Source organism: Nothobranchius furzeri, chromosome 14, assembly GCF_043380555.1.
Source record: "Nothobranchius furzeri strain GRZ-AD chromosome 14, NfurGRZ-RIMD1, whole genome shotgun sequence".
Classification (NCBI taxonomy): domain Eukaryota; kingdom Metazoa; phylum Chordata; class Actinopteri; order Cyprinodontiformes; family Nothobranchiidae; genus Nothobranchius; species Nothobranchius furzeri.
In genome coordinates, this window is record NC_091754.1 from 42,683,785 (window position 1) to 42,735,297 (window position 51,513).

Here is a 51,513-nt window from a genome sequence, read left to right on the forward strand (position 1 = left end):
AAACGATCAATCCGATGTGATGATTCCGTATAAATATGAAATATCGACCTGATTGATCTTTGAATGTTTAATCAGAAGATTCTAGTTACTTTAACTTGTTCAGGGACTATAAACACACTTCGTATTAATTCAGCCAGAGTCATGTTTAGTTTACAAAGATGAATTTATTCCTGTTTTCCTAAACTAATGATTATACAAGAAGAGGTATGGATGAAATGCTGGAATGGAGCTAGATGTTTTAACAAAACCTTTCTTGAGTATCTGAGAGAGATTGTGGCGTCTAGGTTGTGAAATCTATTTTGCTGTTTGTTTTGTAAACTAGAGATTTGTTTATAAAACCATCCGACACAATCTGTGTCGAGTCTATGCACCCTTGTGTGGAGATCCCCATGCAGATCCAGGGGGTCAGGAGGTCGAGCCAGACACTGCCGATGGCGTGGACCTCTGTTACCAGAACCCATTGATTCGCTCCGATACGACCCGTCTAGTCATGAGATATCTCCATGTGACGACAGGAAGCTGGAGTGCTTGGTTTGCGTCTAATGGGCTCGACACACCGGAGGCGACAAACGACCGCGATCAGCAAAATTTGTCGCTGTCGCTTTTATTACCTGACACACGGGAGGCGATCCGCAGCAGCGGCCAGCGGCAAAGCCGGCAAAATCGAAACTTCCATTGTTTTGTTTGGCTGTGTCAGGTTGGAGGGAATTGAGGTTATTTAAGTGGTTCAGAGTTAATAAAGTGGTAGATATGATGTTTCACAAGGTGCTGCTAGAGTTATGTGAAATCTTACTTCTGATTTTACTATATAAACATAATAATAATCAACTTCTCCTTCATGTTTGCTCGGAGATGTACGGAGCATCCTGTCCGCTCATTGGTCAGTGAATGAAACCTCCGTTGGTCCTCGTCCGAGCGACAGTGATGAAAAGTTGAAAATATTTCAACTTTCTGGGATCGCGTCCCTGGGTCGCCTGTGCACGACACGTGCATGAGCGCAAAATTTCACACGCACGTTTTTCGCGTTTCGCTTAGTAGGAGAGAGACCCGCGATTATCGCTTTGTCGCGCATGTCTCATTGAAAATGAATGGAGGAGAGGTGATGTCGCCTCCCGTGTGTCGACACATAAGGCTGTTTGGTGGCTCTTAAAAGGGCTGTTCTCGCAACGTTATGGAGAGGCTTTGACCTGAGGTCAAAAGAAGGATGGTTTAAAAATGCTTTTTTCAGCGATTTGGCCGGATCGGGAGTCAGCTAGAAACTGATTTAGCTCCGGAAACAATTCTGTTTTATCACCTGCCTTATTTATAAACGTGTCAAATCAGAATTTGACACGTTTGAGGGCTTTACCAAACATACCTCAGGAGTCACTCCTTCCTTCAGATATGAATATGGTTACATCTTTGTGTGAATGAGAATGTTTGACAGATGATGTGTGTGTGTGTGTGTGTGTGTGTGTGTGTGTGTGTGTGTGTGTGTGTGTGTGTGTGTGTGTGTGTGTCTGCCAGTTAAAGGTTACCTTCTGGTCATGTTGACGAAAATTTTGACCTGTGGTACGTCAAAAATCTACAGTTATTTAAAGTGGCTGCAGTAACCACGTTTTACCACAGGATGTCATTTTTACTTCATTTCTACATGATGCACCTTTAACCTAACATGCATTTTCTGGTCAGTCAGATGAAAGCATATGTTCTTGCTGGGTGGCTGCAGCTGGGATTTAAACCTGCAACCTTTTTGCAGTGAAACAACAGCCACCAGACTAGAGTGGCTCTTCTGTTCTGCCTCTGGTCTCTGACAGACTAAGCAGAATTTGTACAGAAAACAGTTTTTGGCACAACTGATCATGGTCCATCAGAATGTGGATAGCAAAAAAAAAAAAAACTAATTAATGATTCAAACAACAATAAATAAAAATTCTGTCTGGATGTTTCTTTTCCGACTCCTTCAGTTTTGTGCCCATGCAGGAAGGTCTGGCTGGGCAGTGATGGAGGAGGAGGAGGAAGGAGCATCTGTTGGATCCTGAAGCAAACTCAGGAGCATCCAAAAGTCCCCATCAGGTCTAGAGGTGACCTCTTGGTGGGCGGAGACTGTTGGGTCTGGATTATTAGGGTGTTTATAACATAGTTATTTGGGTTATTTCCTCCAATTAGCTAAAATATTTGTGACATTTGTACAAATTTGAACCTTTAAATGTAACCTTGTACAAACCTGATGATGGCTTTAACTTATTGTTTGACTCCGAAATTTTTTTTACATATTTTTTGTTTGAGTTCAGATTTTTAGATCTTGTCGTTTCTGAGGAAATATGGTTGGAAAATAAACATATTGTTTTTATTCACGAAGAGAAATCTTGACAATGAAATAAATAACTTTACATTCAGCACCTCATCAGCGTTCAGCACACACAGAGACACGCGCGCGCGCACGCACGCACTCGCAGATGGACTGTCTCCCGGAGCTCAGGGGGTGAAGGACGCCGTAAAGCGCAGCAGCTAATCGGATTTAATCGGTTAATTTGTCTCCGGTGGCCTCCGGAGGACAGGTAAACACGTCGCGGGTTGAGTTGAATCTGTAACTTTCCAGGATGAAACATGACCTGAGCACAAGGATAATGAAATAGACCAATCGCTTTTCGTTTTCATTACTTTGTAGAATAAAGTTAAAGTGCGCGCGTCCGTCCGGCTGGACCGATTTTGCGTTATTGCGCAGCGCCGCGCGCAGATTGAAGTCTGCTTCAAGTCTCTGAGACATCATGAGACCTCACCCTGGGTCCCGCAGTCCGGACCAGCATTCATGAGAGCCCGCTGGCCGCGGTGCTGTGGCCCGGACCGGGACGGAGCGACGGCGGAGCCGCGGCGGAGATGTCGGTCAACGTGAGCGCGGAGGCGGAGGCGGCAGGACGCAACGTGCCGGCGCTGCTGTTCGGTGTGCTTCTGATCGTGGTGATCACCTGCGGGAACGTGCTGGTGTGTCTCAGTGTGCTGACAGAGAAGGCGCTGAAGACCACCACCAACTACTTCATCGTGAGTCTGGCGGTGGCGGACCTGATGCTGGCGGTGCTGGTTCTTCCTCTCTTCGTTTACTCCGAGGTGAGACCGCACGGTTCCGTCTGGGTCAGGGTTGATCAGAGGGTGGCACAAAGCTGCGAGACCAGCATGCATCTTTAAGGTCAAAGGTCAGATGTTCTCCTTCAGGACGTGCTAGAGCAGAATTCATGGTTCCGGGTCCAGAAGCAGCAGACCATGCCTGACCCAACTGTCTGTAGAAGCCTCATCAGGATGCTGATGCTGAGTTTAACGCCCTTCTACAGGTCTCAGATCTAAATGGCTACTGGAGCCAACCAGAGTTAAAGGTATAATGTGGTTACTCACAGCAAGGAGGTGATTACTTTTCACATGCTAGTTCATTGTTCCCCTAAATAGATGAAATTATATTTGAAAGGTGCATAATGTGTTCACTCTGTGTTTGCTGCTCTGAGACTTTAATGACATAAAGATCTTTAAGAGGCACAAACACAGAATAGTTACGCTGAGATGATCAACAATCTGCAGCTGCAGGAGGTCTGAGTTATAAATATAATCAGTCCTACTTTATTCAGTTTAATATAATTCAGTTCATGGGATCAGAACTTAATTAGATATTCAACTGAAGAACTGCATCATTTGTTTCATATGAGCTGTGTGTGTGTGTGTGTGAGTGTGTATGTGTGTATGTGCATGTGTGTGTGTGTTTGTTTGTATGTGTGTGAGTGTGTGCATGTGTGTTTGAGTGTGTGTGTGCTTGCTTGTGTGTGTGTGTGTGTGTGCATGTGTGTGTGTTTGTTTGTATGTGTGTGAGTGTGTGCATGTGTGTTTGTGTGTGTGTGTGTGTGCATTTGTGTGTGTGTGTGTGTGTGTGTGTGTGTGTGTGTGTGTGTGTGCGTGTGTGTGCGTGTGTGTGTGTGTGTGCGTGTGTGTGCGTGTGTGTGTGTGTGTGTGTGTTTGTTTGTATGTGTGTGAGTGTGTGCATGTGTGTGCGTGTGTGTGCGTGTGTGTGTGTGTGTGCGTGTGTGTGCGTGTGTGTGTGTGTGTGTGTGTTTGTTTGTATGTGTGTGAGTGTGTGCATGTGTGTGTGTGTGTGTGTGTGTGTGTGTGTGTGTGTGTGCGCGTGTGTGTGTGTGTGTGTGTGTGTGTGAGTGTGTCTGTATGAAAAGAGCTAGCACTCACCACGAGCTTATGTTTATCATAACAGAAATCCATTTTCACACAAGATTAGAGACGGTGGGCTTAATAAACTGGGTTAACGGCCCAAATCCTTACACCTCGTGTCTAGGGCCAATTTGTAAAACCTCAGTTTTGGTTTCTTTGAAATACAGAAAGTTTGCAGACATCCATGACTTAACCGCAGCCTTACACTCCAATCATTTTGCTGCACATCATGTTTTTTCACAGCTAAGTGACCTCTGAGGAACACCGCATGTCAGGGATCATTTATGAGCTTTTACTTTATTTCCTCTTGAAAACATCTTTTACAGCCAATTTAAAGTGAGTCAGAAAAACACGTTTCATATCAAACAACTTTGAGCTGAAACTTGTTGCAAAGGTGACCACACTGATCAGAGGGAGAGGCTGTGGAGGATTATTTATAGGTGCATGCACACGTTATGTCTGAAGGTGTTTTAATTATTTAAGTTTGCTCCCATTTATTAACTACATAATTTTTCCATTTTCATTCAAAGGCAGACATAACTTCATTATTAAAGATAAAAGCTGCCAGTTTCTCCTCCGGTGTTGTGGGAACTTGTGTGTTTCTGTTAGAAATGCCTCCAAGGAAGAGCGGGGGCAGATCCAGCATACATGAATCCATGGAGCTCCGGGAGTTGACGTCACTTCTCCCGGCATGCAACAGTTCAAATCGAAACGGCGCCATATTGGCATGCAGAAGCCGGCAGCTGGACTATTTGTTATTGTCAGAAACTCAAACGGGAAATATGGTAGATTCCTGTTGTGCCCCAGGATGCAGAACAGTCGTGGACGACATGAGGAATGAGCCATCTACAGGATTCCCCAAGACCTGGAGCACCGCAAACGTTGGATCATTGTAATAAAACGCACTAGTGACCGGGCTAAAATGAAACTGTGGGATCCCGAGAGTAAAGGTTTTCACTTATGCAGCGACCGCTTCATATCAGGTACTTAAACCAACGATTCCTCAACTGTGTATGATATTTATTTTAAATGCTTTTATTACGATTCTTAGTGGCCTTCCTAAACTTATTTTGGCGTGGCTTTTTCTGTCTTATTACTCATAGCAACAAGTAAACATCACGTAAAACGTTTCCTCGTGTTTCTGCGTGCTGCCGTTTACGTGTTTCATGATCACAGCAATTAACCGGCTAAGCTGTATTTCATTTTTAAGCAATGGTTGATTAATTGCCAGATCACACATAAAAAGCACTTTGGATTGCTATTATATGTCTCACCGAGACAGATCTCAGACAGATCCTGAGACGCTCCTGCCTGACATTTTTATTTTATTCACGGAAAAAAATCAGACTACTGTAGTGATTACTCTTGGTGTTCGGTTTATACATTCAAACAGCACAGCACTCTATTTAAACTACTTACGTGTAAATCTGTTATTTGTCCATCCATCCATCCATCCATCCATTTTCATCCGCGTATCCGGAGTCGGGTTGCGGGGGCAGTTGCGTCGAGAGGCCCAGACTTCCCTCTCCCCAGCCACTTGGGCCAGCTCCTCCGGGGGAATCCTGAGGCGTTCCCTGGCCAGGTCTGGTAAGAAGTCCGCTCCGATAGCTTCTGGCGTTTTTAAAAAGTATCCCAGGGGCACGGTAAGGGTCGATGTTTAGTCTATTTAATTTCTGACTATATAAAACGATTTCTTCGGTTTTAAAGTGTGAAGTAAACTCCGACGAAGTAAAATCCAAGCCGATCCCGTTCATTTTGTTTACCTTTGTTGACTGCCAACATGGTGTCTACTCTCTGAGAGTCACGTGACGTCCGGAACTCTATACATCCACTTTTAAATAATGGAGTAAAAATGCTTGTGTGAACTCTAAAACTCCTGCCCTCGTGTGACAGGAGGTGGAACTGACACACACACGTTTGAAACTCGCTGTCATAAATCAGTGTGTTTTATCCCTTGTTGACCTCAGAGAGAGCCAACTGTTGGAGGCAGAAAAGGGCCTCATCATCAATAAAACCCAGAGTAAGCCAGCTGGTCTTTGTCTCACAGAGCTCAGGGGACAACAGCCAAACACAACCTCAACATTGCTCTTTAGGTCGCTTTCATCTGGGGTCAAAAGTTCAAGCCAGTGGGAAGTTCAATCTCACCATGAATAGAAGGAAACAAACAACAGCGCCGGCATTTGTAATTGGACACTGGCGGCAAAACAAAGAACAAAGCCAGTAGACAGGAGCGACCCAGAAGTCATTTCCTGTTTTCCAAATTTGCTGTAGCAGCTTTACGGGCTGATACTGGTTTCTGATTTCTCTGAGCTGCTCAGAAAACAAATAAGGAAGATCCTTATTGTTTGTTGAAGTGAAAACATTTGAAGAGAAAAACACTTTTTGCTGTTGTTGTTCAACAACCAGGAAAACATGTGGGATGTTTATTGCTGCTTGGTGTGTTCACAGACTGAGACGTGAGCAGGAATTTTGAGTTTCTGATCGAGTCGTTTGATCATGCTGAGATCTGGCTGATTCTGATCACCACTCGACTTTAGTGCATCTCACACTTGTGTTTTAACATTTTCTTTTGTTTTATTCATTAAACAACATCTTTTAAATTCTGAACAAATATGAAGGAACACGACCCTTCCTATCAGTGGGGATTTCATTCAAGTTTAACTCAGAATTTGTAATTCTACATTCCAGTTTCACACAGAAAAATGAGCTTCTTCTGCTGGGGCTTTCAGTTGGAGTGAACATTGTAGACATGTTTCTGTCTTCCAGTTCCAGGACGGTGTGTGGACCCTCAGCACCACCATCTGTGACGGGTTGATGACCATGGATGTGATGCTGTGCACAGCCTCCATCTTTAACCTCTGTGCCATCAGCGTCGACAGGTCAGCGCTCAACCTCTACAGGTGTATCAGAGGATAAACCCACTGGGGATGTGACCATAGGTGTGTGTGTGTGTGTGTGTGTGTGTGTGTGTGTGTGTGTGTGTGTGTGTGTGTGTGTGTGTGTGTGTGTGTGTGTGTGTTAGGGCAACACATTCTCACACCCAATGCGTCAAAATATGACGCATGTGACCAAGCCTCAATATATGACGATTTGGGATGCCCTAGCGCGTCAGGAGATGACGATCAGGGACAAACTGCTGACGCAGCGTCCCAGAACATTGGTGTCTGACGCCGGTGGTGAGACAGACATTAGAACTACTTGTGAACTACTTAACCTTCCCCTCACCCCAATCCTAACCTTAAGGTCACAGTTTATGAACCTTAAGGTTAGGATTGGGGTGAGGGGAAGGTTAAATAGTAGAATAATGTCCGTGTGACCGCGCGCGTCAAATAGTGACGCCAGCGGAGCCACGTGAACCACAGTGTCCCTGATCGTCATCTCCTAATGTTCTAGGGCATCCCAAATCGTCATATATTGAGGCTTGGTCACATGCATCACATTTTGACGCCTTGGGTGTGAGAATGTGTTGGTTAGGGACAAGGTGATCCATGGTTGTTGCAGGTTTGAGTCATAAAGAAAACAATAACCATACAACCACTGGGAGTAGTTTCAGGTTAAATGTTTCTTGGTCTGTCATTAAAGCAGAACCCAGAGCAGAACTTGTGTCTCCTGGGACACCATCCTGGTACACGACACGTGTCTCTAAGGTTCACAGCCAGTCTGGTCCCCAAACCTCTCCCCAGTGGAACACGTGTAGAGCCAGCTCAGATGTCATCCTGCAGGTTCTCCGAGGCAGCTTGGCTTAGGATGGGGTACGATGGTTGCGTGACACCAGAATAAAGGGGGTGCCAGGCTCTATTCTATGTTTTATTTTAGTTTGTTATTAAAGGTGAACCCTTAGCAGCGTGAAGGACAAACTGAATAGATGAAATGACTTGTTCCATCATTTCAGAGCTGTGGGTGATGTGACTCGTTCAGCCCAGGAGACAAATCCGTTAAAGGCCATCTATCCAATTACCTAAAGTGTAGCCAGGGCCACACGAGTTCAGCAGGTCAGATAGGCTGGAGCTAGACCATTCAAGACCATCAGAAGGATATTTTACCCAACAGGAAACCAGTTTAGTGATACAGGTGTTGGTGGTGGACTGGTCGCAGTTTTTTAAACCAACTGGAAAATGGTGACAAGTGAAGCTGCATGGATCCAGCATTGAGGTGGTGAAGGTGTAACAAAGGTAAGAGTCACCTCAAGGTGTCTTCAGAGGAAACAAGGCATCTGTTAAACGTTACGGCTGATATAGACGGACATTTTTGATGTGATTTGGGTTAAAATGTGCAGCAGAGCCAAAAAGATCAATAAATAAATACTAATATGGTGGCTTAGTGTGTCGTAGTGGGAATGGATAAGATATCTGTGTGTAAACCATCCCACTGAGCCAGTGAAGTACAAACATCCTGTCTTACTGGAACACACAGCTCCCACTCACCTCAGCAGCAGCTGTGTCAAAAGATGGCCGCCACAGCTAATTAGCATTAGCCAACACAACAATGGCTGGAGCTGCCCCGGGGCGCCCTGACAGAGGCGAGGCTGCTATAGACATCCTCTGTCGGGAGCCGGGATCGAGCTGCAGCCTTCCGATTGTTCTACCTCTGAAGCTACTGCTGCCCCGGCAGGTCTCACCTAATCCGTTTAATGGTTGCAATGACATTTTATTGGGAAAAAAAAGATAGATTACAGGTGAAACAGGAAAATGGGAATCTGGTGCAAAAGTCCATTAATGTCAGTAATCCATTTGAGACTGAGAGACCATCTAATGGCTCAGGAACCTCTGCAGGTGTTCAGGATTCATTACCTGATCAGAGTGTGACACTTTGAGTCTAGAGTATCGAACCTTTTCACAATTTTCTGATTGAGTTTTTGAATGTGTGTTTTTCATCAGCGATGATAACTATTACGGCTCAAACATCTGGATTTACCTGGAATCAATCCGACTCATCTATTAGTTTTCCTTTTTAAGTTGAATTACTGACTTTAATGAACTTTTGCACCATTGTCAATATTTTTTGTTTATCTCTGTTAAGCTAGAGAAAATGTCAAAGTTTGACCAATAAATGTTCTGAGTCGCCGTTGTTTACATGATGTAGGACACGACCCTGTGGATGCTCCAGAACAGAACAGAGCTGCCCAAAACCTGCAGCATCAGTCACGGGTATCTGGCTTAGGTATGGCAGCATGTCCAGTCACTGAGGCTGTAATCTAAACTAGACCATCAGGAAAGGCTGTAACCTGTTCGGTAGCGGTGGTATTTGAGCCCGAACCACACAGTTAAACCCTGCCAGAGCCCCGGCAGTCACAGAACTTGGTACCAAAGCTTTAGGTCATCCAGATGAAGGTCTTCCTGCAGAAACCTCTCAGGTAAAACCCGGAGATCAAAGTTCACTTAGGGACTCGTTTGAATCGACCTCATGTCTGGGTCGTTCAAGAACATTGTGCAGTAGCTCAGGTGGTAGAGCGGGTTGCCTCATGATCGGAGGGTCATGGGTCCGATTCCAGCTCCTGCCAGGGGTATCCTGCTGTTGTGCCCTTGGGCAATACACTTCACCCAACTTGCCTGTGTTAGTGGTGGTCAGAGGGGCTGACGGCGCCAAATGGCAGCTTCACTTCTGTCAGACCACCCCAGGGCGGCTGTGGCTACAAGTAGCTTACCATCACTAGCAGTGTGTGAATGCGAGAGTGTGTGAAAGCGTCTTTGGGTGTCTAGAAAAGCGCTATATAAGTTCAATGTATTATTATTATTATTATTATTATTATTATTATTGTAAATCTGAGCAATTTGTCACCAAGACAATAAACCTCATCCATCAGAGTCAGACATTCATCACAGTTAGCTTACTGATGTGGAAATACTTTGATGTTTGTGTTTTTACTTCTAAACGGAGAAGGACAGAAGGGTCAGCCCATCGGCTGTACCTAACCCTTAACCCTTAACCCTAACTCACTGAGATCTAAACTCTAGGCTGGCTCAACCTGCGCTGCCTCTCCAATCACACAGACGTCTCCAGCAGATGTGATTTGGATGGAGAGCAACCAGGCTAAAGTGGAATGATGATGGTGATCTGAAGCTTTTTTTAAAGCAGCCATTAGCATAAGTGGAGGACAGAGTCTGAATAATTCAGGAGACTCAGCAGCAAACATGTCTTTCAGGGCTCCAGAGAGCTGGAGTGGGAAGTCTGCTGGTTGTCTGAGAAAACGGACCTGTTGGTGCTTGTTTGTGACAGAAGTACGCTACGAGGCTCCGCGGAGTTCACTCACACATGAATCTAACACTAAACATTTCTAATAAAGGTGTTGGTTGGTTCAGAGTTCATTGTTAGTTTTGTAAAGCTGAATGTGAGGCACATGTGGGAATCTTCTTTGGTGTGTTCTTGCCGTGTTGAAATTCTAATTCCATCTTTTAGTTCTTTTTAAAACACAGCCTGACGAAGTTTGCAGCCGCAAATGAAAAGTTGCAGGTAAATAAAACCTTTCTGTGTTTTAAAAAGAACTAAAAGATGGAACATGTGAGAATCTTTTAAGGAAAACAAAAGCCTCAGGCCCAATCCCAATGCTCGCACTGCACCGTACGCAGGTGTTCCCTGCGCAGGTGCATCCTACACAGGTGCGCCTTACGCAGGTGCGCCCTACACAGGTGTTCCCTACGCAGGTGCGCCTTACACAGGTGTTCCCTACGCAGGTGCGCCCTACACAGGGTCACACTACGCAGGTGCGCCCTACACAGGTGCGCCTTACGCAGGTGCGCCCTACACAGGTGTTTCCTACGCAGGTGCGCCTTACGCAGGTGCACACTAGGCAGGTGCGCCCTACACAGGTGCGCCCTACACAGGTGTTCCCTACGCAGGTGCGCCTTACACAGGTGTCCCTTACGCAGGTGCGCCCTACACAGGTGCACACTACGCAAGTGCGCCCTACACAGGTGCGCCCTACACAGGTGCGCCCTACACAGGTGTTCCCTACGCAGGTGCGCCTTACACAGGTGTTCCTTACGCAGGTGCGCCTTACGCAGGTGCACACTACACAGGTGCGCCCTACACAGGTGTTCCCTACGCAGGTGCACCCTACGCAGGTGTTCCCTACGCAGGTGCACACTACGCAGGTGCGCCCTACACAGGTGCGCCCTATGCAGGTGTTCCCTACGCAGGTACGCCCTACACAGGTGCGCCCTACGCAGGTGCGCCCTATGCTAGTGCGCCCTACGCAGGTGCGCTGTAAGGCTTCGAGTGTGTGGTGCACAAGTGTGCAATTAATTGCTAAATTGTGACCGGGAGCATCTGCACCTGTTTTCCAGCAGTAATGGATTGTGGGTAATACCCTTCACCAAATAGCATAAGTGAAGCACGTAAGTGTGGAAGTGCGAGTGTTTGGATTGGGCCTCAGTTGGAAGCGTGTCCCTTCCTCAGTGTGGGAGCTGGAGGTAGCCGTGAGGTGGAGTGATCTTTCCAGTTATGATGAGATATTATGATGTGTCGAGGATGTTTTATCCTTCCTATCTTTTTATTTTCATTTTGTATGTTTATAGTATCGATTTTGAAATAGAATAATGGTGGTTCAGTGACTTTCAGGGGCTCGTGTCCCGTCTCTCTCACCTGCTGCAGGTTCATTGCTGTGTTGATTCCTCTCAACTACAACAGGAAGCACGTGGACCTCCGTCAGATGGTTCTGCTGGCAGCCACCTGGATACTGGCTCTCGCTGTAGCCTCGCCCATCATGTTTGGCATCAATGACGTGCCTGGTCGTGATCCCAGCGAGTGTAAACTGGAAAATGACGATTACGTCCTCTATTCCTCTGTGTGCTCCTTCTTCATCCCCTGTCCCATTATGCTGCTGCTGTACTGTGGGATGTTTCGTGGACTGCACCACTGGGAGGAGGCCCGCAAAGCCAAACTGAGGAGCAGCATCCAGGCCTGTCGCAAGCTGCAAGAGGCTGCAGCCTCCCTGCCTCCTCTGGCCTCACTGCCACCCCCACTGCCGCCCATCATAGAGAGGGAACAATCAGATGTACCAGATGAGCCGTCCACTGTCCCGTTAACGGACCAGCCTCAGCAGTCAGAGTGCAGGGCCAGCCTTGTGCCAACGGTGAGCTTTGCAGAGATCAAGTTCAACCCAGATCCTCACAAACGGAAAAGGGCTAAGATCAACAGTCGTGAGAGGAAGGCTATGAAGGTGCTTCCTGTTGTTGTTGGTGAGTTTCTGTCTTGTAGAAACAAATCCACTGAGTCATGAAATAGGACGTTGTGTCTACTCTGTGTTTCTACTGCAGCAGCTGGCCCAACACAGCTCCTCCATCGTTCGAGGGAGGGTCCCAACATTAGTTTAAGCTACAATCCGGAGTGACAATACCATCCAGTGGCTGACAAATGTCAGGCGTTCTTATCACTCCTGTGTTTATGGCCAGGAAAAAAAACGCCTTGTGGTTGATGGTAATCCCAATCCTGATAATTTCATCCCAAGAATTATTCCATATAAAATGTAAAAATAAAAATCATCATTCAAAGTCTAGATAAGGGGATTTCGATCAGATCGGGTACATCAAAACCATTGGGTTCTGCAGCCCTTTCACGAATTATTCTCATTCATCTTTGTATAAACGAAACAAATCACAACAAGTATTGATGGGCAACATTTAGCAGTTTTCAGAATAATTTTCTACATGTGCACCTCGGTGAATAGCGACCAAGACAGAAAGAAAATGGTTGGATTTTCAGAAACCCACACGGAGAGACTCAGATAAAGAGAAAACAATCAACAGCTGTGCTCGATAGCAAAACAAATAAATCACAGTTTGGAGAACCTATTCAAATTATATTTTTCATTGTTGTTTTGTAGCTTTAACTTTCAGGCCCCAATTAATAAGACCTTACTAGCTCAGTAGTAACCATTTGTTTGGGATAGCTCTCGTTTTGGGCCGGCTGTGTCTCTTGATTCCTGGCTGAAACGGGAGTGATCAGGCTGGGGATTGATATGCACACGGCTAGGTTGGTTTTCTGGTCTTTTGGAGCCTTTACCTCTATTATAACCTCATTGGTTCACTCGTCCTCTACCATGGACATGCGGATTAGAGGGGCAGACACGTGAAAAGTGGCCCCAGCCACCGCAAGCCCAACAAGTGGGAGGTTGGGAGTAGTTTTGTGGTGTCCACTCTCTCTGGGAGCTGCGGCTGCTCCCTCGGGGCTTAAAACTTCCCTTTGTGTAACCCTGATGGTAATACACAGTTCCTACGGTTATTTCTGGTTTAACAATCAGTTCTTCTTCAACCGGGGCTGAAGGTTCTGGAGGTTGAGCGAGAGTCTGTGTGCCCTGGAAAGGCGGGGGTGGAGATGATGTGAGGGGCTTTAATTCCATCTCTCGTTTATCAACTGACGCTGAGTTGCCCATTATTTATAAAGTTGCGTTCACTGGTTTTGTGAAGAAATCTGGAAGGACACCGGTAAACTCTAAAATGAACAGTATTAAAAATAGAATCAGGCTGGTGGCGAAGGCAAAAAATCACAGTCATCTTTTCAGAGAACATTGAAGCACCGGAAGACCGGCTTTTTCCCTCCTCACACACACACACACACACACACACACACACAGAAACTTCACCAGGCACCTCCTGACACACACACAGACACTGAGCCCCCCCCCCCCCCCCCCCCACACACACACACACAGAAACCAGACAGAGCCCACAGCCATACAACACACAAACGTAACCACAATGCGACAAATACAAAAACCAATGGCGTAAACACAATCAACAGCTTGATCACAATGAACAAAACCACCAAACCACAAACCACTCGCTTCTACAGACCATGAAAAATAGATGGTCCAATTATGATTTGATATTTTCGTGATTAAACACTATAATTTTGATTTTGATTTCCTTCATTTGAGCCAAATATAGCGGTGATGGTATTTTACTTCAGTACCTCCGCAGAACCTTAAAAAACGTTTAATAATCAAAGCGACAGTGTGATTTCTGTGTTCTTTGTCAGCACAGCGGTTGCCAGCACTGTGTCGCGTGGATATAGTGGCCGCTTTAACGCAGCTCTTTTTATTTAGTGACCGCTATCCAAATGTAGCGGCTTTTTCCTTTTGTCCTGCTTATTCTGTATTTTTACCACCGAGCTGGTGTACTTTATAATCCTAGGGGTAGGACTGACTAACGCGAGTCAGTCTCGTTTACAGCCCGTTCCGCGTGGCAGTTGGTACAGCTTTTTTATTTCACATTTATTTCACGCTGTATTTAACCAGAACCGGCTCAATACCCGACTCCCCGTCGGGGCTCGAAGCATCTTTCGAGCCTGAATAGCAGGACAGAATCACACTTGCCAAATAACGTTATGAAAAGGTGCATATAAAAAAGGGTACTCCACCCCCCCCCCCCCCACCCCCCACCCCCGTGCGCTTGGATTTCACCCAGAAAACCGAATGCACGAGAGCCGTGGCGGAAGACGTCCTGCGGAGCTAGAACAGCCGGCTAGCGGAGCAATTCAGTCCGCTGGGCTTTGAGAAAGGCGGCACGCCACGCCGGCTCCCCGGAGAAAGCCCCCCACGGCTGGCTCTGTGCGGTTGGTCACGGCACCAAAATGTTGGGTTATTTTGTATTAAAACCAGGTCACCTTATGAGACGTCAAACGCACAGAGGACAGAAGATTAGAGCAATATTGTTCAGTTTACTTTTCAAAGGGAGAAAGGTGAAGCAATGATCATATAGACCCATAAGCTTGGTTCACACAGTCTAAGAGAACATTCGTCCTCTGAGGGTTTTTATTTACAAAGCACATCACATCACATTCCTAAACTGCTACGTAGAGAATCAGGTGAAAAGCTGTTTAACGTAGGGAGTAAAAACATTGTCACAGCTCCCCCATACGAAACCAGGTGCATTCAGTTAACATTTTATTTCCCATGGGAGTATAAACCGATAACACAGAACAGCATGGTCTGAGGAAGGTCGTTATCCTCCCTGTTGAGACGGGAAAGCTGGCAAAGAATAACACTTGCATTTAATGAAGCAACAGGTGTTTTTACTTAAAGATTTTAAGCAGTAATGTTAGCAAAAAACACTTTTTCCCTATCACGCCTCTTGCTTATGAACGCACACCTCTAGCCTGCTAATGGAGCTAAAACAAAATTCCATCTCAACCTCCGCGGGTGGTCTCATCTTTCCAAGGGTCCTCTACCAGAGGCCTGGGAGCTTGAGGGTTCTGCAGTACCTTAGCTGTTCCTAGAGCGGCACTTTTCTGGACTGAGATGTCTGATGTTTTTCCTAGGATCTGCTTTAGCCTCTCCTCCAGTCTGGGGGTCACTGCCCCGAGTGCCCCGATGACCACGGGTACCACCGATGTCTTCACTCTCCAGGCGTTCTCAAGTTCTTCTTTGAGGCCCTGGTACTTCTCTAGTTCTCGTGTTCCTGATGTTGCATCACTTGGTATCGCCACATCAACCACAACAGCTGTCCTCTGTTGTTTGTCCACCACCACAATGTCCGGTTGGTCCACCATCACCATTTTGTCAGACTGGATCTGTAAGTCCCAACAGGAGTTTGGCTCTCTCGTTTTCTTCCACTGTAGGGGGTGTTACTCACTTTGACCTTGGGGCTTCCACTCCATACTCTGCTCAGATGTTTCTGGGCATGATGCCAGCCACTTCCATTTATGCTTTCCCTGCCAGCATCTCTGTTACGGATCCTGGGCTCCCGCACCTTAAATGGCCCTGTTCTGCTCCCTCCTTGCTGTTCAGGACCTTGGACAGGTCCTCCGTCAGGCTGGCCTCCACCTCGGTCCGCCCACTCTGCCCCAGCTGCGGACAATCTATCGCTGATGAGACGCTCTTAAAAAGACTCCCGATTCCGTTTCTCAGTGAGAGATTCACAGACCTAAAAACTCTGTCTTTCTCTCCTCGGCTAGATTCGTGTAACATGTGTGATATTGAGTAGCATTGACGAGAGTGTGGATATTCGTATTTAGTAATCGTTTGTTCGTGCCGAGATCCCGTTTTGATTCTGCCCCAGTGAGGCCTTTTTTCGTTGTCGTTTTCAGCTTTATAGCTCGCTTTTCGTTAATACCCCTTTAGAATATTGATAGCCGTTGAGTTTTGGTTTATAGTTAATTCCGGTTCGTTGTTTTGAGTTATCTCCGTTGTGTGTTTTGTTTAGACTGAATGTGGATTTTTCCAGTCGAGGACTGTGATTTTTGGTTAAAATCTGTAAAATAAACCCCTTTTATTTACTCTCACCCCTCCTTTTCCGCATCAGCTTTTATGTTACCCCTTGCCACAACACCAAACACCTAGGGTTTGTAACAAACTCACACCCTGCAGTTATGTGGTGGACTGTCTCAGGGGCTTCTAGCCTACGCCTTGGGTCTTGTTGTCATGGTCTGCGTCTGCTTTTCCCCTCATGTGTCTCCTTGTGTTCTCCATCCCTTTCTAGGTTCTCCTTTTGTGTCTCCTAGCGCCCTCATGTGTCCTTTGTCTGTGTCTCATTTATGTGTCTCTTTGTGTTCTTCATGTGTCTCCTATTTGCAGCCCTCCAGATCATTCCTCCCAGGTCCTGTGTTCCTTCGGTCATCCCCAGCCCCTCCAGGTGTCCCTTCACATTCTGTGTCCTTGTAGCTCCAGCCCTTTTTGTCCCCAGCTCCCTCCTGGTTTTCTTCATGAATCTTAGTCTCCCCACCATAGTTTCTATAGGTCTTTTATTTCAGTTGTGTGTGTGTGTGTGTGTGTGTGTGTGTGTGTGTGTGTGTGTGTGTGTGTGTGTGTGTGTGTGTGTCCTTCCCCAGTCAGGTCTGGTGTCCTCCCCTGCTCCTTTCTGCTCCTCCTCCCGGTTATTGTTTTCACCTGTGCCAGTTCCCCACACACCTGCTCCTCGTCTGTGTATAAAACCCTGTCCTTGTTGCAGTGCTGTGTCGGTCCATTGTGCTTCTGTCATACTCTTCCCGTGTTATCTCTAGTGTTTCCAGTGCTTCCAGTGTCTCTTGAGTTTCTAGTGTTTTTGGATCTCCAGTTCAGCTTTGGATATTTTTGGTTTTTGTCTCCAGCCTTTTGGATTTATTTTATTTTTGGTTCATCCTAAATAAAAGATTTTTCTTAATTTTCACTCCTGCCTCGTGTCATCCTGGGTATCTGCATTTTGGGTCCTAACCACCTCCTTGCTCATATCGTGACACTTGTCTGGTGTGGTAGATCTTGGCCTCTGTTGCTCTGGTTCAGGGCCTGTTCATGTGCAGCCACGATGGGAGCCTCTGTGCTGTCCTTCAGACCAGCTCTTTCTAGCTATTGGTTGGATTTCTTGATATCAGCCTCTTCAGTTATCTGTCTGTGGTACATCTCATGTAGGGGTTTGGGATGGTAAATCCATTGTCTGAGACGTTCACTGAGAATGCCATCTGTTGGGACCTTGTCCTTGATGTACTTCTGGATCTTGGATGTTTCATCCTGGACAGTGGCTCTCACACTCACTAGTCCTTGGCATCCTTACTTATGGCTAGTGTACAGTCTCAGGGTGCTGGATTTGGATGAACCCTCCATGCAATACGTTGCATTTACTGACAAGTACAACATAGGAAATTCCATACATCACATCACATACTTCATAAATAATTTCTGAATCAACCCATCACTTTGGGGCACTTTCAGTACTAACGTGAATTGGATGCATAACACATTGCTATGGCTAAAGGTAATAGATAGATTCACAGCATCCCTGTTAAAAATGACAAGGAACGTAATTTTAAATAAACAACCAACAGTACTTTATCTGGGACTCAGCTTTAGCTCTGAAGAACACAACTATGCCACTAGACATGCTACAGAAGGTAGGTTTATTCTACCCAAAGTTAAAACAAATAATGGAAAAAGAACTTTGGTATACAGAGCAATGTCTGGTTGGAATGCTTTGCCCCATTGTTAATGCAGCTAACATCAAACATCAGTTTAAGGTCAAATTAAAACAGCATTTAATGAGAGATTAGGAAATGATACCAAGAAAATGAATGAGATTTATTATGTCTGACTGACTATGACCTGAGAATAATTGTGTGTGTGTGTGTGTGTGTGTGTGTGTGGGGGGGGGGGGGGGGGTATTTTATTGATTTTGTTGTATATATTCAATGAGCATTATTATACATGTAAAAATGTTGTATTGAATGACATCGACCCAGCTGTACAAGTTACAGCTAACGGGGATCGGAATAAATGAGAAGTGAGAAATCATAATATTTGTTATTTCCTCCGTCTATCCCACAACCTAACAAAATAAAACCAGGCTTGGCTGTTAAACAGGATGTGCTTTAACTCCTATAAACACGAGTAGATAAACTCACACGGCTGGACTCAGTTATAGTTCAGCTCAAAATTCAAAACTAGAATTAAAGAGCCTTTTCAACTTATTCTTACTTTGTACAAACATAAGTCAACATAAGGCAGCATCAGGCTGTGGGGATGCTTTTCTTCAGCAGGATGGAGCTAAAGACAGGACAGTCCTGGAAGAAAACTGTTGCCCTAAACACACAGCAAGAGCTACAGTGTGGCGCTTTAGATCAAATATTCACGAGTTAGAATGACCCAGTCAGAGTCCAGACCTAAATCCCAGTGAGCATCTGAGGTTGGACCTGACAACTGCTGTTCACAGACGCTCTCCATCCAACTGTTTCAGTCTCTATGTGTGCAAAGCTGATAGTCGTACCCCTAAAGACTGCAGCTGTAACTGCAGTGACTCTACATTTTGATGCATTTGTCAGTATTCTCACACCATCCTAGAACCATAATGACACCCACCTTGTCGGACCCACACAGCTCCAGCTGGACCAGTTCCACAACCAGAACTTCATCAATGCAACGCATGTTTAAATGGATTTTTACAATTTTACAATTCCCACTATCCTGATGCTCCATGGGAACTCTTACTGAGGTATAAAGTGTGATGTAACAGGTGATGGCAGGAACCTGAGCTCCTCTCTGCCACCTCTGATTCCTGTCCAAGGCCCTCACACTTCTCTCAGAATGGGTCAGTCTATTAATAGCTGTGCAAGTGCTTCCCTTTGGAACTGAGTGGCTAATCCCAGAAGCATCATAATCTGCAATCCAATTATTATGTAGAGCCTGGTCAAACAGGTGTGCAGGTAATACTCATGAACCTGTTTCATTTGCTTACCTGAAAGTACAAGGGGTAAAGACCACCTGCAGGAACGAACACTAGCTTTTAGGGTTTGGATTGGCTGAATTTTTCATTTTAAAGCCTCTAGCAGGTTTTGCTTGTTGTGACATCACCACTGATGTTTGTAGGTAACGTAGAAGGACTGACAGGGAAATAGGTGAACTTGTTTTGTTACTGCAGGAAATGTAGGGCCTTTGTTTCCAGTAAGTCCCTTTCTTCAACACGTACAGCCAACTCCCCCATGAACTGATTAGCGTAGCGATGAATACATCACGCTGCTGCTCTGATGGGTACGAGTGCTGGCCAGTTGTACTGAGACCCCCCCACCCCCACCCACCCAACTGGGTTGTTTCAGTGGGTCAGGACAGGACATAAGATGGCTTCCCAGGCTAGAAGGAACCAGCTCCGTGTTCATGTTCATACATGTCAGGTAGCTCTTGCTTGTTGACTTTTTTATTCAACCACTCTGGACACTAGACTCATCACTTTGACTAGACAAGGAGCTGAAAATGTTGACTCTTTTAGTGTTAGCTGCAAGGAGCTGTAACTCCCTCGTCCAGAATCCTGGAATCTCCATCCTTCCATCCATTGTTGGCTGCTTATCCAGCTTCAGGTCGTGAGGGCAGCAGCCTAAGCAGGGAGGTCTAGACTTCCTTCTCCCCAGCCACTTGGGCCAGCTTCTCTGGGGGAATCCGAAGGCGTTCCCTGGCCAGCTGAGAGACATAGTCCCTCCAGGGTGTCCTCTGATTTCCTTTAGGCCTTCTCCCAATTGGAGACTCAAACATCTTTTATAGAAGAGAGGACATGCTCAACCATCACGTCACAAACACGAGAAACAGCCACATGACCCCACCCTAACCCCTCATCCTGGTGTTTGTGGCTATCCTGGTGAAAGATTTTTGTTGGAGTCATACAAAGAGGAAAAACCTGCTTAAGACCCACTTGTTCCTCTCCTCCTGCAGGTGCTTTTCTCTTCTGCTGGACCCCCTTCTTTGTTCTCCACATACTGCGGGCTCGGTGCCAGGACTGCCACATCCCGCCGGCCCTGATGAGTGTCGTGACCTGGCTCGGATACGTCAACAGTGCTCTAAACCCGGTCATTTACACCATCTTTAACACAGAGTTCAGGAACTTCTTTAAAAAGGTCCTGCACAGCTGCTGCTCCTAGGAATGGGTTAGGGATCCAGAGACATGGATCCAACCGGGGGACTTCTGAGAGCCCGGTGGTTCGCGGTCTTCAGTCTGTTGGGCTCGGCTTTTCTGAGGTTTTTATTTTTCTACATTTAATGACAGCAGCGTTTGTTTATTAGGCCCGAGCAGCGAAAGCGCTGCGAAGGCCTCTTGTTTTTGCTCTGATTATTATTATTTTTTGTTATTCCGTGCCCCCTTTGAACAGCTTTTTGGGGACCTTAACATACCCCAAAACTCACAATATTTTGCACACTTGTCAGGCCTGGTGAAAAATTTGATATTTTAAAGGTCCCAAAAAAATCGCAAAGAAAATGGCTGAACAGCGCCCCCTACAAAGTGAAAAAAACCCCTCTCCATAAAGCTTAGTTTATCGTACAGTTATGAAATTTGGTACACTTGTAGTACTCAACAGTCCGCACAGAAAAGTCTCTTGCAACCATGGTCAATATCAAACAGGAAGTCGGCCATTTTGGGTTGAAATGGCGATTTTTTGCCGTTTTTGCCGTTTTTAGGGTCCGTTTCTGATTGGATTGCTCGATCATTTTTCGCACGATCGTCTCAAAAATTGTGTAAAATTGCTCAGAAGGGATGGGCGAACAAAATGAGATAAGGATTCTGAGTTTTCGTATATGTTGAAGGGGCGGAGCCAGGCCTCGAAGTTTGACTACTCGCCAAAAATATTTAAATTGCTATAACTTCATAACTGAATGGAATAGAGTTACCAAACTTTCTGTGGTCATTCGTCATCCACCCACAAAGTAAATTGAAAGGTCGGATGATGACATCACACAAGCCCCGCCCCCTCAGGACCAAAAAGATCAAGTTTTACTGTGAAAGGTCCCAAATTGCCCCATTTCACTTAATCACCACAAATTTGTAGCTGGTAACTCAAGACAAGTGGGGGTTGCTTGGCGTCACTTTATGGGAGTTTTCGGCAGAGGGCGGGGCTGTGGTGGCGCGGCGAATTCAGGCGTACCGCCTTGGCCTTACGTTTGCCTCCCATTTCGTCATTTCCAAAGATATCGTCACGAAACTTCTTGTGAGTGATCCTAGTCCGGCCCCCCAAAAGATCTGATGTGAACATCTGGTGGGCGTGGCCTATTTTCTGAAATAGCGCCCCCTAGGACCATTAAAACTATTAGCCCCAAGCCATGCTAAATTTGGTACACTAATGTGGTGTCTCAGGACCTACAAAAAAGTCTCTTGGAGTCAAGTTCAAAGTCGCACAGGAAGTCGGCCATTTTGGATCAAGTACGCGATTTAGTGGTTTTCGCACACGTTGTTTGGAGAGTGATGCTCCGTCGCCCTTTTCACCAATCTCCTTCAAACTTCTGCTATATACCCTTAAGACATAGGGGAAAAAATTCAACCGTCGGATTTTTCAAAAGTTGAAAGGTGTGGGCGTGGCTAAGCCTCAAACTTTGACCTGTCGCCACGCTACTCTTTTTTTCACAGCTCCCTACTGGACTCCTTTTACCCAATCACCAGGATTCTGTGGCAAACAGCAGTAGACAAGTTGAGGTTACTTGGTCTCCAGTACTGGCAGGTTTTGAAAAAAGGCGGGGCTTTGGGACCATGGCGAAAATCGCCATCACGCCATGGAAATACGTTTGTCTCTCATTTCTTCAGTTATCGTGATATTGCTACGAAACTTCTGGTGAGTGATCCTAGTCTGAGCTCCAAGAGAAATAGACAGCTGAATTTTGTGGGCGTGGCCTATGTTTTGAAATAGCGCCCCCTAGGACCATTTAAACTATTAGCCCCAAGCCATGCTTTGACTGAGGATTACGAAATTTGGTACACTAATGTGGTGTCTCAGGACCTACAAAAAAGTCTCTTGGAGTCAAGTTCAAAGTCGCACAGGAAGTCGGCCATTTTGGATCAAGTACGCGATTTAGTGGTTTTCGCACACGTTGTTTGGAGAGTGATGCTCCGTCGCCCTTTTCACCAATCTCCTTCAAACTTCTGCTATATACCCTTAAGACATAGGGGAAAAAATTTAACCGTCGGATTTTTCAAAAGTTGAAAGGTGTGGGCGTGGCTAAGCCTCAAACTTTGACCTGTCGCCACGCTACTCTTTTTTTCACAGCTCCCTACTGGACTCCTTTTACCCAATCACCAGGATTCTGTGGCAAACAGCAGTAGACAAGTTGAGGTTACTTGGTCTCCAGTACTGGCAGGTTTTGAAAAAAGGCGGGGCTTTGGGACCATGGCGAAAATCGCCATCACGCCATGGAAATACGTTTGTCTCATTTCTTCAGTTATCGTGATATTGCTACGAAACTTCTGGTGAGTGATCCTAGTCTGAGCTCCAAGAGAAATAGACAGCTGAAGTTTGTGGGCGTGGCCTATATTCTTAAATAGCGCCCCCTAGAGCCATTAAAACTTTCAGCCCCAAGCCATGCTTTGACTGAGGATTACGAAATTTGGTACACTAATGTGGGGTCTCAGGACCTACAAAAAAGTCTCTTGGAGCCAAGCGTAAAGTCGCACAGGAAGTCGGCCATTTTGGTGCAAGTACGTGATTTAGTGGTTTTCGCACACATTGTTTGGAGAGTGATGCTCCGTCGCCCTTTTCACCAATCACCTTCAAACTTCTGCAATACACTCTTAAGACATAGGGGAAAAAATTCAACCGTCGGATTTTTCAAAAGTTGAAAGGTGTGGGCGTGGCTAAGCCTCAAACGTTGACCTTTCGCCATTACTTTACTTGACTTAATAACTCCCATGTGCATGATCAGATCTTTTTCGAACTTTGTCTGTGTGATCATTGACCATATCTGTAAACAATGACAATGTGGACAGCTGACATCACCTAAGCCCCGCCCCCTGACTACAGGAATTTATTTTTTATGCTGAAATGCCCATATTTGTCCCCTCTAATTTAGTCAACATGACCCTAAGGTCATGCACTGTCTTCATGATGCTGTAATGACCATTCAGATCTGATAGCTTTCCAGAAAGGGAGGGGCTTTGATGCCATGGCGAATTCTGGCGTAACGCCGTAATCTTAATATTCAATTTAATGGTGAGCTCAGAGGGGATGCTGAGTCAGGGTGAGGTGCAGACTAGGAGGCCATTCGCGGTTTCTGGTGTCGGGGTGGTTGACGTTTCTGTTCTGTCAGACGTGCACTGGTGCGACGGCAGACCGGAGCGGCGCGGAGCTGCGAGGGCCGAACGACGCTGCTTGCAGCTTTAATGTTTTTTTGTTATTCTTTTCTGTGACGGAGCGTCAGACAGAACAAACAGCTCAGGTGATCTGTAACATGTGGTTAATTTTATATGTTCAAACTTATCTTTTCAAAATAAAGCTCATCTTGTGTGCAAATGGTTTAAAAATGCTGAACTTAGTTTTATTATGTAAACTACATGATCAGATATTGTCATCCTGGCTGGACGCAAGGATCAGAGAGGACTTGGTATTGCCTTCAGGGCTGAGGGGGTCTAATCCAAATGGTCTTCTACACTTTATTCCTCCATCAGCTGCTAACAGAAACAGGAAACACTCTGGTCAGAGAAAACCACGCAGAACATTTGCATTCATGGATTCGCCCATTGTTGACTCACGAGGAGCATCCAGTTTAGCATGTTGGGGCAGAGAATGTAGCTGATAGAAGCTAATCGTTAGCATTAGCAACTCTACCACAGAGCAGAACTCCTAAAAGCTTGTGTAATTTATGGAGATAAAATATCAACATTGCAAAGCACACAGGGTCAGTGGTGCAGTCACATTTGGTGTTAGCCAATCAGAGGAGAGGTGCCTGAATACCAGGAATAATAATGAGTAAGACTCCAAACACAGAGCCCACTGCATTCAAACAACAAGTGAATGGGAACTTCATTAAAAAGAGGAACAACCCTGCGACAGATTGTTCACCATCACTAATAACCGCTATCTTAAGATCTAAGGTTAGGAAAACTTTCCCCCAGCTCTTTATTCGGCATGTTCCCCTCGCCGTGTGTGATCAGAACTGAAAACAAGCATCTTGTCCTCAGATGAACTGACATGTTCTGGGGGAGAGCTCTGACCCAAGACATGCACAATCGAACTCGGACTCAGGTAGGTTACAAGATAAAAGTCTTTGTTTACATAAACTAGAACTCAGGAACGGGAAGTCCAGTGAGAGAGGGGCTGGGAGCTGCGGTGGCGTCAGAGAGGCTAGACTGGGTTGGATGAGGGGAACGTGAACAGTGAAAGAGATCCTCACTTAGTAGGAGGGAAGGAGAAAAGGGAGAGGAGGGAGGAGCACTGGTCCGGGCTGACGTGGCCCTGAGCGGTGAATGGGTGAGCGGGGAGGTTGAATGAAGGAGATGTGGCCTGGTGGAGCTTCCTGCTGAGTTTATGGTCAGGAGCTGAAGGTCTAGAGGATAATCCAGAGAGAACAATCTGAGCTGAGTCTGAGCTGAAGACCGAGAGACAAGAAGGTTAAAAGGCGTTCTGAGTACCAAAACGGAGCAATCGTCAGGCGAGTGTGGGGTGTCTCCTGCCTCCTCTTATACCCCCATGCTGATGATGGTGAAATCAGCTGTGTGCTCCCTCCACTCCGCCCACCTGAAGCAGACGGAGCTGAGAGAAGGGTGACTCACCTCAGACCGTGACATGAATGTTATCTCCTACATGAAGACAAATTGCAATAAATCGGTTTTACTGGAAAAAAATCGGTTGTTAGTGAGTTCAGTTTAAAACTTTTCTGGTAAACTTATTTTAGAAAACTGGATTTCTTCCATCAGCTGAACCAACTGAGAGAAACGTCGGTTAGCCATCACATTATGACGCTTTTTTATTTGAGCTCTTTCTGTGTGTTTCAACTTTCAGCAGCAGCAGCACACAGACCTTGACTTTGTATTTTAATAAACCCAAAAACTTCCTGATGGGTGCCTCAGCATTCACAGCAGTAGAGGTGATGCTCGGTGAAATGTTTGCATCATGATCGGCTCTTATTATTTGCCAAGTTTTCTCATTCCTGGTCCAATCTACCTTCTACTACACGTCTTTCACAATCAACCAACCCTCTGCTTCTTGGTTGGACACGTTTGGTGGACACAAACATACATGCAATGCAATTCTGGTCAACTCAGTTTAGTTAGGTCGTGTATGTGTTATTGAATCAAACATGAGGTGAGACATTTCTGCCTCCACAGAAATGCTCAGTCACAATCACTCTGCTTCTACATCTTATGGAAAACAATCATCCAGGGCCTCATTTATCAAGCTTGCTTACGCACAAAACGGGGTCGGAAAACTGCGTAAGCAACTTTCCATGCAAACTGTGGGATTTATAAAAAGAAAACGTATTGGAAAAATGTGCGCAACTTTAGGTTGACTAAGGACCTGGCTTACGCACATTTTGGACATGGAGAGCACCTGCAGCGCTGCTGCTGAGAAGGATAACATTATGAAATCCTGCAGCATTATCGTTAGTTTAAATTGAAGAATTAAAACTCAAATTTTAAACTTGTCTTTTCATTGAACTGAAACACAGACAAACGGATATGATCGTCAGTTTATCGATGAAAACAACCTTTGAGTCTTCTTATCTCTATAAAATTTGGTTATTAATTTGTAAAAATTAATATTCCAGATTATTATGTAGAATGGTTCATCTTTCATAAAAGAGCCAACAACCATTATGCTACAGGTAAAAGAATTACATTCATTTTATAAACTACATACCTGACTCTGTCTGGATTAATACGAAGTGTATTTCTGGTCCCCAAAGAAGCAAAGAACCCTAGAATCCTCCGATTCAAAGATCAATCATCCTACATAAAGTACAGAAATATAATTTTACTTACTGACGAAAATAAAGCAGAGACTTCTTAGAAGCTTTCTTAGCACTACCACAGCTTGCCCTCTTTGTTCAATATTTCCACGATTAACATCCAAACACGAACCCACAGAGGGCACATCTGAAGTCCAGAGTTGAGATGGCCGAACATCTGTTAACATGTGGCCCAGGCTGAGGCCTCCCGGGAGCTAGCTGGTAGCGCTAGCTCTGATGCTCATGCTACCTGTAAATCAAATCTAATTATTCATCATTTCAAGAATTGAGTTATACTTAAACAGACGAGTCACTGAACAATTCACCCAGAGCTTTCATCACTGCAAACTAGATCTATTAAACCTAAAATGGTTACCAGGCTGTAAACGTGTTTATTTCTGCTGTGAAGGTGGAATTTTTAACATAGGCGACGGTGGCACAGGAGTTAAGTGCTCGCCCCGTAATCGGAAGGTTGCAGGTTCAAGCCCCGCTCAGTCTGTCGCTGTCATTGTGTCCTTGGGCAAGACACTTAACCCACGTTGCCTGCTGGTGGTGGTCGGAGGGACCGGTGGCGCCAGCGCTCGGCAGCCTCGCCTCTGTCAGTGCGCCCCAGGAAAGCTGTGGCTACATCGTAGCTCATCCCCACCAGTGTGTGAATGTATGTGTGAATGGGTGAATGATTGATAGTGTTGTAAAGCGCCTTGGGGGGTTTCAGGACTCTAGAAGGTGCTATATAAAATACAGGCCATTTACCAATGAGGATTTGCTCTGTTTTGGGTCCAGCCCCTAGTGGATTAGAGAACTGCAAGTTTTGTCACTTCCACGTTGGCATCAGCTTTGGAAACTTTGGGTTCCACCTTTAGTTTATTCCCTGTTCATGGCTTAATTTGTATCTCCCAGGCTTTTAGTTTGGTTATATTAATGTTTTAAATTGTTCTGTTCTGTTTATCCTAGTTTACTTTTGCCTCTAGTGTGGTTTTTCCTTATTTAGCTTCCCCCTTTTTAGTGGATTTATTTATCATTTAGGATCTCCGCATCTTGTGCGTTTGGGTCCTACCTTACCTTCCTGATCATTTCAAATGGATAACGGAGCTGGCAGCATGGACCGCACGTCTTTGAGAGGATTACTGTATCATCTCCTGTGTGTGTTGTAACTGATCTTTGAGGTCCAGCAGAACAGCTGGAGTTAACCTCTGACAAACTGAGGGAGCTGACTGGCAGGCCTGACCAGGACCTCATCTCTGGAGCGGTGGGACATGCAGGACCTCCCTCACAACGCACTGCAGCACGGGGGCTCTGCTGAACTGGTCCCAGTGGGGACCTGACCACACCGCCTGTGATGTCAGGAGTAACCTTGGAGTGTCCCAACAACATTCACACACACACACACACACACACACACACACACACACACACACACACACACACACACACACACACACACACACACACACACACACACACACACACACACACACACCAGACTAGGCCTTCCAGTTACACCATTTTAATGACAACCTCCTCTGCTGGTGTCAAAGGCAGCCTCCACATGGGACCATAAATCTGCAGGGTGACGGGATAGCTGTAGAGGGTCATGGAAGGTCTGTTGAAGGTGAAGCTCCATGGCAACATTTAAAACATACTTTTACCATTTTTTTTTCTTTTGGCCAAACAAAAACTCACTTATAACCATCAGCATAAATACATTCAGGTGTGACTATTTCACTGTTTTCACTTCTTGCTCTGAGTTCCTGCAGAGGCCGGGTAAATGCTCAGCAGGGACAAAGTCGAGTGAAGGTCAGCAGGATGCAAAACGTCATCTCAGATGGACAGTCTGAGATGACGAATGGATGTAAAACAGAATCACCGTAGCTAACCGGTAGTCGCAGAGGAGAACGGCTGCGTCAGTGAAGCATCACTCTGTGAAGCGGGGAAGTAAAGACAGCTTCTTTGAAGAGAAACTTTTCCACAGGAAAACTTGAAGTGAGCAGGCTTTAAGTGGAGGAAAAGTCTGCCCCTGAGGGAGTCCCCATCATCCTCTCAGAGCAGACACCTGAGAGCCGCTGGGACCGAAACAAGCAGATTCAAATGTCAAAAGGTCTCAAATTATTCATCAGCAGTCCACCTAACACATCATCTGACCACTGCTGGGCATAAAGACACCCAGCAGCAAAAGTATTCACTTCAAACATGGGAACTCTCAAACAAATGATCAGAGATTAGGAGATAAAATCAAAGTGTTCTGGAGGACAAAAGCAGACAGATTTTTATTTATAATGCGTTAGATTTCAGGTTTGCAGCAGGAGGAGCTTTGAGGAACCTGAGACCCAACAGCTAAATACAACGAATTGTTAGTTTACATTAGATAATAGTTAAGGTTTAAAAGCGTTTTTGATTGTTTCATGTTTAGTTTGGTTACTGCTACGCACACCCTCCTATGGGAACGAGCCTTTGACCAGAGCTGGAGTCACGCAGGCGTAAGGACGGTTTAAAGCTGGACACGAGTGGGTTTCCCTGGTGAGAAAGTCTAAAAAGTCTCCAGGAAAAATAAAGATGTCGGACTCGATTATCAAAATTAATCAAATTAATTAGATGCTTTGTAATTAATTAATCTTAATTAATCTCGTTTATTATATTTATTGTAATTGTATTTGTTTTATATGCTTAAATGTTTTTATGCCTTTGTTTTTCTCTTGAACTTTTTTCTGATACACATTCAGAATCAGTAGGGCCTTGGCCTCTAAATGTGTGTGAAATGAGATTTTTAGCAGCGTTAGAGACAGAACGAAGGCAAAAACGCTCGTGTGATTGTAGTTTTGGTTGTTTGGAGCACATTAAAAGGTTAATACCTTGAAGATGAGGTTCTGATGTTTTTTAGAGGTGCAGCTTGACAATGTTTATTGAGAAGCAACTGAAGATCAAGATCAGAGACAGCAAGGAGGCATACAGGAAGAAGCTGGAGAACAAACTACAGAGGAACATTATCAGAGAAGTCTGGTCAGGGATGAAGAAGATCACCGGCTTCAAGCAGAGGAAGGATTGCACAGATGGCAGCCTGGACACAGCCAATGAACAGAACAAGTTCTTCAATAGGTTCAGTTCAGGAACAAACCCAGCATCCTCCTCGCCTGTCCCCAGCCAATCATCCCATCCTCCTCTGATCCAACATTTTCCTGTCACATGCCAGCTCTTTTGTCCTCTAACGCAGTTATGGACTCTTCTGGTTCTATAAATCTGGCTTCAACCAAGTCAGGAGACGCTGCTGCCACATTTACCTCCCCCTCCCACCTATTTGTCTCTAGAAGTCAGGTGAAGAGGCAGCTGGAGAGACTGAACAGGAACAAGGCTGCAGGTCCAGATGGTGTCAGCCCCAGAGTACTGAAGGCCTGTGCAGAGCAGCTCTGTGGGATTCTGCAGCACCTCTTCAACCTCAGCCTGGCCCAGGAGAAGGTTCCAGTCCTGTGGAAGACATCCTGCCTTGTTCCAGTTCCAAAGAAAACTCGCCCATCAGTCAGTGACGACTACAGACCGGTTGCCCTGACATCCCACATCATGAAGGTCCTGGAGAGACTCCTGTTGGTCCACCTGAATAAGCAAACTAGAACATCAGGGTCTGCTGCAGTTTGCTTATCACCATGGAGTTGGAGTTGAAGATGCCATCATCCAGCTGCTTCAACCAATCCACTGTCTTCTGGACAAAGCAGGCAGCACTGTCAGGGCCATGTTCTTTGATTTCTCCAGTGCATTTAACACAATCCAGCCTGATGTACTTTGCCAGAAACTCCAGAAGACACAGGTGGGGGCCTCAACTATCGCCTGGATTAAAGACTACCTGACAAACAGACCACATTTTGTGAGGCTGAAGAACTGCACATCAAACCAGGCGATCAGTAACATGGGAGCACCACAGGGGACTGTACTCTCACCATTTCTTTTCACCCTGTACACCTCAGACTTCCAGAACAAATCAGAGACCTGTCATCTACAGAAATACTCAGATGACTCTGCAGTTGTCGGGTGTATCAGAGATGGACAGGAAGCTGAGTACAGAGAGCTGGTGGAGCGCTTTGTGGCATGGTGTGGAAACAATCATCTGACCTTGAACGTGAACAAAACAAAGGAGATGATTTTAGACTTCAGAAGAAACAGGGTGGAGTCAAACACTTTTTCCATCATGGGAGAAGAAGTGGAGGTGGTTGAGGAATTCAAATACCTTGGAGTTCACCTGGACAACAGACTGGACTGGAGAAAGAACAGTGAAGCCGTTTACAAGAAGGGACACAGCAGACTGCACTTCTTGAGGACACTTAGGTCCTTCAATGTCTGTAGCAAGATGCTGCAATCTTCTACAAGTCTGTTGTTGAGAGTGTAATCTCTTCAGCCATCGTCTGTTGGGGTAGCAGCATCAGAAGCAGGGACCTGAAAAGGCTCAACAGCCTAATAAAAAAGGCTGGTTCTGTTCTGGGGACGACTGTGGAACCACTGGAGGAGATAATGCAAAGAAGGATTCTCCAGAGAATCAAGAAAATGATGGACAACCCTGAGCATTCTCTTCACAAGACTGTCCGACAACGGAAGAGTGTCTTCAGTCAGAGGCTTCTTCAGTTTCGCTGCAACACTGACCGCTACTGGAGATCCTTCCTGCCAACAGCCATTGTAATATACAATAACTCTTTGATGACTTGATTATTGTTATTATTCTGAGCTACTACTGCAATCAATTTCCCTCTGGGATTAATAAAGTATTTTTGAATTGAGATTTAGGGCATGCATTTTGCTGCTAAGCTTCAATGCCCCCCAATTGGGGGGCCTTTAGCCCATTTGTTATTTTTATTAACTCGTTACTATTTTCTAATTTATTACTCATAATTAACACGTTAAACAGCCGCCCCTAAAGAAAAGATTTAAGAGGATTTTTGAGATAAAAATCTATGAAAACACGAGTCAGACAAGCCGGACAGGCTTTCTGACATAGAAACACTACTGTTGTGTGTGTGTGTGCATGTGTCTGTGTGTGTGTGTGTGCATGTGTCTGTGTGTGTGCTCTGTTTTCTCCATCCCCAGTGAGTCGTGGAGGATGGCTGCTTATACTGAGCCAGGATCCTCTGGAGGTTTCTTCTTGTTAAAAGGGAGTTTTCCTCTCCACTGTCGCTATATGCTTGCTTAGTATGAGGATTGCTGTAAAGTCAGTGACTTGATGCGACCTGCTGGGTTCCTTATGTAGGAAACTTTTTACTGATTGGCTTAATGACCTGACCTGTATTGGGATGTTTACTATGTGAAGGTCCTTGAGACGACTCTTGTCGGGATTTGGCGCATTATAAATAAATCGGATTGAGTTGAAATAAGAAGCGAATGAGAACTTCTGGATATCTGAAACAAGTTCTTAAACACACATGATTTGGTTAAAGCTGTTTAATAGATTCTATATCATCTGTGAACCTGAAACGAGCTCCATTAGTAATAATAGCTCCGCTTCCTTCGGACACCTATAAAACTGAATAAATAAGGTTTTCCAGACATTTCTAGTTCTTCTTGGGAAGTCTCGGGAATCCAGAAGCAGTGCTGCGTTTTTAGTGAGGAGAACATCTGGGGTGATGTTTGGAGGTGGGATCATGAAGGAACTAGAAACTAAATGACAAATCACTTTTCACTTTACTTGCATAGAAAGTCCCCCACAGTTTGACTTTCTTGTCCTGGTTTTTAGGGCCCAGTCTATCAGCAGAGGCCAGCTTTAAATTAAACAGTCCAAAAATACAAAAGAACACCTTAGAACACCTGAGATTCTGCTGGTTCTGGTTCAGCCTGCCCTGGAGCTGCTGTCAGAGGCTGCTTTCATTTAAACCCACGTTTCCTGTTGACGCTCGTGGTCCTCCAGGACGTCTTGAGACGGTTCCTTCTCTTCATCGCGAGTCGGCATGAGAACAGAACACGGCGGTGGTAAAGAAACACGTCGATAACGCAAAGAAACGAGCTGGACTCCAGCGGCTCGTCTTACTTCAGATCACCTCCTTGATTTCTGACCCTTGACCCTGACGTGCACTTAACGGCTGTTTTCTGGTCAAGGGTGTTGCCATGGTGACAGAACACACTCCACTACGAAGAAAGCCCATTCACACTTGTGTCTGCTGATGGCGCGAGGAGCCTGCTCACTTCACTTTGTCCATGTCCATAGCTGTGATTGGCTCCTCCTCCTGAACAGCCACGCCCTCTGCTGACTGACAGCACGAGTGCTGATGATCCTTCCAGTCCTGCAGAGACAAGAGCAGATTGTTTTTGTTGATTTTAAAAAAAGAAACCTCTTCCTGACAGATCAGCAGCGTCCTTCCACGTGGATCCAGGCCGGTGTTTAAAGGTCGTGTCCTTTTTTTGGGATCTACAACCTGCACTGCTCATGAAGGCCTCACCTTCTTCTGACAGAAGATGGAGCAGTAGTTGACCTTGTGACAGCCCGCACACTCGCTCATGGCCATCCGACCACAGTTCACACACATCTGCTGCGGAGGCGGGATAGAGAAGAGAAGCAGCTCAGAGCTTTACCAGAAGGACCTATCTTTAGGGCTGGCTGACACCGTGTGTGTTGCTTTTCATACGTTGATGATGATCTCAGTGATGTCGGTGTTCCTCTTGACCTCCGGGTCCTCCGGAGGCTGTAACGAGAGGTGGTTCTGAAACGACTGGCCAAGGCCACACTGAAAACCAAAAGCACACAGAAACGTTGAATCGCTACAGCTGTTACTTCCCGTTTCTGGGACTTCCTGCTTGGTTATTGCCTCACCTCCTTCCTGCCTCCCTGACCTTTCACCCCAGCTGCCTCCCCTGCAGTGTTCTTGGCCTGTTCAATCAGAGTCTTCAGCTGCTGGACGTTGCTGAGCAGCGTGTTCGCCAGCTCTTCTAGGTACGCCCAGGTGTTCTTCTGCCCGTCGATCAAAGGCGGTATCCCACCCCCGACGGAGCCCACCTCCAGTCCCGTCACCAAAGCTGCAGGGGGAGGCGACGCTGCGGCTGCCACCGCTACTTTAGCCTGGATCGGCTGAGGAGTCAAAGTCAGAGCAGGCAGAGCCGTCAGCACTGAGGGACAGACGCAGGGAGAGGAGTGTCAGAGGGCTGATGGGAAATAAAGGAGCGGTAAGCTAATATGTCTCCTGTTAAGGACACATCTCTCAGTCTGTATAATAAACACACGAGGACTAGCTGATCAGGTGAGGAGCTCCCCCTGCTGGAGAGGACAGGTGTTTCGTTTCACCACATAACAGTTTTCACATCCAGCTGCTCTGTAAGGGACACACGGAGGAGGGGGCATGATGGTGTGGGCCCGGGCCACCATGGCAGTGTTTTATATACAAGGGGACTTGGTCAGAGCTGGTTGTTGGGTTGCCATGGAGACGGGGTTTCTGGGGTCTGGTCCCTGTGCAGCTACCTTCCTACCATAAAGCTGGGCCAGTTCCACTTCTCCGTGGCTTCCCCGTGTCTCTCATCTGGCTTATAATGTTCAAGGACAGGACCTGCATCTGATGTCCATCAGCATGTTCTGGGATGGTTCACTGCCAAGTGGGAAGCAGCTGAGATGAGTCTGCTTCTCCAGATCCACAGCTAAAAGGTTTGATCCCGGGAGTTTCTATTAGAAGTGGAGGAGTTAGATATCTGGATGTCTTCCTGTGGTCGATGCCAGGTTGAAGCGAGAGATGGACGGTAATGAGGATGTTTGGTTTGTAGTGCTGAAGAAGGAGCTGAGATTCCCTCTTATAGTCGGTCTAAGCTCCAGCCCTCAGAGATGTTCACAGGATTAGAAACCCAGGCTAAAGGAAGAGTTTCCTCCATATGGAGGCTGGGGGGAGCAGACAGGGGGAGCAGACTCCTCAGCTGATCCCCTGGAGGACCAGTCTACCTGTGGTGCTGGCAAACACGTCACTCTGTGCCGTCACGTCTGAGATGATGGCAGCGGCGTCAGCGTCGCTGGCTGAGGCCCGGTCAAACGTCAGGGTGCCGGAGGTGGTGAACTGTCCTGTCGGGGACACCGTGACTGTCGAAACAGGACAGATGTGTCAGCTACTCAATTCAGAATCCATCTGGGCAGATGTTTATTTCATCCTGTGAACACAGGTTGTTCTTCAGACTGAGGTCACATGACCTACACGTTGTTCCAGGAGACAGCTGGATGTTCTTGTGGGCAGGAAGCTCCTTCTTTAGCCGGACGACTGTGGGCTCGGCGTCCTTTTTCCGTCTCTTGTACGGGACGAAGAGGCGGACTGGACCGGTCTAGACAACAAAGCGTTCAGCAGTGAGACCTCACTCAGTCAGCAGGAACCTGGAAGTAACTAAGCCTGGTGAGAAAGCTGCACACGTGTGATAGAAATACCGTCCGTAGGAGTGAGAATAAGGACACACCCCCAACACTAACCCACCAAACATCCTTTACAGAACACTCTGAGAAACCTGCTGCCACACTGATGATCAAAGTAACCGTTACCATGGTGACGCTCTCTGGTACCATGGGCTCGCCCTCCTTTGCAGACTAGAGTATAAGAAACAGAAAAAGACATGAATTTTTCATTCAGGAAGAAATCCTGCCATCATGCTTCTCTCTCTCTCTTACTGGCGTCAGATCATCACAACACGCTGCGCAGGTACAGGAAGCAGCGTGGGGGTTCAGGATCCGCTCCTAACACACACACACACACAAGTTCAGACTACAGCGAAGGCACGGCCAAGCGCAGCAGAAATGTGACGTAACTAAAGCGGTCATCCACAGCAGGGCCCAGCACCTGAATCAGGCAGAGCAGAGGCCTGCCGGCGTATCTGATGCTCCTCTTCCAGTCTTTGCTACTCGCTCTTCCTGCCAGACCTTCAAACTCTGTGGGGGTGTACCACTGCTGGCTGTGTTTGATACAGCGCCCTTTACCCCCTGAACACAACAACGTGGAGAGTGTAGGAAGGACCAGGAAGCCTGACTCCTGAGTCTGACTGGACGCCAACAAGAAAACAAGCTTTCAGGGTTAAAGAGCACCAGTCACCTGATCCCAGTCGGTTCTTGTACAAAACCCCACTGGTGTTCCTGCAGCGGACCGGGAGCTCGTTGTTGTAGACCGACGGGTCCCAGTTGTACTTGGAGCAGGAGTCTTTGTCCTGGTGAGGAGTGAGTGGCGCAGGCGGGGTCTGAGGGCCTTGAGGACATACAGACAGATGTGTTACGTTCCACCAAGTGTTGACTGAAACCATCAACACACACTGGTGTACCTGATGTGATGCTGGCTGCAGATTTTAGGCCTGCAGCCTCCACGATGCTGCCATCTGTGTGAACAACAATCAGAGTGGCCTTCTGGGTACTGAGACCTTCACCCAGCTGGAGAGTGGTTCTGCCACCCTGCAAGCACACACACACACACACACACACACACACACACACACACACACACACACACACACACACACACACACACACACACACACACACACACACACAGAGAGAGAGAGAGAACAAGGTCGGCTTCTGGGGTCTCGTGTTTTAGCTTGATTCCAGCTCACAGTGATGGGGACACAAGGGACACCCAGGACAGGCCACCTGTCCATCTCACATGGACGTCCATCCAGACACTCACTCACACCTAGTGAGTTTAGCGTCACCGTTCATCCTCACATGCATGTTTCAGGTCTGCAGGAGGACATTGGAAGACCTGGAGAAACCCACACATCCAGAAAGATCCCAGCTGGGAGCTGAACCTGCAACCTTCTAGAACAGTTCTCCATCCTTCCTCAACATAAGATGCTCCTTCAAAACTGGCATGGAGCAGTGATCCGTCTTTAAGCAGAAGGAGGAAAGATAAGGACAGCGTGTGTGTGTGTGTGTGTGTGTGTGTGTGTGTGTGTGTGTGTGTGTGTGTGTGTGTGTGTGTGTGTGTGTGTGTGTGTGTGTGTGTGTGTGTGATCTACCAGCATGTGCTCTGGAAGGCTTCCGGAGGTGGCGACTGTTGTGGTGAAGACGTCCTCTGCAGCATGAACATCCGCCATAGATACGGCCGTCACCTCTGATAAACAACACAGGTTCAGTTCCAACAAATGAGAAGAGTGTGAGGAGCAGGCTGTGGAGGGGTTAATGTGGACGCACATGTAAACATCTACTGTAACACTCGTAATCCAAGATTATTTATATGGACTCAGTCTATACCAGAGAGTGCTTCTACAGCCACGCCTAACATCTCAGCACGGCAGTGACTCTGCTGAACGCAGCTGTTGTCTAATGTCTAAAATCATCATGCCATTTAACGGAGGTGTGACCAAGTCACTGCTTTGCAAGTCACAAGTAGGTCACAAGTCTTTCCGGTCAAGTCTCGAGTGAAGTCCAAGTCAAAGACAACCAAGTCCAAGTCCAGTCCAAAGTCAGTGATGTGGAAGTCCAAGTCCTTAACTTTGAATTTTCAAGTCATAATCAAGTCATCTGTCCAACTTCCATTTAATGACAATGATAATAAATAAATTCCAGAAATAAAGCTTCATGTATTTGTGCTGCTGCATTTAGCAGTACAAGAACAAACTGTTAAAATATTGTTAAAATATCAAATATGCTCAAGTCATCATCAAGTCACAGAAAGACCCCTCCCAATCCGATAACTGCCTCTTGTCATTTTACTGTCAATGATTTTAACAGTAGCCTGAAATCCGCTCTCGACCGGCTCGCTCCACTTAAAATCAAAAAGCTATATTCAAAACGTGCTTCACTGTGGAGAAATGAAAATCTAAAGGCACTAAAGAGAAACTGCTGAGTCGCAGAGCGGAGATGGAGAAAAACAACTATAAAACATCAAATATATACGGAGCTACTTAAATCATATAGTAACGCAGTGAGAAATTCAAGAAATGCATACCTTTCCAAACTGATTCTAGACAATAAACACAATCCCAGAATACTCTTTTCCACCATAAACAACATTGTAAACCGTACATCCAATTCACTTCAGAAAACACCCTCAAATGCGCTCTGTGAGGAGTTTGCAGCCCACTTCAGAGGGAAGGTAGACACCATCAGACGGAATATTTTATCCTCCATAAGTAATAAGGTCTTAGATAAATCTGGATGTGTGTCTATACCAGAGGAAACACTGGACAGCTTTGTCTTGGTAGAAGCTGAGACTCTTGATAAAGTTTTCTCCTCAGTGAGACCCACCACATGTGTTCTGGACCCAATCCCAACTTTGTTTTTTAAACAATTTTATGGATCTTTTAGTGATGAGATTTTAACCCTGATGAATTGCTCCCTTCAGACGGGGGTCTTTCCTGCTGCCTTTAAAAGGGCGGTGGTGAGACCCCTGTCGAAGAAGAGCAATTTAGATTTTAATGAATTAAACAATTATCGACCGGTATCCAACTTACCATTTTTAAGCAAAATTTTAGAAAAGTTGGTTTTAAATCAACTAAATGATTTTATAAACACTAATAATGTCCTAGAGAAATTTCAGTCTGGTTTTAGGGTGAACCACAGCACAGAGACGGCCCTTCTGAAGATTTTTAATTATTTTAGAGTAACTTATGATAAACGGAAGGGGACAGTGTTGGTCCTACTGGACCTAAGCGCTGCCTTTGATACAGTAGACCACACTGTTCTTTTAACCCGTTTAAAACAGATCAGCCTCTCTGGTGCTGTTCATAGATGGTTCACGTCCTACCTCACAGACAGGACTTTTATGGTGAGTTTGGATACCTGTTCCTCGACGGTCCATGGGATCACGTGTGGTGTGCCCCAGGGTTCAGTTTTAGGCCCAGTGCTTTTTAACCTTTATATGCTCCCTCTTGGCGGTGTCATTATGAGACATGGGGTAAATTTCCACAGTTACGCTGATGATACACAGCTGTACATCTCCGTGTCTCCTGATGACACACAACCAATGGATGCACTTTTAAATTGCATTTTTGACATCAAATCCTGGATGGCAGAGAACTTTCTCCAGCTCAACCAGAACAAAACTGAAGTTTTAGTCATTGGTCCTGAGGCCCAGAGAGAGAAACTTTTGCCAAAACTACAATCAATGTCTTCAAATCCTTCTGAACAAGTGAAGAACGTGTGTGTGAATTTTTACTCTGAGCTGACTTTTAGCCCACACATTAAAACATCACAAAAATAGGTTTTTATCATCTAAAGAACATCGCCAGAGTCCGCCCTATTCTCTCTTGGGCCAATACGGAGACGTTGATGCATACTTTTATCACCCGTACGACAGACTACTGCAATGCCCTGATTTCTGCTCTTCCCAAAAAGAGCATCTCAGGCTTGCAGCTTCTACAAAATTCGGCAGCACGTGTCCTGACGAAGACCAGGAGGCGGGAGCACATTACACCAGTTTTAGAATCATTGCATTGGCTCCCCGTATGTTTCAGGATCAATTTTGGCATAATGACCAGCTCTTTTTTGTTGTTCCTAGAGTGAAAAGAGAGGTAGGGAAACATGCTTTTGGTTTTACGGCTCCATGTGATTGGAATAATCTTCCTTTATCTATTAGTTGTTTATAATCATTCACTACTTTTCGAAGGGCTCTGGTCGATCATCTTTAGGAATAATTGTCTTTATGTTACTAATTGTATTTGTTCAACTGGCTGTTGCTTTTGTTTTGTCCTTGTTAGATGGGGTCGTGTAGTGTGGGGTGAAGTATTGTGAGCCTTTGAGGGTGTGTGGGTGTGTGTGTGTCTGTAAATGATTGTTGTAATGTTTTGATTTTGCTTTTTGCTCTGCTGTCTTGCTCTTAATTTTTGTTTGTTTTTGTTGTAAAGGAGGACCCACTCGAAAACGAGATGTTTCATCTCAAGTGGTTATTCCTCTGTATAAAATTATGTTTAAATAAATAAATAAATACATACATTTTAAGGTTCTTCTAACGGTTTTTAAGTGTCTTAATGGTCCTGGACCTTCTTATCTTTGAGAACTGCTTTTCCCATATGAACCCTCACAGCCTATGCGCTCCTCTGGCAGGCGTCTCCTGGTCCTCCTTAAAGTCAGGACACACACTTACGGCGAGTCGTCCTTCCAGCATTATGGCCCTCGCCTCTGCAACGAGCTGCCAGAGGACCTCAGGGTCGCAGAGAACGTTCACGTTTTTAAGTTCAGGCTCAAGACCCACCTATATAGGTTAGCTTTTATCTAAATATTTACTATAGTTTAGTTTCTCGTTTTACATGACTATATTTTATTACTGGCTTTGCATGTTTTACATGATTATATTTTAGCACCGTTTCATTATTTAACAATGTTATAATTTTACTGTCCATATGATTTAATTATTTATTTTATTAATTTTGTCATTTATATTAACTCTTTTATTTTCATATTTTTACTCATTTTAATCCAGTGTTTTCTCTGCAGGGGCCCTCTGCCCCAGGGGTCGTGGTCGACTGTTGCTTCCTGGGCGTTCTACAGGTAGTGTTTGGGTGGAGGTGGGGGTCTATGCTGCCCCTCCTCTGAGTGTTCTGACTTAGTTGCTGTGGAAGACCTGATGTTGCCGGGGCAGACGGCTCCGCTGATGGCGTTTCCTTGCCTTACCTTACTTGGCTCATCTGGACTCAGCCGAATATACATTTTTACTGATGTTATTGTGTGTGTGTGTGTGTGTGTGTGTGTGTGTGTGTGTGTGTGTGTGTGTGTGTGTGTGTGTGTGTGTGTGTGTGTGTTATTGTTTTTAAATTGTTATGGGAATTTGGGGTCATTTTGATACTGTAAAGCACTTTGAGTAGCACTTGGCTTGAAAAGCGCTTTATAAATAAAATCTGATGTGATGATTTGAAGTCAACAGATGTAAGTCAATTCAAGTCGCAAGTCACTGGCGTTTAAGTCCGAATCAAGTCGTAAGTCTTTATAAATTTTATCAAATCAAGTCAGAAGTCATTAAAATAATGACTCGAGTCTGACTTGAGTTCAAGTCATGTGACTCGAGTCCACACCTCTGCCATTTAATCACGTTCACTGGTAATATTATAGTGATTTGGCTCAAACATCCATGAAGTCTGAGGCTTCCAGAACCAAAAACGATCAGAGACACAAACATATAAATAACAATAATATAAACTGAGGTTTGTCAATAAAACTTGCAATGGAAATGTGCAGATTTCTTTCTCTACTGTAAACAGACTAATAAAAGGTGACGGGTCGTTGTCAAAAGTCTTTAGTTTCATTTGTCTTTAAAAATCCCAACTAACCAAAGTCCTTCACCAAGCCATATTGTGTTGTTCTGGGTGAAATCTTTTGTTGCGTTTGAATTTTGATTGACCCTTCTGGGCCACCTTAAAAGTCAACATTGCATCTTCTGACTGTAAACACTTGCACCCTGCAACCGGGTCATCTCCCCCTCATGTTTGCTGCTGCCGAATTTGAGAGCATCGGTTAAACTGGTAAACTAAGGTCTAGCTATAGTAAAGACATTTCCTGTCATGGTGACAGTTAAAAACACACAAAACCTGAATGGACTTCGGCACAGCAGTCTAGCTATTTATTTTCATTAATGTAGTTTTATATGTGGACTCCGAATGCATGGCTTTTAACAGAGCCAAATATACGTTAGATACTAAATAATCTGGCGGCCTGCAGCTGCTGGTTACCTGCAAAAGCAGCCTCGGCCTCGTCGGAGTTCGGCAGGGACTCGGCTCCCATGTCGATGTTTCCCGGTTCCGCCATCACAGCCATCGGGGTGACTTCGGCCTCCGACTCCGTATCCGAGCTCGCTCCCTCCACAGACGACCCGCCGATGGGCGGTTCATCCAGCCCGAGCGCTTTCGTGGCCGAGTCTGCCTCGTCCATTATTCCGGAGAACGAGAGGAGCCGAATGTGGCCGAGGCGAGCGGCCGCGGAACACAGCGGAGCACGAGCTTCTCCGACAGCGCTGCACACGTCACGTTTACTGGTACGGTTTAAATAATCAGCTCGTCGCGTATTCAACCCAAATCTAACGGAACCACACCAGCTAATCCAGAGGAATAAGGACAACAGCTCTTTCTTTGTTCGCATTTGATGTCTGTGGCGAGTTCCGGAAAATACCGAGAGGATACGAGTTTACCCGAAGCGACTCGCCGGTCAAGATTCCCGCTTCCGCGCAGATTAACTGGCCATCCCTCTTGTCTCGTTGTTCATTTCAATCGTACTAACAAAAAGAATGGATTTAAAAAAACTTTTTGAAAATATTTCAGAGGTTTTAGATGGCAAGGAAACAACTATAACATCTTAAAATGTTTTATTCAGTTACTAAAATAAAATCATTATTTGAGTCACAGTCGTGAAAATAAATATATTCCTTCTTTACTCAAAATGCAACCAAATGGATCCGTTGTTTATATAAATCCCATAATAGGTACAATACCACCAAGTCTGCAACCAACCCTAATAACAGTCTTTAAATCAATGTCATTCATCTGTGATGAGAAAACTTGCTGGAATACACAATCGTTTGATGACTTGAAATGAAATTTGAATGAATAAAGGGCCAAATCATCTCTATAAACCCCAAACAGGATCTTAACATTAATGTTAATGCCAGAGACGTATTGACATAAGCATTGCAATAATCCATAACTTATAGTTTCAATGCAAATACATGAAACATGAAAGAGAACCCTTAACCTCCAAAGACTTGAATAAATCTAAGATTCATCAGAGATGCTCTGATTTGAACTGGTGTGTGATCAGGAGCTGAGACTCAGCTGTGTTGTACCAAAACCAGATGTTTCTCCTTCCTTCTCTCGGGATGCAGGGCAGGTCAAAGCTGGTTCTCCACAGAGGGAAGCTGTTTTCATAACAGGATCCACCACCGTTCCTCCCATCGAGCGAGCCCACACCACCTGCTCTACATTAGTACTTCCTGTTGACATCTAACGTTTCTCTCTTTGGTCCTGATGAATGAAAAAAAAAAGTCTTCTTTGCTCGAGATACAGAGCTCACTGGAGTCTGGTGTGGTGGTAACAGTCTGGTCTCAGCGCTGAATCCGGGACACCAGGTAATAAAGAAGAAAGAACACCAGAACCAGACCCATGGAAACGTAACAGAGGAGGCGGCGGTTGTCTCTGCCAGATCGGACCATGGTGGAAAAACGCTTCACGCTGCCGCTTAACAAGCCCGTCGCACTCAGGAAGTTTGAGTCCTAAAGAGGAAGAAGAGAACAGTATTTACAGCGAAGCCAGGCCTGTTTAACTCGACTCACTGACAGTGTAGAATTCCCGGTAAACATTTGGGATCATCTATCCCATAAAACTCTCTCACTCATCATCTAAACCACTTATTCCTTGTTAGGGTCGTGAGGAGCTGGAGTCTATGTGCAGTAGCCACTGGCTGAGAGGCAGGGACACCCAGGTCAGGCCTCCAGTCCATCACAGGGACACGAGACAAACGACCACCGACTCACTCACTCACTCACTCACTCACTCACTCACTCACTCACTCAGAGACAATTTGGTCTCCACTCAACCTTCTGAAGACCAGCTCAGTGGCCTAATGGTATGAGTGTGTGCCCTGAGACTGGGAGACTGCTGTTCAAATCCACCATTATGAATGGGTTAGTGTTATTGCCGTCATCATCTTCTTCTGCTTATACGGGTCCGGAACGCGGGGGCAGCATCCCAACTAGGGAGCTCCAGACCGTCCTCTCCCCGGCCTTCTCCACCAGCTCCTCCGGCAGTACCCCAAGGCGTTCCCGGACCAGATTGGAGATGTAACCTCTCCAACGTGTCCTGGGTCGACCCAGGGGGCCTCCTGCCATCAGGACATGCCCGAAACACCTCCCCAGGGAGGTGTCCAGGAGGCATCCTGACCAAATGCCCAAACCACCTCAACTGACTCCTTTCGATCCGGAGGAGCAGCGGTTCTACTCCGAGTCCCTCCCGAATGTCCGAGCTCCTCACCCTATCTCTAAGGCTGAGCCCAGTCACCCTATGGAGGAATCTCATTTCGGCCGCTTGTACCCGCGATCTCGTTCTTTCGGTCATTACCCAAAGCTCATGACCATAGGGGAGGATTGGGACGTAGATCGACCGGTAAATCCGGTAGTGTTATTGTTCCTTATATAAACAGTGGATTCATTCGGGTGTATTTTGATTGAAGCCGGCTCTGTGGAGGCTCGGAGAAGCTCGTCCTCCACTGTGTTTGGCGGCCTCTCAGCCACACTCGGCTCCTCTCGTTCTCCAGAATAATGGACGAGGCAGACTTGAGAAATGTTAACCAACGTTTGACACTCAGCATTAAAGGTTTTGTTCGATTGGGGGCTTAAACAACCCAATAGTTCCAGAGCACAGCCGCGTCTGCAGCTCAACACTCCACCTGGGTGACGACTAATGGGACTTTAACGTTTAAGTTCTGCTTGAAAGACTGTAGGCCTTTGAGACAGTGCTTGTTTTTATTCCTCATCTTGAAAATCTACTTTGACTAGTTTTACTAAAAATGTTGACTTTAATCTGGAAATAAAGTCCAAAATTTCCATCAAAGACGATGTCAGCCACAGATTGGACCCACCATGCCGTCTAGGTACTCGTTCTGGTCGTCAGCCTCTCTGTCGATGTCATATGCTAGCTGCCAAAAAGGAGACAGAAGATCAGAGGTTACAACAACTTTCAACTCAATCCTGTTTCCACTCTAGCTGGGGCATTCTGGTGAACAAACATAAATACAAAAACAATGCTTTCATTATGTCTTTGTGAAAATGCAAACCCCAATGCTGTTTGGTAAATGTTATTCATTTTTAGGGGAAGGCAGCTTTATTTATACAGCACATTTCAAACACAGGGACAATTCAATGTGCTTTACACTTAGCATGAAATGGCACGACAATAAACACGAGAACACAGATACAATTATATTCTAGAGCTAAAAGGAAAAGACAGAGCTATGGTTGAGCAATTACATCAGAGATTACAGTGGAGACGACCCAGCATAAGAAACAAATCATGTAAAGGCTGATGAGTACATTCGGGTTTTTAGCGTTAAACAACACTAGAGTTGGGGCAGATCTGAGGTCATGGGGAAGCTGGATCCATATGTGAGCAGCATAGTAACTAAATGCATCTCCACCATGTTTGCTTCTGACCCGAGGTTCTACCAGCTGATTGTTTCCAAGGGATCTCAGAGCCCTATTGGGTGTATATACAGGAATGAGATCTGACATGTATTTTGGCCCCATGCCATTGAGTGATTTATAAACTAGTAGGAGCACTTTGTAGTCTATTCTGTGGTTTACTGGCAACCAGTGTAGGGATCTAAGAACAGGAGTTCTTGTTAAGACTCTGACAGCAGCATTCTGAACTAGGGTTGTCACGGTAACCGGTGTAGCGGTAAACCCCGGTAAAAAAGTTGACAATAATAATAACCGTCTTGTTTTTAAAAAACTATATTATCTCGGTGGGTTACCTGGCTGCGGTGTAGGCTCGGTGACCCTTACCAGCCACCGTATCATCTGCTGAAGTTGCCGGCGGCACATGCGCGCTTTGTTGTTTACAACCAAAACTTTCTTGAAGCTAAAGCTGAAATAACGGCCAAAGGAGGAGACGGCAGCACTCAGGACATTTATTATCCCTCAAAGAAGACAAAGTGGGAAGTACGGGCATTTTTTGGATGTTTGAAGAATGCCGAGGGACAGTTGATAGAAGACGGCTATCCTGTTTGCAGCACGTGCAGAAAAAGTGTCTGTGAAAGGCAGCAACGCTTCAAATGTCATGACACATCTGCGTGACCATCACCCACAACTCTACAGTCAACGCAAGGCAAGCTAACGTTAGCATTTTAGCTCAAATGCGTGATCCGAGGATTTGGGTTGAGGGAGAATGCAACGAGTCGCTATATAAAGCAGCCGCAGCGCCGCTACCTGCATATAAACCGTGTCGCGGACACCCCCATGTTGAAATGACGCTATGCATTACGGGGCTCCCAGGGGCAGATAAGAGTTGGTCTCTCTCCGAGAATAATTATGAATTTAACAACGATTACTGCCTGATGACATTTTCCCAAATCTGCAAAGCTCACTGGAAGGACACAAACCGAGGACAATATTTTCCTGAAATAGGGTTTATTATTCAAGTAAGGGTAAAAAAGTATCTGATTAGAAGGCTACTTGAGTACTGAGTATCATCTGATCTAATATTTTTAAATGATGACATCAAACAGACATAAAATAAGAAGTTATGGGCAAATATTGGTATTTTAAAGACTAAAGGAGAAAAATGTAAACAAATAAACAACATAATTACAAAATAACACATTTTAGGCAAAATTTTGACACAAACTGAGGACAATATTTTCCTGATATACAGGGTTTATTTAGTTATCTGAAAATGTAACACGTTAACAAAAATACAGCGATAATACCGAAAACCGTGATAATTTTGGTCACAATAACCGTGAGGTTAAATTTTCACACCGTGACAACCCTACTTCTGAACAAGTTTCAGTTGCTTCACAGCTTTTTTGGGAAGACCAAGACTTGCTGCTGAGAAAAAAGTGAGTTTGACAAACACCTAGAAAAGCTATCAACTCATCGGACTCACATACAGATTTGAGTCTGGAGACTTTGGTGGCCAGATTCTCAGCCATCCGTTTGTTTTCAGCATCCAGCATGTCGTCAACTGAGCCGTGACCTGAACAAGCACAGAAATACAACCTGTCACATTTCTGTGATGGTTTCAAACATCTGCTTTATCACACTAACTAAACGTCTCGTCTGTAATAGATTTAAAACAATGTTAATACACAGATCTCAATAGTGTTAATTCCATTCGTTCGTAAGGAATACTTTTTCCACACAAAAACTAAATGAGAATTGAAATAAAAGGTTGGATTAAAGACTCAAAGGATCAACATGAAACAATGAAAATCCAATGAGAGGACAGGGAAGATACGAAGAACGAACAAAAGAACCAGTCAGCAAATGGAACAGGCAGAACTAGAAAAGAACCAGTCGAAGTCCGAAGCTTGGTGCTGTTTGAACAAGATCCTGTTAAAGTGACAGTGTGTAGTTTTCACCTTTAATCTCTGGAAATATCCACCGAACTGTTGTCGTAAAAGAATTAAAACAGTTGTTGAAAAAATATTGGCAGTTTAAAAACAAGTTACCATAAAGATCTGTTGTAAAATACATTGGAAAGGGACAGAGGGTGTTTCTCAATGCCAAGGAACCTCGCCTTGATGTCTTGACCCTGCCCCGGTTGCCTAGGAGATACGTCATCAGGAGCTGCCAAGACGCGTTCCAATGTTCATGTTCTACCAAGGCGTGTGTTCTCCGTTAGTTAGCTGTTTAGCTAGCTGAGCAAGGATACACAGAAGGTGTCTTTTAGCCTAGCCTTGGCAAAACTTTCCCAGAATACACCGCAGTATTTTCAAAAGCATGGCGGATCAAAAACCGGCAGCTACTTCGGGGGCAAATTTCAAGTTTAAAAGTAAGAGAACTAATTTAAAATGTTTCTTTTTTAGATCCAACGAAGTTATCTATTGTTGGTTGGCTGCTTATTAGTTGCAGCTTCGGTGGCTAGCGGGTAGTAACTTGCTTATATTTTTAATTTAATAAACATACACAATTTTAAAAGTAAACACCTCGTTATATATTTATATTGAAACTAATACGTATAAAATATATCGTTATGTCCCGTTTCATGTGATGTTACATGGCTGTCGTGGAAGCTGCGGTCACGTGATGCAAGTCTGTTCCATTTAAACGTTTTCTTTGACCAAGGAAGAACAGTGTCCTCGTAAGTAAGGCACCTGGCCTAGCAAGACATCGCCTCGCAAAGCCAGGTGCCTTCACATTGAGAAACACCCTGTCACCGAGCGATGCCATATTGGATGCCATGTTTCCTTCTACGGAAGTCTGAGGACAAAATGCATTTACTGATATGTGACAAGTGGTTATAAACTTTGAGCATTAATACACATTGTTGCTTTACACATTTACCTCTTCACTCGTTTAGTGATGAAAGGGAATCTGGTGTTATTTTGATGGAGGTTGCACTCCCAGGGATTTTTGACCCTAAGTGCCATCAGTTGGTAAGGTCTTATTTGAACACAAAAATAATGCTTGCTTGCTGTGATTCGGGTATCTACTGCCCCCTATCGCCAGGAAAACTACACATGGTCACTTTAGGCAACAGCTGAACAATTTATGTCAAAAAAGGAGAGAATGTCCACGGCTGGGAGGAAAAGCATTAAAAGTGATGATCTGGAAAAAAAGACTTCTGGACAGAAAAAAAGCAAGGACACCAACTTTTACTTTGAAAGTGTTATCAGTTAAAACTGAACTGAGATCAGAGTCAGCAACAGGATCAGAACATAATCAGGTGGGAAACAGATTAGAGTGAAACATGCATTTCTTCAAGACGTGACTGATAAAGGTGTTCTGTTTTATTTTTCTGTCTCTGTGGTGCTGTGTGACCTGTACTTACATGTGTGTACTGCTCCGTAGTAAAAGTAACATTTAAAACCTTTTTTATACTAGTGGTGCGTTCAGGAAAGGTTTACTTAAAGGAAACCCCGGTTATGTTCCATAAAGACCATCTTATGTCAGCCAAATTATCCAAACAAAACTAAATATGAAAAGTAAGCCTCAAATCCTGTTTTACTGTTGTTGTCTGCCCTTTCACCATTTAAATGAAAGTCAACCACGAGCTAAACCTCCGATTGTCTTTTCTTTATTCATAATCTGAGAAACGTCCCGTTTTTATCGCTTTATCTGCTTTGCTCAGCGAAGAAGGTGTTGTTAAACAGCTAGTGCTAGCCTCATGCTAGCCCAGCTGGGGGTTCGGGCTCTGAACCGTTGGTTCTGATGTCTGCTGACGTCACAGTCCCCCTCGCACCGCTATAAAATGGCATTTCAACCATCAACATCACAAATAAACTATAAGATAAAAGTGAATACGTGTCCAAATTCAAACCCACCTCTGTTCCAGTCCGCCATGTTGGTGAGCTACGTCACGATCAGGTGCTCAGCCACGTGATCACCGCCAACAGTCTAAGGACAGCTGTGGTAGGTTGTCGTATCATTTAATCAAAACAACCATCTATTGTCTTCTAGAATTTTTTTAATTAGCCAGATTTTCTATTTATTGTTCAGAACTAAAGTTGAAAACATTTAAAAATCATACTTCTATAACAACTAAATGATAAATGCCAAATGAGCAAAGAACACGTTTCTTAAATCAGTCCCTCCCTGACTATACAGATGATTGCAATATTTTGTGATAATTTCAGGTTTAATATAAGTTTAAAGTGACAGTGTGCATTTTCCCTGGCGACAGGGGGCAGAAGATACCTAAAGCAATGCAAGCAAGCAGTATATGTGGCCGTGTTCCAGATAAGCCAGTTCTGTGCAGATTAGATCAGCGGTGATCGGCGAGCTGTGCATGGCGGTTAGATTTGTGTCCAACTTGACGCCGACTTGGTCTGACGTCATGCATACGTAGGCAACGATAACCTCGTGAGATCAAAGTGGCCGCAGATTTTGGAGCAAGGTGCTGCAGTTACTCTCCCTCGGCTGCAAAACCTTGGGGTTGACGGGAAACGCCTGTCTCTCACCTGATCTAAGATCTGATTGGTTCATATTTTGATCCGAACATCCGGTGGTAGAACATAAAATGTTAGTTGGTCACATGTATTCTGTGAATCATGTTATGCTGATGATGACAACAATATAGGCCATAAAGAGAAATGTGTTTTGTGTTCTTTTGTCACGTTTCCTATGAGCACACTAAATCTACAGCTGATAACCTTTACTTATTGTTACAGTCATGTCTTCATATACAATATATGATATCCAGAAGCACGTGAGGATGTGTTTCAGCTGCTAACAGGCACCAGAATTAAAACTGAAAATTAAACAAGTATGAACGCTAACGCGATGTGTTCATCCGGTCGTCACCCATGAGCTACACATGTAGGGAAATTGAGGTTTCCGTTCAGCCCACAGCACAGAAACTGCCCTGATCCGTGTTATGAATGATTTACTTCTAACTGCGGATCAGGGCTCACCATCTCTCCTCCTCCTACTGGATCTGTCAGCGGCGTTTGACACTGTGGACCATACCATCTTACTAAATCAACTCCAGACTGTGGTTGGCCTTTCGGCAACCACACTACATTGGTTGCAGGAGTACCTTACGGGCAGAACGGAATTTGTAGCTTCAGGACAATGTCAGTCATCCCCCTACACTGTAAATTGTGGAGTACCACAGGGGTCAGTTCTTGGGCCAAACCTTTTCTCCATCTACATGCTTCCACTTGGACAAATTTTCCATAAATACAAAATATCGTTTCACTGTTATGCAGACGACACTCAGTTATACATGAAAATGGACTCCACTATACCTAAAACTCTTCCATCTGTACTTCAGGTCTGCCTGGAGGAGATGAGCATAACAGCATGGATGATCGCAAATTTTCTTCAACTAAACAGTAATAAAACTAAACAGTAATAAAACGGAATCTATCATTATCGGCACTCCACATCAAACACATCAAACACAGTCTCTCTCCCTTAGCAGTAATTCCATTTTCGGTCATGACATTCCCCTTTCCTCTACTGTAACAAATCTTGGTATCAGACTAGATTCAAATCTTACATTTGACACCCACATCCGCCACCTCTGCAAGGTCTCTTTTCTCCACCTAAAAAACATTGCTAAACTCCGTCCCTCTCTTTCTCAGCCAGATGCAGAGAAATTGGTCCATGCATTTATCTCCTCCAGGTTGGACTATTGCAATGCCCTCCTCGTTGGGGCCCCCGGCAAGAGCATACAAAAGCTCCAGCACATCCAGAACTCAGCTGCCCAGGTCCTGATGAGGAGACGCAAATACGATCATATCACTCCAGTTCTGAGATCACTTCATTGGCTGCCCATCCAATATCGGGTTCAGTACAAAATTGGCCTTCTTACTCACCAGTGCATCCATGGAACTGCTCCTGCCTATCTGAGCGAACTTCTCATTCCACACACTGCCACAAGAACCCTCCGATCTACCACCTCTTCACACCGCCTGCACCAACCACTGACTAAACTCTCCACTATGGGAGACAGGTCCTTCAAGGCAGTGGCCCCTCAATTTTGGAATTCTCTCCCAGAGATTCTAAGGGCCACACAATCTGTGGAGCTTTTCAAAAAAGGCCTCAAGACCTTTTTGTTTAATAAGGCTTTCTAGTGCACAATGATCTATTGAGTGTTTTACTTTATTGTGTTGTTTTTACTTATTGTTTGTATCTACTGTAATGACTTTTTAGATGGGTTTTATCTATTTCTGGGGACTGTTTTTATTTTCCATATTTGATAGTATCCTGAAATTTTAACAGTTTTTAACTAGCTGTGTACCTTATACCTGTCCCCTATACTCTATAGCACTTTGAGATTACTTCTGTAATGTAAAGTGCATTAAAAATTAATTGTATTATTATTATTATTAGGGAAATCTGTCCGACTTAAATGCCGGCTTTCCGCCACTCCCCCTGCTGCTTCCGTCTGCTCTCGTCTGTTTTCCAGGCGAGGCGCTGTTCAACTTGAACAAGAACTTTGTGTTCAAGTAAGACCTTACCAACGGATGGCCATTAGGGTCAAAAAACCCTGGCAGTGCAACCTCCAGAAAAATGACAAGCACATCAGACTCCCTTTCATCACTGGCAACAGGTGAAGAGGTAAATGTGTAAAACAACAATGTTTGTGAATAGCGACTGTTTTGTAACCATTTGTTTCAAAACAGTAATATTTTGTCCTCCCAGGCTCCTGTAGAAGGAAACATGGGGTGTGTCCGAATCCACGGGAAGGATGCTTGTAAGAGCGCATTTTGAGGTTGATGACGTCACAACGCAGCGACGAGTACTGTCCGAATTCCAAGAATACTCATTCTCGCGTCCTCAAATGCGTCCTCGCTCCACCCACATTTCGAGGACGGGTCTGTTGTATCCTCACAGAACAAGGTTATCCCAGCATGCTTTGCGCGCCGGCTGTGGATTTTCAACAGGAAAAGTAAATGGGGAGAGCTACGAAGTTTTAAACGTAAGTTTGTTAAAAACTAGCCGTAGAAACCTAAGAAGCTTAAAGCGGTTCAGTTTATAGACATTTTCGTTTGTATATTAGTTTTTTAAATTACATTTTAGGCAGAAATCATCCAGAACGAGTTTGTTTCGCAGGTCCCAGTTATTCCCGTGGGTGTGTGTGTAGCGAATTAAACTTGTCCTTTGTTTTGAGGACAACGGAGCAAAGAAGCGTTTTTTATTAAGCTTAGAGGTGAAGAGTGAAGCTGTTTACAC

At 45.2% G+C, this 51,513-nt stretch overlaps 3 protein-coding genes across 4 annotated transcripts; 1 reads left to right on the forward strand and 2 right to left on the reverse strand.

The window, feature by feature from the left end:
- Window positions 1-2,440: 2,440 nt before the first annotated feature.
- Window positions 2,441-24,584, forward strand: drd4a (dopamine receptor D4a). The gene is made up of 4 exons (XM_015975612.3): window positions 2,441-3,087; window positions 6,952-7,064; window positions 11,776-12,362; window positions 20,288-24,584. The coding sequence occupies exons 1-4, from the start codon at window positions 2,860-2,862 to the stop codon at window positions 20,491-20,493; spliced, it is 1,134 nt and encodes a 377-aa protein (XP_015831098.1). The 5' UTR covers window positions 2,441-2,859; the 3' UTR covers window positions 20,494-24,584.
- Window positions 24,585-32,194: 7,610 nt separating this feature from the next.
- deaf1 (DEAF1 transcription factor) lies at window positions 32,195-41,380 on the reverse strand. Its single transcript, XM_015975602.3, has 13 exons — window positions 40,856-41,380; window positions 36,209-36,303; window positions 35,516-35,642; window positions 35,293-35,442; window positions 35,044-35,183; window positions 34,875-34,940; window positions 34,749-34,793; window positions 34,414-34,537; window positions 34,167-34,301; window positions 33,057-33,349; window positions 32,872-32,970; window positions 32,686-32,775; window positions 32,195-32,529 (listed from the first exon to the last, which is right to left on the reverse strand). Exons 1-13 carry the CDS (start codon window positions 41,259-41,261, stop codon window positions 32,428-32,430), a joined length of 1,872 nt encoding a protein of 623 aa, XP_015831088.1. The 5' UTR covers window positions 41,262-41,380; the 3' UTR covers window positions 32,195-32,427.
- Window positions 41,381-41,469: 89 nt separating this feature from the next.
- On the reverse strand, window positions 41,470-48,401 carry bet1l (Bet1 golgi vesicular membrane trafficking protein-like). 2 transcript variants are annotated; one of them, XM_015975603.3, is made up of 4 exons: window positions 48,156-48,401; window positions 45,780-45,865; window positions 43,752-43,808; window positions 41,470-42,387 (listed from the first exon to the last, which is right to left on the reverse strand). In XM_015975603.3, the coding sequence occupies exons 1-4, from the start codon at window positions 48,172-48,174 to the stop codon at window positions 42,220-42,222; spliced, it is 330 nt and encodes a 109-aa protein (XP_015831089.1). In that variant the 5' UTR covers window positions 48,175-48,401; the 3' UTR covers window positions 41,470-42,219. The 2 variants fall into 2 exon arrangements, with proteins under 2 accessions (XP_015831089.1, XP_015831090.1); XM_015975604.3 differs by having other exon boundaries at window positions 45,776-45,865; window positions 48,156-48,201.
- Between the last annotated feature and the right edge of the window lie 3,112 nt (window positions 48,402-51,513).

Excerpts from the sequence above, each read along its gene's own strand:
- drd4a (XM_015975612.3), top strand. The coding sequence starts at position 2,860 with ATGTCGGTCAACGTGAGCGCGGAGGCGGAGGCGGCAGGACGCAACGTG. Across the intron at positions 7,065-11,775 it reads TGTGCCATCAGCGTCGACAG|GTTCATTGCTGTGTTGATTC; the intron begins GTCAGCGCTCAA and ends CACCTGCTGCAG. Across the intron at positions 12,363-20,287 it reads GGTGCTTCCTGTTGTTGTTG|GTGCTTTTCTCTTCTGCTGG; the intron begins GTGAGTTTCTGT and ends CTCCTCCTGCAG.
- deaf1 (XM_015975602.3), bottom strand. The coding sequence starts at position 41,261 with ATGCGAACAAAGAAAGAGCTGTTGTCCTTATTCCTCTGGATTAGCTGG. Across the intron at positions 34,794-34,874 it reads GTTGTGATGATCTGACGCCA|TCTGCAAAGGAGGGCGAGCC; the intron begins GTAAGAGAGAGA and ends CTTATACTCTAG. Across the intron at positions 32,530-32,685 it reads CCATCTTCTGTCAGAAGAAG|GACTGGAAGGATCATCAGCA; the intron begins GTGAGGCCTTCA and ends TTGTCTCTGCAG.
- bet1l (XM_015975603.3), bottom strand. Across the intron at positions 43,809-45,779 it reads AAGTCTCCAGACTCAAATCT|CTAGCATATGACATCGACAG; the intron begins GTATGTGAGTCC and ends CCTTTTTGGCAG. Across the intron at positions 42,388-43,751 it reads ACGAGTACCTAGACGGCATG|GACTCAAACTTCCTGAGTGC; the intron begins GTGGGTCCAATC and ends CTTCCTCTTTAG.